Here is a 60948-nt window from a genome sequence, read left to right as displayed (position 1 = left end):
TCTTATGGGCCTTATCCTCTGTCAGTCTTTTCCATTGCTATACCCACCCCACCCCCCCAACAAACACCTGTAATTTTCCTTTGAGGTCATTGCATAAAGGTTATCTTGCTCTGAGATAGCAAAGTGGAATTTTACCAATGGGAATGGTGATTCCTGATCCTATTCTGAGTCTTGAGTATGTTAAAGGGTTTCATCTTGCAACTTCCGTTGAGGGTGGAGATAGATTTTGGAGTAGGTGGAGGCAAAGGATTTGCTTCAATAAATACAACCGAAGATCACTTCCCATGGGATACTTCAGCTTGTTTCTCAGTTGCTTGCCTATTACCAGGAGCTGATAGCCAACAATGTTGCCCAAAATTGCAATTCTCTCAGCATTAGCTCTTGTTCTGATCATACAAGGTAAGCAAAACACTTTACAAATGCATAGTTTAAGGAATATTAGTCTTAGCGTTTCGTTAAATTCTTCTAATGCTAGATGGAAAAGTTAATCATGCCTCAACATTCTGGGATGATGATTATTTCTGAGTACATTGCCATAGGAGTTTGGTGTATGTCAGTACCCAGGTTCTTGATATCTGGCAACAGCAGACACCTGGCATTTTATAAATGTTGCTGTTTTTAATTTTCCAGAGGCTTCTCTTGCGCCTGTGACCCAGGAACCAACCACAGGACCAAGCGAGGGGACAACGCTTGAGTCAAGCAAAGAACCAGGTGGTGAAAAAAGCACAGAAGTGCCGACTGATGAAACAAGCGCAGGGCCAAGCGCAGGGCCAAGTGAGGAGCCCAGCACACAGCCAGCCGAAGAGCCAAGTGGCGAAGCAAGCGGAGAAGCAAGCGGAGAAGCGAGTGGAGAAGCGAGTGGAGAAGCGAGCGGAGAAGCGAGCGGAGAAGCGAGCGGAGAAGCGAGCGGAGAAGCAAGCGGGGAAGGAAGCGGGGAAGGAAGCGGGGAAGGAAGCGGGGAAGGAAGTGGGGAAGGAAGCGGAGAAGGAGGTTCACATCTTATTCAACTAGGCACAGAGGCAAGCAAAGAGCCAACCAAGGAGCCAAGTACAGAGCCAACTTCAGAGGCCGCCCCAGAGAGCGTAGAATCAGGAGATTTTTCACTTATCCTGCCAACTGAAGAAACCCATGGAGATGCAAGCAAAGAGCCAAGCACAAAGCCAAAACCAACTGCAGTGTAAACAGACGAGTCAAGTAAGTTATTTCTGCAATTACTGTGACCTTGTTAGCAACAGTTTCCCTTCTTAGAACTGGTTTGTAGGTGACACTTTGACAAGGACTGGCATCCTCCAAGAGAATACCCCACTTCCCAGCTCCAGTCGCCACGTGATTTAATGATGGTGTTAACCAGTAGGATAGATAGACTCAATGCCCTGTTCCCAACAGACACAGTAATTTGTATTAAAGTATAGGAGTGGAGATGAGAAACTCAGTGCGGCAATGTCACTCCGACAAGTCTAACAGAGAGACCATGGGGCCTTCCAGATGTTGTTAGGTTGCAGCTCCCATTGTCCCTGCCCATTCAACATGCTGGGGGGGGGGGGCTAGTGAAAATTGGAACCCAACATCGGGGAGGGGGGACGGATCACATTGACTACCCCGATAAAAGCCACCTCTTGTACTTAATAGATATCAGGATTCCTGAATGCTGCAGAAGCAGGAAACCCCAGACCATGATGAGTTCCATGCTCATCAGTTCACTGTTAAGTGGTCCCCTGCAACAATCACAGGGGTTGTGTTTTTACATGCAGCATGTGAGTTAGCAGTACACCTGGCCAACTTATCACTGGCTATTGTGCAGGAAAACAGCATGCACAATCCTTCCCCACCATAACCAAGTTGTGTAAGCTAGGATTAAGGAAATGAGTAGTATAAAGCTGAGACTTCCAGTCCCAGGATTCTACTTTTGTAAGACTCCTTTTGGCACAGACACAGTAGCTTACAGTCCAATGCTAAGCTTGTTTACTTTAGAGGCAAGTAGTCCCTCTTAAGTTAAATGGGACTTGTTCTCTGCTAAATGTGTTTAGGGTCATAACCTTACAGCAGAAGTAGATATATGTCTACTCAGAAGTAAGGCCCACTGAGTTCCATATGTGATTTGCAACTTAAATCTCTCTTTTCTACTGACTTGGTCCATAGGTCATGCTAAAATAGCATCACAGGAGCAACTTTAGCTAGAATTTTGGGTGTGAATTTGGAGGGGGAACTGAAAGCATAGAGGATTCCTCTCTCCTTCCTCCCCCCTCATCTGTCATCTCCCCTCTTCCTTGCAGCAAATTTTATGTGGGTGGGGAGGGTGAGATAACTGCAGTGGCGTAGCGTGGGTTGTCAGCACCCGGGGCAAGGCAAGTAATTTGTGCCCCCTAACCCATGGATTTTCGCAGGGGGCAGAGAGCTGCGAGTGCGAGCGCCCCCCTGATGTTGCGGCCGGCCCCCCCTGCACCCCCCACGCTACACCACTGGATAACTGGACCACAAAGAAAAGGTGTTATTTCTGTCTTCTGCGTCAGGAGGTTTGGAGAATCATATTCTGTGCTCAGGGCGTGAGACAGCATCCCTAAATGAAACTTTGGTGCAAGAAATAAGCTCCATGCTAAACTTTTAACATAGACGGATGTCATGGAAGAGCCTAGTTTCTTTTAACCAGAACCAAGACAAGCAGAGGATAAGATCATGGGGACGCCACCTTTTCTTCTGTGTGATTAGGTTCAGGGGGAAATTATATGTATGCTAAGAAGTCAGTGCTTCTACCTATATTTTTAATAGGCAAATAATTTGACTAAATACTAACCCCACATATTGCCTGCATCACAGTGAGGAGTATAGAAATCCAGTCTGCTTTTCTGTGAGGCATCTGTAAATTTTTAACTTACTAGAGGCACTTAATGACTTCCTCCTTTCCTTTTGCCTTTACTTACTTAGACTTGGGTGTGTGTTCTGCCATCTTTGCGCCAGCAATTATGGCCCAAGTTCTCTATCAGTATTGCCACTGTTTTCTGCTAGAGCTAAAGGCCCAAGAAAGTTTGGTAGCTGATAGCCTTACAGCTGATAAAGGCACAGGAGCCCTGGGGGTGGGGGGGGTGGAGACACACAAGACCAACCCCACTGGGCAATGAGACAATTATTTACTCACCAGAACACAGCTGTTAGCAGTGAAGAACATTCAGATCATGTGTTCCCATCGCCACCACAGGCTCTCTAGACAACATGGAAGTAATGTCAGAGAATAAAAATGCACTTTAAAAACTTAAATATCAAATTCATTTGCTGTTGCCTCTGAAATTTCCTTAGGAATCACATGTACAAACTTTTAGTCTAAGTGATAATAAATTGGGGATTGGTACTCCAGCTTTGTTAATCATGCTTAATTAAATGAATCTCGAATCTCTGTACAACTTCATTGCCACTGTAATGGCCCCCTGTGCAGCCTTGCTTTTCTCTGATCTTTGTCTTGTGTTTTTGTCTTCAGAATAAAAAGAAAATGAACCCAGAAAGAGAACCTGAATTGATGTCTTCCTGATAATGTTGTCTTGATTGAAGTTGCCCTCCAGTAAATGTAGGTTTAATGCCAACGAGCCTTAAACCTAATTGGTTGGGTTTCAGATAAATAAGTATCTGGTGGTTTATCCCACCCAGTCCACTACATTTTGTTTGTTATTTATTAAACTGTGACATGCCAGACAGCTTGCAGTGGACTTGTAGCAGTTATACTGTGTTAATGCTACTATCACTTTCCCTTCCAATCATCTCCCACACTGATGGGCTCTCTCTGTTGTATGTGCCCTCTGCTTTGCAAACTAAAATAAAAATGGAATGACATTATCACCCTTTGTACTGTGCTGTGTTACTGTTTCCAAGCCTTTCCCGGTTCGCCATTCCTTACAAGCCAGTCTTTACCCTATAGACTTGTAGCCTCATGTTGCAGGAATTTATGTATAGCTTTGGAGGGGTTGCCCCTCCAGCCGATATCATGCACATGCAGCCCACTACCAAAATCAGCCCAATCACTTTTGTGACTTTCCCCAAAAAACACTTCATCACAGTTTCTTCCTATCTATTCAAAGGGCCTCTGCTGCACAGTATCAAATGTAACAATTAACTGATAAATGTATCTTTGTACTGGGTCACTGGGAAAACATCAGAAATTCATATAGATATGTGAGCTCAGCTACTCAGCAGCCCCTCTGCCTGAGTGATAATTCCTGGCATCCTGATACCTGAGTGCCAGACAGGTAGCCATTTCAGAAATAACAAACCCAGATGAAAACAAAAGGGTGTGATTAATTTGGCTGGGAAACAGGGACATGTAAATATCTTTTTTGTTCCACTTGATGGGTGTTTGGTGGAGGGCAAGGGGAACCATGGGGCAGGGTCCAGGATGCTCAGATTACTGCCACCAAACCTCCCCTTTCATGATGTAACCATGATGTATTAGTGATGTAGTTTGGGGGGGTGTAACATGGGGATTAGCAGCTAATAAAAGTTTCGGTTCTCTTTTGTTCGGGGCATCCATCTTGTTCCACCTTGTGGCAGGTGGGAGTCCTGTCGCGACAGTCTTCAATAAAGGCCAAGCCTGCAGGCTGCTGCTTTGCTCTGGTATTCCTGGCTGGTGTCCTTGTTTTTTGTCCAAGGGAGCCCTCAGATTTCTCTGTTAACTAATTCCATTTTAAAGTGGATGTGGATTATGGAGAGACAGAAGACCTCTTCAGGTGGGCACATTCAATATTATCTAAAATGTGTGTGTGGGGGGGGGGGGAGAGTAGAGAGAAAGGATGTGCTAGCTCCAGCCCCTGTGCTCTTCTGCAAGTTGGAGGGCAAATTTGTGAACCCTGAAAAATCCAGAGCTCTAAAAACATGCAGGGAGGCTCTTGAGTACAGGGGGCGCTTCTGACAGCCATCTTCCAACTTGTGGAGGACAAGAAGAGCAGCGGGCGGGTCCAGCGTACACCCCCCCCCAGGCCCCTGCACATATTTCACTAAATTCAGGTCTACACCTGAAGGCTAGGGATATTTACATAGAAATACTTGCAACTCTTTACATCAAGAGTCTGATCCTCTCCAGTCCTTTTCTCCCTGACCCCCCAACCAATTTTGGCAGAAAAGGATTAGCCAATTAAAGCAGACACAGCATTGGGGTGGGCAGAGCCAAGCTCCTTAGTAGGGATGCAAATTGCTCCCTCCCATTGTCATCAGACTGATCATTTTCTTGGCTGTGGAGTCAATAATACAACCCTCAAACAATTCACATTGGGCTGTCTACCTGCACATGCACAAAAGTGTGAAGTTTTCCCTCACTGATGTGTACCCCTCTCTCACACACAACACACTACTAACGGAGCTAGGTAGGACTGTTCGCTGTATTCAGAATATGGTAGTCTTTTGACTTTTCAAAAGCTGATGCAAGGTAGTATCAAGCACAAAGGTTGCTGACTGCTTTGGTCTGAAAGCCACATGCACTCTTGGCCAAACCTCCCTCCCCTCCACATCCATACTCTTGCACATACAGGGGCACAGCCCCCTTCTCAGCTGAGGTGTGGTTATCGCCCCCTCCCTGGTCATCAAGTGATTATTTGATGATCAAGGAGGGGGTGATTTGCATCCCCATCAGGCCAGGAGCAGAATAACTTGGGTGTTTGTGTATGCAAATCAGCACACACCTTCCAGACCAAGGGTTAGCCACCTGGATTTAGCAAGTGAGCGTCGTTCCCCCCCCCCCCAATCAATGTAATGGTGTGTTATTCTTCCCATTCTCAAGAAAGCAAATCTGGCTACAGAAACGACATCACAACTTCCCTGCCTTAAACTTTCAGCTGCATGTAAAATACTAGAAGTTGGCTATTTATTTTGCATGAGGAAACCAGAACCCACCCACCCCTTCTTAACAGGGCCGTAATGCGGCACCAGTTGAAGGTGCAAACGTCAGTGTTGCATGTGTGAGAACCTGCTCTGCCTTACAAGTTGCCAAGTTTCAGGAGAAAGGGGCAAAAATTATTCACACCTTTAGACCCATGTCCCCAGATATGCTTGCATGCACAGCTTTGCAAAATGTCTGGGCTTGACATGTTCATGGTATGGTACCAGTATTATAGACTAGAAGTACACCCTTGAGGCCTAGTAGTGATCAAAGAGCCTCCAGACTGGCTCCCCTTTGAGAACATGCCATTTATGATTGTGCAGTAAAACTAGCAGAAAGAGGGCTACTTTACTCTTTTCTCAAAGTGAATGGGAAGTCACGTTTCTATGGAAGAAACATGGAGTGGCTGAGTTTAAGAGCCCTCGACTTGAGTGGATAACAGTTGCACAAAAGAAGTGTCAAAAACTGGTTGCATTGAAAAGAACATTTGCATGTCCTTTGTGTGGTGACAAGCACTTGGAATAAATCAGACAACACTTTTCAGTGACAAGAAAAGAGGAGTGAGAATTAGGCCTTTTCCAGGAAGACCTGGCATTCTCTTCCACGTTCTAAACCCATCTTGATTCACTGTGGGCCTGACAATCTAAACAAATTTAAGCTGCTTAAAATTATGGGTTCTTTAGTAGGAATAAGAAGCCTATGCACAAGAGAGTGTACCTTTTAAAGTTTTCCTCTCTCCCATTTGTGAAAATTAAATACAGTGGAACCTCGGGTTAAGTACTTAATTCGTTCCGGAGGTCCGTTCTTAACCTGAAACTGTTCTTAACCTGAAGCACCACTTTAGTTAATGGGGCCTCCTGCTGCCACTGTGCCGCTAGAGCACAATTTCTGTTCTCATCCTGAAGCAAAGTTCTTAACCTGAAGCGTATGTAACCTGAAGCCTATGTAACCCGAGGTACAACTGTACTGTTGGTTACCATCCTCCGCTCAGTCTTCAAAACTAGTATACTCAAACAAATAATTACTGTACCAGAGGAAGTTTGATTCACATTGATGTGAATGCACAATTTGATGTACTAAAAATGAACCCCAACCCCCACAAACATGCACATTAAACTTCTTGGCCTGATGGGTATCAAAAGCAGAGTGCTAACATGTAGGCAAAATCTACAGAAATTTTCCAACTGTGCTATCCTATGCATGTTTGTGTGTTCAACGGCACTTACTCCAAAGTATGTATACAGAAGGGCATCTTGCACACCCGTTTATTGTTTTCCATTCCCTTTTGCATCCAGTCTTCATGCTCTTCCATATTTTTCCTGTACTCCACCTGACAAACAAAGGCAAAGTATTGCAACATTTCCAGAGCACTGAGCCCTAGGGGGTGAAGGGAGCTTCGTAAATACAGTGGACACTCGGTTTGCAAACGTGATCTGTGTGGGAGTCACGTTCGCAGCCTGCAGCGTTCTTAACCTGCAGCACCACATCTGCGCACACGTGGGTCGCGATTCAGCGCTTCTGCACATGAACGAACACTAAAATCCGGAAGTAACCCGTACTTCCAGGTTTTGGCACATCCGTAACCCAAAAACATGCAACATGAAGCGTCTGTAACCCGAGGTATGACACTATCATTTTATTCTTACACAATCCGTGTCAAAGAAACAGCACACACTGTATTCAGAATGTTTAAGAACCCACAGTAGACACAGACTTGATGACCATGCTGAGTAAGTATAAACTCATTTCTGCGTCTGAATGGCACACAGAAGGAGACAGACTGCAACTCAACTTTTAACACCAACTTTTTGCATATTTATTTAATTCATGCATATGTAGAGAAGATGGGGGGGGGGGGAATTTGAGAGAGCAGGTACCAAGACATCGTTTAGGGGAAAGGTTCCTGCTTGTTCCTTTTCATAATGTGAAACTAAATATCTGACCTAGAGCACTAGGAGCAGGGTAGAACATCTATTATTATTATTGTTGTTGTTGTTGTTGTTATTTTAAGAGCATAGATTTCAACTTCTCTAACACAGCTGGTAAAAGTAACAAGGGAGAGTTCAATAGTATAACTTCGCTTCTAAATTATAACGCATCTGTATTTTGTCAGTTGCTGTCCTATTGTTCATCTTGCACTATTCTGATCCCTAATATAAAGTTTTCCCACTCCCACAACCCCAAGACATTTTAAGGATTTCAGCAGTTAAATCTGGAAAGTCATAAAAAGTCAGCCTTTGAGCACTAAGACTCCATAGACTGCTTCTGTTTGAATGGTAACATTATGATGATACGCTGTACTCTGTTAACAACTTAATTACGCCTAATAAAATAAATTACTGTGGAACCATCAAAGAGAAAACCAGAAGGATTCTGCAAAAATACCATTTACAATCTAGCTGCATAGAGCTTTCTAAAAAAAGACCTGTCACTTTCTGTAAGAGACGTTAGCAGGTGCCCCAGGCGTTCACATTTAAATAAATGGGTTTAAATGTGTTTAACTTTGGTGGGATCATATCCATGGCGTAGTCTGCCACATATTCCACATCATCTACTGCTCTTCTTCATTCCATACAGTTTTCATCTGAAGACAGATCCTGGAAAACATAGGACCTTACGCCATGGGCAGAAAGTTGGAACTCAATCCAGCCAAATTCGTGCAAATTGAAGTCCCACATGGAAGCATTACATTTATCAATAGGATAAACATATGGGACTTAAATGTGCCTCATCCCAGGACAGAATGAAAACTTTACAAGGAACACCGCAGGGCTGCATCCAAAGCAGCCTGGTGTCCATTTGCACATGTCCTCAACCTCTCATATAATATGCACTGGAAGCAAGGAACTGCACAGCAAAATGATGCCAGCACATAAAATAAGTTGCACCTGGCACCACAACTGGGTGCAGGTGGACTTCAACTCAGGCCCAATACTTCTGTGGCAGCCCCAAGTCCCATATCATGTTTCTCTCTGCCCTGTGGGTAGATTGTCTTTGCATGTATATTTTTAAAGTTTTGCTTTTGAAACTGTAGACATTATAAACACACAAATATTGGGTAAGATCTACCCACTAGTTCTCTTGTTTTAATGGCCGCAGACTACTCCTGAACCATTAGGGCCCAACTGAATGCTTTGGTAAAGGTGTGGCAGAAGATTCTTTGCTTTCTGTCAGCGCCCTCGGCTGATGAACAAACACACTAAATCGAACGCCCTGGTTAGCTGCTGCCCTCACAAAGCCACTGTTTGCAGTCATGGTGATGGCCTTCAAAGCATCTCCTGTGCCAAAGATGGTCAGAGAACGGCTATTGATTTTGGAGCTGGGCACTAGTCTTAGGGCACGCTCAGAGGGCTGGTCTGGCACCACCTTGATTCTCTCCAGGAGTAACAAGGCTCGACTTTTCTCACCCGCCCCTCCCAAAGTCTCTAAAATGACCTGAAAGTCTTTGACTGCAGATTCACAAGCAAACAGCTCCTTGCCCTTCATGAAATCCTCCAGGAGTGGGAGAACACTCTCTTCCCTCTCCTGCACTGCCTGTTCCGTTAATACTTTCTCCTTGAAGATGAAGTAACAGCCTCCGTAGCTCAGGGCAGAGACGTATGTGATCAGAGTAGTAATATCCAAGTTAACCCTCTTGCACACGTCTACTCGGATCTCCGTAGGAAAAGCAACACTAGCTATTAAGTTGTCCCGATCTACTTTGGTCACCTGAAGGCCCTCCCCTCCTTCATCAGATTCGCCAGAGCTCAAGGGGAGGTCTTCACTAGCACACTCCATCAATGCATTCACGGCAACAATGTCGCCCCGCACCGATATGCCCATCTGTTGCAGTCTCTGTGCCATTGGGCAGGACACACCGTTGTAGAAAGCAAAGATAATGTGCGGGTTACTGTACTGCACTGGTTGCTGGCCACTTGCTCGCAGGAAATCCCCTGCCTGCTCAATGATGTTTTTGTCACCATACTGGCCCCTGCCCAGCCAAATGTTGTGCAGGGCTTCAGCCTTTCGACCTATGGCTTTCACCCAGGTGTGGCCACCATTTGCAACGACGTCCACCACCAAGCTTTGTTTCTCCCCGAATTGGTCCTCATACGTGAAGACATGGACAACACTGACAACCTCCTCCAAGTTTTCAGCTGACTCAATGATGGCCTGCAGGTGAGTGAGATTGGTACTTTGCAGGTGAGACTCTTTGATGGCTACCTTGCCAGCCTCCACCTTGCGCAAGAACTTTAACTCGGCCTTTAGCTTGCTGCAGAGTTTTGATCCACCTTCTATGCCTCCTTTCCGGAATCTAGAAAGGGCTTCTGCCCTCTTGATGAGCTCCTCTGCAATAGCAATCCTCTCGCGCAGCAAGGCGTGTACAGACATGGTAACATTATTCCTGAGAAAAATACGAAGAAGATCACGGTTATTTCAAGCTGTAATGTAAAGACATTTATGAAGACGTTTCTCAATCTAGGACAATGATTCCCTTTCAAAAACTGTTTTAAATAAGCAAAGCAAAAAGCAGAAGCTCAAAACGAAAAGAAAAAAACACACACTTCCAAACTAAAACATGCTTTTCAATTAATTAAAAAATCATTAAAAAAATAAATCCAGGGAGAAACCTGAGATTATGGAACTATGACAAAGAATGTGAGAGATTTAGGGCTAAGTCACTTGTGAAAACAGGAGAGAAAAAGGGAAAACATGGTGGGATGGATTCTCTTATGGTAGCCACACTGTGGCTTCAGCCACACTGAATAATTGCTTCTACCTGGATAGCACAACTTCAGCACACTTGGCTGCTTTAAAACTGTGTCCACCCTCATAAATCTAATTTACATAGGTGGTCAGGTGTTGGAGGGGGAGAGAAACGAGGCATTAATGCCACAAATTTCGTCACCCAGTTCCTCTCAATCCAATTGAATCCTTCTGTAATAAGTGAACTGAAGCGTAATTTCCTATCGAGTTTTGCCCTTGCTTTTAAAGCTTTTCTTCAAATACACTGTGAACTATTTCCTTATTGATCTTGTTTTTAAAAAGAGGCAATCTAGCGGTATTTCACACAATAGTCACTGATTATCCCAAGCCCTTACACAGTAAGCTGCTTCAGACAGCTGCCGTAATATCCTTCAATTGGGTGTGTGGGTTTTTTTAGTTACTGCCAGCTGCTGGGTTGATAGTAGGACAGCAATGCAAATACTTTTACATTTTGATCAAGGATAGGCAGCTAGGGATCCAGGGCACACGTGGGAATTTCTCTTTAGCTCCTGATCCCATCTGCTTCAGTGTCTACAGCACGACTTTGGCAAAGCCCTACACGGCCCCATTCCTACGCACAAGCCAAGCCAGAGGGAATTTGGGGTGAGAAGATAAGGGCCCAACAGGATACTTCTGGCAAAGCCTCCCTTGCTGCTCAGGCTGGTTAGGAGAGCCCTCACCTCACCCATCTTCCAGCTTGAATGGAAGTTGAGATCTTCCTCATACCTGCTTGCTTACTCAAGATCCTGGAGCCACAGATGTTAGGAACTGAAAGTAAGCCTGATCATTCTACAGTAGCAAACACACCGTCCGCACCAAGTTATGGTTTCTCCCCAAGAAAGAAGGCAGAATCTGCTACAGTTCCCTAGGTCACTCCAGGTTTTTGGAACTACAGCTCCCAACCAGAGCAGTCATGCAGGCTGGGGCAGATGTTGCAGTCCAAAATGCCAAGTAGAGTGTTTCTTAAACCTGGATCTCCATCTGTTCTTGGACTACAACTCGCTAGGGATGATGGGAGTTGTAGTCGCAACAATATCTGGGGACCCAAGGTTGAGAAACACTGATCTAGAGCAGGATTCCTCAACCTCGTCCCTCCAGATGTTTTGAGACTACAATTCCCATCATCCCTGACCACTGGTCCTGCTGGCTAGGGATCATGGGAGTTGTAGGCAAAAACATCTGGAGGGCTGAGGTTGAGGAAGCCTGGACTAGAGGGTACCAAATTGGGGAAAGATGACCTAGGTAGTCTCAGAACTACCATTGCAGGGGACTAGATGACCCTTGGGGTCCCTTCCAACTCTACAATTCTATGATTCTAGTTATAACAGTCAAACGCAATGAGCTAATCCTGAGTCAGGTATTTTAGGACGTTTCGGTATATGTTGTAGGTACTTTAAAAATACATCATAATAATTACAGCAACAATAACTAGTCAGGCAAGAATCATTAAACATAAAGAGAGATTTGGGAAACTGTTAGCTAAACAAATAAAGGAATCCATGAATCAACAAGAATATAAAGTTATAGAAAAAATGGCACTTATTATTAATTGCTGTAATGATAAAATCAGTAATGATATAGCAACATAGAACTGTTTCCCTTTAATTTTCTTCTTTGTTTTCTGTAATTTATAATCAACCACTCTTTCTTTCTTTCTTTCTCTCTCTCCCTCCCACCTTCCCTTCCTCCCTCTCCCTTACAATTCTAACTTCTTACAGTGGTACCTCGGGTTAAGAACTTAATTTGTTCTGGAGGTCCTGGAGGTCTGTTCTTAACCTGAAACTGTTCTTAACCTGATGCACCACTTTAGATAATGGGGCCTCCTGCTGCCGCCGCGCCACCGGAGCACGATTTCTGTTCTCATCCTGAAGCAAAGTTCTTAACCCAAGGTAATATTTCTGGGTTAGTGGAGTCTGTAACCTGAAGCGTATGTAACCTGAAGCGTCTGTAACCCGAGGTACCACTGTATTTTCAAAAATATAAAAGACTAAAATAAGCACAAGATAGGCCATGCTGAAACAACAGTGCAATCTGAAAATGTTTATGTGGAAAGTGGAAGCAATTTCTGAGCTTAAGAAAAGAGTCCAAATGGCATCAATATCATGTTGCAGAAGAAACCAAATACACGCTTGGGTCATGGTTAGGCAGCATTTGCTGAGCTTTTCCTTGTCAAGCCAGATGCAAGACGTATAAAACAGGGATGAGGAACCTGTGGCCATCCAGGTTTTTCAGGGCAATATTCCCAACATCCGACTGTTGGCTGAGCTGAGTGGGAGCTGGAGTCCAATTGCATCTGGCAGGGAGCACTTTCCCTATCCGTGGTATAAAGCAGAGGTGGAAGTCTTTATGCAATATCCTGGAGAACATTGGTTGGAGAAGCTATATGCACAAGGGGGTGGAGCTAGAAACTCTAGGAGGCTGAACTGAAGCAACCCTACACACCATAGGGTTGTTTACTCTCTTGAAATAAACAGGGTTTAGCACACAGAACTCCTACTGCCCCTGCTTTCCTAGAAAAGAGAAGAGGGGCCGGATGGGAGAGAATGAGATTTCAACAGGTCAGAGTGCAATTAGCTTAGGAAAGAGAGGCAAAGATGAGCTACAAATACAAAAAAGCACTGGGAGGCTTTTCTCCAGACTTTTGAATATTAAAAATACCACTAAAGCAGCACCAGGAGAAGAAATTTCCCAGTGTCCTTACAATTCCAGTCCCAAGCCTGGTTGAAGAAGAACCTTACAGCACCCAGAATATGACTACTGTACTTTTGTTATGTTTGCAATTATGTAAATATTTTCATGCTGTGAGCTGCCTTGAGCATGGTTTTAGCTATGGAAATGTGGCATGCAAATGAAATGATGATGGTGATGGACTTTGGTTTGGGAGCAGCTAGAAGCAGCAGCAACTTATCACAACTTTCACTCGTTTCCTGTGATGCAACAGAAAGCTGCTGTAATTTTAAACTCTTTTAGTACTTTAACTGTCATATGTTTTTAAAGTATAGTTGTGATCTTTTTTCAAAACCACTTTGAGCTTTTTAAAAAACAACAACAACAATCAAATGGTGTATAATTTTAAGAAACAAATGAAATAATAGTAAACAAACAGCAAGCACTTTCCTTGGTCTGTAGGACTTTCTGGTCTTGCAAACAAAGATCCAAGTGTTTTTTTCCCCATCTGCAGACACAACATAATCCTGTATCCCCTCCTCCCACTTTTGAAAGCCCTGGGAGACTAGCATGCCATTTGGAAGCGTGCACCTGCTTTTGAATTTTTATTATTATATAATTATTTATGCTCCGTCTTTTAACCCTGACAGGGGATAGCTTAAACACAGCTAAAAACATAGAAAACTAAGGAGGGGGATCGTTTTTAAACATGGACAGAATTAAACAGATATACACACATTAAAGATCTATTAAACCTGCACAAATAATCACATTTTCTCTTTTACTCCTTTCCTCCCTCCCTCCGTATTAAAATATAATAACGATTGATATCCTTTCAAATGTGTTTGTGGAAGGGGGAAACATTGGTTTGTTTTCGTCCTTCTTATGTATCTGGTCTTCTCCTTTTGCATGTTTCTGTTGTGGAAAATACGAAATGTTTACCGCCCCCCATCCACTCGCCCACAGCCCTGAAACGAGGAGAAGCCCCCCCCCCCCCGCCACGGACTCCTTCCTCTTGCCAGACTTACGACCAACTCGCTCCGCCGTCCCGCAGCTGCAGCTCCAGCCCGGCGGCGGCGGCGGCTGCAAGCGACTTCCGCCTCCATACCATAGAGAGCGCGGGGGGGGGGGGAAGACGGGCTCCTTCAGAGCCTCACAAGCGGGAGGAAGGAAGCCGGCACTGGCCTCACTTCCGGTTCCCGTTCGGCGCCTCCATGTGCGGGGCAAGGGGGGCGGGTCAACCTTTTTCCTGTATTTACTAGATTACATTTTATTTATTTTATATTAATTATAGCATTGCTTCATAATTGCATTTCGTTATTTATAATTTTAAATGTTAGATTATAATATTACATTTTCAAGTAATTTATATTAGTATAATAGTGTTTATTTAATTACATTATAATTAGTTTCACAGAATCATAGAACTGAAGAGTTGTAAGGGTCCACAAGGGTCATCTAGTCCAACCCCCTGCAGTGCAAGAATCTTTTGCACAATGTGAGGCTCGAACTCATGATCCTGAGGTTAAGAGTTTCATGCTCTTACCAACTGAGCTATCCTATATTAAATTATTATTAAATTGTAATTATAGTATGGTATAGTATATTTTGATTGATTGCATTTAAATATACTACCCTTTTTCTCTCCCAAGGAGGATGGTGTGCATCGGGGTGCCCAAACGTTTTTCAAAGGGGGCCAGATTTGATGAAGTGAGCATGCATGAGGGCTGACCAAGGTGATTGAGCTATTTCTAGGACTTTGCTCCGGGATATATACTGTCGCGGGAGGCGGATTAGGCCCCCGAAACAGACTTTGGACATGCCTGGTGTACATGGTTCTCCTCCTTTAATCCCCCCACATAACCCTGAGGTAGGTCAGGCTGAGAAGCAATGCTTGGCCCAAGCCAAGGTCATAGAATTGGAAGGGCTCCCAAGGGTCATCCAGTGCAACCCATTTTGAAATCAATTCAAGACTTCTGCCACAGAATTTAGGAAGCTGCCATATATAATCAGACCATTAAGTCCAACTAGTACTGTCTACACTGACTGGCAGCAGCAGTGGCTCTTCAGGGTTTCAGGCAGGGAGCCTCTCCCAGCCCTACCTGAAGATGCCAGAAGGGACTGCAAGGTAAGCACTGCCACAGAGCTATGTGGCCCCTCCCTTGGAAAGTTGAAACTGAATGGTGTTTCTTTTAAACTAACAAATGAGTTGTGTTTGATGAGGAGGGTGGTTAGGAACAAGTGCTGCAATTGTGTGCAGAGCACATCAGTTTTCCTGGAGCCTTTGCGCCGTTTTGGACAACCACAACTCCTATCAGCACAGCCAGCTGATAGGACCAGTTAGTGCATTAGGTTTGATGTATCTATATAGGGTTGCCATACATCTGGATTTTCCTGGACATTTGACTGATTTCTGCCTGGGCACTGCTTCCAACTGCAGTATTCCGTGTATGTCTAGGAAGTTTGGGGTGTATGGCAACCCATGTTGACCGTCATTTTTGCCAACTTTTCTGAAAATAGCTCAAAAACGTCTTTTTTGCAGTTTTGCTAAAGAAAGCTCAACAACTTTGGTCAAAACTATTGTGTCTGGATTTTCACTTTTTGAAATGTGGCATCCCTGTCTATCAAGAAAGTTCTAAGGGGAAGTTCACAGGGTGGAAATGCAGTGCTATGCTGTTGTGTGTTAATTCTAATCCTGCATTTTAAAACCTAAGCAAGAAATTCCGAAAACAAAGCTACAACATTCCTTTGTATTGAATTTCTGATTGTTGTGAGACATTTTTCTGTGAGAATAAACCATCTTTGTCAACCTTACATACTTTTTTGGCAGAGGTTATAGCACTGGATTAAAAGGGAACCTTTAACCTTGTGCACTTGTGTATCTCTACAGCTCACAACAGTGTTTTTTGCAGACTACAATCAGCACCTGGAATTCTTACTACAGAAGAATTTTGACTAAAGTTCAACATACCATCTCAGTTGGTCAGACAAACCTATTTTTGTTCGTGTTTAGATTTTATCAAATTTCCAAGCACACCATATCACCACCCTGTGGACAAAGTTTCCAAGCAAATATATCCACTAAATTGTTCTATGCCTCTCTAATCAATGTTTTTTCCTGTGGCTCAAACATTCTATTTACATATCAGATTTTTTTTTTTTTAGTTTTTGGAAACTCAGTGGCACATACCATTTACCCAAGGGGTCAGACTGTACCAGTATGTACTTTACTTGTTACCCCAACACTCAAGTATCAGTCAGAATGCCTGAAAATACCCCACTGAACATAAGAGGGAGAGTAGTGTTGTGTGCATGTCTTGCTTGTGGGTTTCCCAAGCCTATATGACTGGCCATTGTGGGAACAGAATACTGTAAAGGAAATAGGGCTAGGTTTTTGGTCTGATCCAACAGAACTCTTAAATGCTTATGACTCAGCTAAATTAAAAACAAACACGCACAGAAAAAAGTTTGACTCCATTCAGTGATGTTAACGTTTTTCTCAATTACTCTATGGTGCCTCATTCACACGTACAACTCACCTCTTCACATTACAGTCAATGAATGATCAATGTGCATGGATGAGGGAGCAATGTCTTGCTCATTTATCACATCGCATACTCTTTTCTCAAACAAGCCCTACGTGTGGTTATCCACAGCAATCCTTCAGGTCAAATTAGGATGACTGACCCAAAGTCACCTATGGAGCTTTACAGCTGAATTGTAAACTCAAGTGGAATGTTCCCTGGTCCAAATGGGGCAGTCCCCCAGGGGGCAAAGGACAAATCACAATGTGAGACCAGTTACCTTAACACCCCCCTCAGACCACCTCTGCCACCCTTCCTCCTATGCGAGAGTGAACTCCTCCTGCCCTACTTTTTGTTGTTGCTGTTATCCTGCCACTTTACCACCAGCTTTTCCATCTGTAAAATTTTTGAACATGAGCTTTCATGTATCTTGAAAACTCACTTTGTCTTTCAATGAGTTCGTCCAATAAAGGTTGCATTTCCTACATATTTCTTGCCCTAATACACGGGTGTCAAACACAAGGCCCGCAGGCTGAATCCGGCCCGCCAGACCTCATCATGTGGCTGGCCTTCACCTTTTATTCTCGCTTTTTCTTTTTTTTTTTACACAAGAAAGCCGCCTCTTCAGCGCATGCGCGGCAGCCTACAAGCCAGGGAACGTCTGCCCTCTAGCGGCGCCAGCCATTCTACACAGGAAACCTCCACTTTACATGCATTCAGGAAACCTCCACTTGTTTTTATATTGAGCGCATGCCATCCTGCGATGTGACAGATCCAACGGCTGCCTGAACCCTTCTCTCCTGTACTGTAAGTACATATGATGTATAGTCCTACAGATACAACCGGCCCTTTGAGGGTGACCAAACTGCTGATGCGGCCCCCCGATGAATTTGAGTTTGACACCCCTGCCCTAATGGATCACTGTGACAGTGGGGGCAAACACTGCACCTTCTCACTTACACCAGGGAGGGAGGTAGTGAACCTGCCACATGAGTAGAAGACAGATCTCTAACACACGTGGTACCAAGACTGCTTTCTGTTCTGACTTGTAGCAGCTTGCTAACTAAAGTCTTTCAGTATTAAATGCTGAATGCATATCATCTGATTTGATTCACAGCCCCTTTGATTTAACTGCTCCCATAGAGGCCTGCATAATATCTCACTCAAGACATACATTTAGAAAGCTTTTAACAGAAGCTCTGCCAGTTCAGCTGAGGGTAGTTCCAAAGGATTTATGAATATTTTAAAACTGTGCTTCTGAATAAAATTTGTGGTGGTGGTAAAATCAGAGGGAACTCAGTATAATTAAATGCCTTATGAAGTTTTACCTAGAAATCACACCACTCCTGGTATGTTTATTTTTTCATATTGTGTATTCTTGTACAGTGTTTAATATTTTAAAGAACAATAATTCCACATTTTCAATATTAGGACAGTAGTATTTGGATCCATAATATTTCTTTTTTAAAAAATCTAGCAGATAAAGTAGAAATGAGAGTGCAGAAGCCAAATATTTAAATGGCTGGGGGAAAAGATCCTTGTATGTATTGAGGCAGTCTTCCTTAACGCATACTAGGCAATTGCAGCCAGGTAATCCTTGACCTCAGTTGGAGTGAGTCTTCTAAATCCTGCCTCATTACAGATGCCAACCTCTATGTTATCTTCTGTCATTTGTCCTTCAAAGCTTTCCTAGAGAGAGGGAAAGACAGGTTCCTTCATGAAAATGCAATTCACAAACTAGAGTTTTAACAAATACACTGCAGATGTTTCTTACCTTCAGTGTCAATATAGCAGTATGAATAGCATCTTCAAGCTCCAAGTCTTCGTTGTACCTATGAAAGAACAGAAGTTTTCTAATAAATATATTTTACTGTTGCTGCAACAGCAAACATTCACAGAACTGAAAATTAGTTTCACATGGCCAAGGGCTGCATATTGCAAATAACTTCCTATGCAACATTGCAAATACCATTTGAAACACAGGAATGTCAAATCATTTGGGGATATGGCAGGACAGTAGAGTGTACTCAAAAAATACGCATTGGGCACACACAAACTATTTAGACACACTTAAAGGGTATTTGGATGCCAACCAATAGATTTAGACAAAATATTGCAATTTACAGTAGAAGTTACACCAGCTTATTAGACACACAAGGTCTTCCAGAAGTAGAAGCCTTAGTCACCTTTGGTCTTATTAGATGCTAAACATTCAAGACCATGAGGAAATGTCATCAAATAGTACCCACACAACTGGTTTATTTAAGTGTAGAAACTGTATTGCATTCTCTCTTCTCCAACTTAGCATGAGTCTCACAAGTCTGAATATTAACAGAACGTTGTATTTCAACTAGTCCAGTGGTTCCCAACCTTTTTTGGGAGGGGCCATGCCCACCTAAGCATCTCTAAAATCCTGATGCCCCCCACCCATGACATATAATTCTTCTTATTAAGAAAGTGAAAAGGCCATTAATTGTTAATAACTCATTCTGGAATTGTCCCCCTTAAAAAAATCAAATCAAATTGCCCCCCCCCCCGGGAGACCAGTGCTCCTCTGGACATTAGCAGCACTGAAGTGACCTCCCCAGGGCATAAGCCTGGCCAGTGTGTATGGAGGACCTGAGCTGCCGGACGACAAGACCTTCCCCCTCTCGGCCTCGCTGATGTGGTCCAAAGAAAAACAGCAATACATTTGGCATCAGCTTAGCTGCAGGAGTTGCCAGAAGGCAGCATACAAGGCAACATCCAACTGTCTTAAGGATCCTTTTCTTCCCCCTGAAGATATTCCGCAAGGCAGCATGGAGGTTTAGGATCAGTTTTCCTGCTCCTAGATGGGCTATCTTCCCAGGCTGACGAGCCCCATCTGCCCCAAAGTAGGGGAGCTTTTTATGTATTTCTATGTACACAAATTCTATGTTAATTAGCGTGCACTGACCCCAAGTGGATGTTCTGAGGCCTCAAAGAGCTGGCCCTGATCCCCATGAATTACAGGATGTTTCAATTACAGCAGAATCTTGCTGTCAAGCCTTGAGTCATGCACATTATCAATGAGGCTCTGAAGGAAACTGGAATCCACAGGATGTGGCCACTACCAATGCTTTCACCACTGCTGAAGATGATGTGATTACTGATCCTGGGGTGGAAGAGAGTCGAGAGCCAGGGATGGGACTCGAAACCTCCATGCTCCAAGCTGTACTTTAGGGAAAGGTTAATTGGTAACTTCTCATCAAGCTGTTAAATGGGATCACCATACCTACACAAGCTTCTCCTAACAAAAGCAAATTGTCATTTTTGTCTCATTTTCACAGGTGTTTCTAGCATTCTTAGTCGTTTTTAAACTATAGCCCTTCAACACCTAGGAAAGAGCCAGTCTAGACACGGAAAACAACACATCATTACAGTACATATAAACTTCTACTATCTTCATATTTTATTACTGATTTGCAGTTATGTAATCATAACATTACCTCTTTTCAAGGAATGTCTTTCCATTTACATAGTTTTTCCCCATTGCAGTTGCTTTCCACGCAAAATAAGCACCCTGGAAAAAGTGAGAAAGACAGGGAGTAAATTTATGAGAACACATTATCTTCTAGTCACTGATCAATGCAGTAAAAAATGAGCCTCATTTAGGGATCTCTGCTTGGAGAGATGCAGAGCAATCATATACATGTCTACTCAGAAGTAAGCCCCACTGAGTTCAGTGGGACTTAACCCTAGGTGGGACGGTATAGCAGGGGTAGCAAAGATGGAGCCTTCAGGATTTGCTGGACTACAATTCCCATCATCCCTGACCACTGGCCATGGTGGCTGGGGCTGCCAGCAATTGCTGTATAACAACATCTGGAGGGCACTATACCTGGGGTTTAGGATAGCAGACCAATTCAATGTCATACCACTAGATTCTAAAAAATAAAAATAAGTTGAGAACTATTATCTAAAGCCTCCAGTGAGCTTTTGCCTGATACATCTGTACTGCCAGGTTCACTTTCAAAATTCCCCAGCTTTAATTCCCCAATCACTCTTTAAACCCTTGATTTAAAAAGAAATTTAAGGAAAAATTACCTACTACCGCTACTAGCTATTGTAACAAAACGGAAACCTCAAATTCAGAAGCAGCCAGTTTCTGAATATTAATTGCTGAGGTGGGAGAACTACTGAATAATCTCTTCCTTATGGGCCTCCATGTTGGAAATAGGATTCTGGACAGGAGAGATGTTTCACCTAATCCGCCAAGGCTCTCTTTATGCTCTTACAACTGTAAAACTGATCACCCAAGATGTCCTGAGAGTCTGTAACCTTATTCTAGTCCAGATGCTTATCATTCCCCACCCACTTATCTGGATTAATTAAAAAAACAGAAAAAATATGGCAATATTCCAGATCTTTGAGTAAACATCCATGCTTTCTATTTAAGGCTATTAAGAAGCTCCATTATGAATACTTACAGATGGATCAGACTGGAATAAGTATGGTCGTCCCTCATTCCACCCACATATTAGCAATGATACACCAAATGGGCGTACACCCCTACGAAGCAAAACATTTGAAAAGGATTAATGATAACAGAAGGTTATCTTGGGAACAAGTAAGATCAGCATTAAGGATGCTGACTGACGGACTCATCTATGAACACACACACAAGCATATTCCTCTTCTATATATTCTAAAGAAGTTACATCATGCCTCGTACAAATAGTTTGTACACTTTGTTTCTGAGTCCTTATGGCTGCCAACTGTTTTCTTGGTTCTGTTTCTATGCCTTAACCAGCAACCTTCCATACAGAAATTAAGCAGCTCGATATTTTGCTGGCTATGAGACAGATGGGAAGAGATCGTCATCTTTATTTTGAACCCCACTTTCCCCTATGAAAAAGGGAGTCCAAAGCAGCTAACATCATACAGAAACAAACACAAGACTTCAAAAAACAATATAAAAAATGCTACATTAAAGCTATAAACTTTTTATTCAATACTAAAGAAAACAGTTAAATACAAAACTCATAGATATTTCAGTAGAGAAAATACAAGGAAGGAAAGACCAGCCCATTGCTTAATTTTAGCAAGTCAAACAACTGTTCCAATGTACAAGAACAGGTCCAGGAAATTACTGGCAACTCTACTTTTCCTACTTAGAAAACTGTAAAAAAATATACAAAAACGACTTTAGCACAGAAAAGCATTTAAGGCATAACAGTAACTGTATTTCCTGCTCTTCATTCTCCTTTGCATAAATAGCTTCCAGGCTTATAGGTAATCAGCTTGAGAGTGGGGTCTTCCTGTTCAGCACACTTAAAAGTATCAGACCAAATGCTCTTCAAAAGTGAATGCAGTGATACCTCGGGTTAAAGTAGCTTCAGGTTGAGCGTTTTTAGGTTGCGTTCCGCAGCGACCTGGAAGTAACGGAACGGATTACTTCCGGGTTTCGCCACTCGCGCATGCGCAGGCGCTCAAAATGACGCACAGGCAGGTTGTGTTCTGCTCAGGATGCAAACGGGGCTCCGGAACAGATCCCATTCGCATCCCGAGGTACCACTGTAGAAGAACAGGAGGAGAGTTTATGGGGCTGGCCATGGCATGCAGACAAGGCTGAACTCTTGTCTGTATGTACCCAGTCTGATTTGCAGCTTCTCAGATGGAGAGGCAAAAATCTCACTGATATATGGTAAAAGTGTGAGGGGCTGCATTAGAGTACAGTCTATTCTGCATACAGTACAGCTCTTAGTAAATTTCAGTTGTTTTAGAATAAACAAGGGGCAGGGGGAAGGGGGAAGGCATACCCAGATTGTGTGTATTCTTGCATTACAGAAGCAATTCTCTGCACTAGCTGAGCTGTTGGAATAGGTTCGTGGTAAACCAAGTAGTACTGCTGGGCCAGTTTGCGTGCTCTGTGGACAAGTACTCTGAGAAAAAGAAGAAAAGAAATAGTGAGTGAGTGAGTGAAGAAATCAGAACATCCATTATAACTTAAAGTCCAAAGCAACTTGAGAAAGATTAAACTGAAGGAATATTTACTATCAGCTAATGAAAGAATTTGACACTGCACTGGGATATATCAACTCAAAAAAGGTTGTCTATTATTGTGAGGTTACGAATGTGCTACAGCGGCCAGACCATTTCTGTCCAAGAAAGGGAGTGGTTAGCATACCAGCCAACGTTGGTAACAGATGCACCACACTAGAGGATACCTGGGCCTCTAGTATAAAAGATGATTCAATGAACACCCTTAAAATATGAACCTGTTTGTTTAGGTAGAGCATAACCCCTTTCAGAACAGACAATCTCTCAAAATTTGGATCCAGGAACCTTTCACCCATAGCCTGTCTTATCATGATTCAGTGTCAGTTTATTTGCCCTCATCCAGTCAATCAGCTCCCATCATCCCTGACCACTGGCTATAGTAGCTGGAGCTTATGGGAGTTGGAAGACCAAAAACATCTGGAAGGCCCAATGTTCCCTATCCCTGCAATAACTTATGAGCAATGTTTCTCAGCTCTGTAATATTGTGGGATGTGGTAGCTCAAGATTCTCCAAATATGACTAAAAACCAAACGCTAGCCCATTAATTTGTATCATGAACAAAGCTAGCAGTCAGACACTCCTAACAGTGCTAGCCCCACCCTCAAAGAGCCACACATTAGACAGACACATCTGCAACAAAAAAACTTATGCAAGTAGACTTGCAGCAGGGGTTGCCAACACGGTTCCAATGGGTGCCATAACTTAGGACCACTAGGTGGGGGCCCTACACTTTGCACTTTCATTAAAAAAAGAAAAGCCTGTAGCCCTACTAAAGAGAATTTTATCAAGCAAAATGTACAGTTACCCTCCCAAGTGATTTCTGTGAAATTAGCCAGCCTGGCTGCTCCTGCCTGTTGCTTTTTTCAGTCAAACAGTGAAGTGACTGATAAGTCTGGATGACAGGCAACAGGAATTTCTTGGGTCCTAAGGAGGTCCTGCTTTATCCTACCCTTTCATACACCTTTCCTCCTCCTTATTTTCTAGTCTTTGAAATCTCTGTAGCTCACTTTTCCTTTTTTCCCCTAGCAACCAGGATGCATCTTTTCTGTGATGGGTTTTCTGAGATCAGGTACTCCCTAGAAATTATTTTCTGTAAACAGTACTATATAATAAGTGTGGGTGGATATTAAAAATCCACCCCCCAACCTGAAAAGGCAAATGTAAAACTTTGCAAACAGGCATATGGGTGACTCCTCCTGTGCAGGAAACAAAGACTAGGCACTTATTAAGAATTCATGGTATAGTTAATCTGCAGTGCAATGGTATACATGTCTACGCATAAGTATGTCTCTTTGTCTTTAATGGGTCTTACTTCTAGGTAAGTGAGTACAGAATGGCAAACTAGGCTTTAGTTTAGCATTGGCACTGGGGAAAACAAAGGGTTGTGTCTTTAACAGCTGTATGGTAGTTTAAGCTTTTCCTAATATGGAAATACAATTATGGGAAAAGCTTCACCTTGGGTGTACTCTCCAATTTTGTGTTGTGTCACGCCTCCCATAGCAGCCACTTTGTGGCTGGCACCCACAGAACTCTCTCAAAATTCAAAATATGCCCAGTGGCCCAAAAAGGTTGGTGACTCCTGCCTTGCATACATGTCAGGGTGAAGCCTTGTGCAACCTTGGGGACAGGACCAGAGCTGCACCCCATTCTACATGTGTCTCCACTTCTCGTGATGCACACATGAAGAGGGTCAAGACATGTATCATCCATCCAGAGAATGTTGAAATGGCACCACAGACCCAATGCTGTGCTGCCTATAGCGGGGCAAGAGTCAAAGACCAATAGCAAGAGTCTATCACAGTGTTTCCCTCCTTGCCTTCAAGATACCTGTAATCAGGACCCATGCCACTATACACCAAGCCTATGTGTTTGGTTATGGATTCCACTTTGTGTACACTCCGTTCATCATACAGAATGGATTTCTGCTTTTTTTCTGTTGCCAGTACCACGCCATTTGAAGCTGCACAAAGAAAACAAATATTTTAGTCAATGTAGTTAAAATATCTTCCTTCCATTTTCCTTGTAATCTTTCAAATCCACAATGCTTAAAGCAGGCAACTAGAATAATTCATCTACTTGTATATCCTTTACTAATCATATCACATAAATCCAATGCATTATTTGGCACTATTACTAAGGATGCCTACCCCACCAGATGATTTGGTTCAAACCCCAAATTGGCACTGCATAATAAAACAGGCCAATTCGACTCAGATAAATTTGGTGGCAGCTCGATTCAACTCAGGGGCCTCTGTGATGGACACCTTTCAAGTTTGATTAAAAAAAAAAACCAAAGAACATCAAACATCAAAACATACTAATATTTGGGTAGAACTGGATGAAATCTTAAGAAACATTGCCCCTTCTAAAGGAATGAATCCTGCCAAATTTCAGAAGGATACATGCAGTTTTGCTCCTGCAGCTGTTAAGTGATTCCCACTATATCTCCCCCAGCCAAAGTTCCTTTAAAGTTAATTTTTGGGTAGAAATAATCAGATGATATTTTCTTTATGAATAAAATAATTCCCTCCAATTATAAACTAAAGTTGTTGGATGTGAAAGAGGCCCCCCTCAAAAAAAACAACAAAAAAAAACCCCTCTGACCATTTCCTCAAGTTAGTGATACAAGTTTCTGGTTTGCAAAGCTGCTCTTATTTCCTCCCTTCCACCCATACCGAGGTATCACAAATCACTTCAGGGTTCACTGCACAGTACAAGGCTGCATGGGTTGAAGCAGATCTCACTTGGCTTTGGGAGAAACTCAAAATCCTTCCAAGACAGCCAAATCCAATAAACACCCCTAATGGTTATGTGTTACCTCAATATCACTGGACATGCCTACTTAGGGGGAAAAAAGAAAAAGTTCAGTAAAAAACTGAAAAGAAGCTTTTGAAACTTTCTACCTTCAAATACCTCATTCCACATTATCTGCTGAGGAATCTTAGCAGCTCTGCCTCACAACAGATGTGGAGGATTGTGTGAAGTGCACCCTGGCTAGGCCTGTCTGGCCTCATAGTGGCCCAATGCAAACTGACTGCACCTTACAACACACCATAGAATATATCCAGAACTCCCCTATGGGGTGCGCTGCAGAGGAAAATTAGTAGTGGCAGAGAAGCTGCATCTCAAGGAAGCTTGCCTACTGTTAATCTGAAAATTATAGTTATACTTTCTGTTTCGAAAATATATTTAGATTCTACTTTTTGAAGATGTTTCATAGCCCCACTAAGAATCCCTATATCTAGCTTGGTTAAACATTGACAAGAGTGCTTTTCCTCCCAAGGGCCCCAAGTGGCATGCACTGGGTTTGAATTCAATTCTTAAACTCAAAAACTGGCCAGGAAGAGATTTGTTTTGTTTCAAAACCAAACCACGCATTATCTGTATTTTAACATCAGGATGCTGAACTGCTACAAAGCTAGGGTGGTAATGGGAATCAAGACTTACATGTGCATTATTAGATGGCCAAAAGGGGAAAATGATTATTTCCACAATCATCCCCTCATCCCTGGCCCACAACAACTTACTCTGTAGTTCTTACTCTGGAAGGGTTATGGTTGGAACCCCACTGGGACAAAAATGTAATTTAAAAGCTCTGGGGGTACTAGGATGGGTTCATGTCCCCACCATCCCCATCCCTTTATTTAATATTTTATATACAGTCATACCTCGGGTTACAAACGCTGCGGGTTGTGCATTTTCAGATTGCGGACAGCGCCAAACCCGGAAGTACAGGAACGGGTTACTTCCAGGTTTTGGTGCTTGCGCATGCGCAAAATGATGTCACGTGCATGTGCAAAAGCTGCACTTCAGGCTGCGAATGCTGCGGGTTGCGAACGTGCCTCCCGCACAGATCACGTTTGCAACCCAAGGTATGACTGTCGTTTGTTAAATTTGTATCATACCTCTCCACTAAATGGTGCTCAAGGCAGCTAGCAATAATACAATACATGCTGCTAGACTATAAATCCCACCAGTCCTAGCCAGCATGGTCAATGATTATGGAAGTTGCAATCCAACAGCATCTGGAGGGTCACAGGTTCCCTAACCTCTGAGCTTAATGGAGCTTATTTCTGAGTAGACATGTATAGGTTTGCACTGTTGGTATGACCAAAATAGGGTCAAGCCAGGTTACTGCTTTCACGCTGATTCTTTTCAGATCAATTTCTGGCAATCATACTACACCACAATCCTAACAAAGTCTACTCAGAATTAGGTGGTGTTGAACTCTATGAGGCTTACTCTCAAGCAAATGGGGTTAGGACTTCAGCCTCAATACCCATAATCTATGTCTGCTTTCTCGTTTTTTCTTTGCTTTTAGGTCACAAAATGCCAAAGTAGGTACACACAGACATACAAACTAGCAACATTTTTGTGGGCTTATTAATCGTGCAAGGATTTGAATACCTTTAATTCCAACTGATGGGGCTCCTGCGGCAACAGCTGCCAAAGCATATTCAATCTGAACAAGCTTTCCAGAAGGGCTAAAAGAAAGCAAACAATTCATGAGACACCTTGGCAAGAAAACATTTTCAAATCTGAAAATGCCAAGCAACTTATGGCCTTTCATTGGGCCTTTTTTCACCAATATGATATTGGGCACATTTTAATATAGTAATAATAAAAACAAATAAACAGATAGGAGTCAGCCCCGGTCAATTTAGTGGGACTTACTTTAGTATAAGAGTGTTTAGAATTGTACTACACTTCTCATGTAATCATGCAGTCATGTCAAGGTCTGGCAACAAGCTCAAAGTAATCTCATAATAAAAACTGAAAAGGGGAAAAGAAAGCCCACCAAAATAGTTTTACTTTCGTTTTTGGTGTAACATTTGTTTCATGTTCATAATCCTCAACACACTGAATGCAATGTCATTTATTTCCAAGTAAACATGCATCTGTAAGGCTGCAATCCTATGGAAACTAATTTGGGATTAAGTCCAAATCCCATTCAATTGAATAGGTCTTACTTCCAAGGCGACACTATGATATGATTTATTATTTTCATAAAATCTCAACGCATATACGTTAGTCGTGTGTTCAGAGATATTTGTTTCACTTTCTACAGGGTTATAAGGGAAATGAGGCCTGCTTTGGGCTCTTGCCTTAACCAAGCCATGCGGAGGGAGAGTCAATCCGTGGCTTAAAACCCTGCATACTGGATCCAAAGGCTCATCTCTACATGGTTTAGCAGTGTTAGAAATCCCGATATATAAACTAGGCGCCAAATGCCTCCTTCAACCAGGGTTACAGTCACCAAAATGGAAGGTCTAGTCGGCATTCGCGGGGCAAGCGGCTCGAAAGTTTTATTTACCAATAAAGGCTTTTGTTTCCTGAAATTCATTCTGACTGTGCAGATAAAATATAACTGACAGACTCCTACAAGGTGTGGCATTAATGTGTGAAAACAGTCCCGATCCAATGATCCCCAGGCAGGCGCCTCCGGAGACCTCGGGAGCCATCCTGACACCCGGCATCTTCCCTCGGTCACAAGCGGCCCGCAGGCAGGGGCAAAGGGCTCAGGACCAGGCTGCTGGGAAACCCGCATTCCCTCCAGCACGTCTGGTGGGGAGGCGGGATCCGCGCGAGAAACTTGCGGCCGTTTCCACACGCGGCACCTTCTCCTCCGAGCGAGAGGCGAGAAGCGCCGGCGGTGACTCCGCAAAAACCTCGCCTCTCCCTCCGTCTCGACGGCAACGAGACGGAGCCCCTCCAGAGGCCCCAGAACCCCCCCCCCCTCATTAAAGGACAGCGCCCCGGGCCTCCTGCGCCCGCCCTGCCGCCCCTGAGGGGACACCGCGCCTTACCTGAAAGTGGTGAGGGAGAAGCTGTACCCGCGTTCCGCCATTTTGACCAGCGCGATTGAACCCCCTCGCCCCGCCCTCCCTTCATAACCGTCTCCGCCCACTTTCTGAGGCTGCGCACGCGCGCTGCGTATTGTTTTACAGCGCATGCGCAAAAAGAGAAAACATGTAGAGCGCCGACCTCAGAACCATGAACAGATTGAACTTCCGGGAACTCTCGAAAGCCGCGAAACTCTATGGCAGCCTTTCTCAACCTTGGGTCGTTCGTACCCGCCATCAAACGTTGTTGGACTACAACTCCCGTCATCCCTTGCTAACAGAATTGGTTCCCTCTGCTATGCATGCCGGGAACCGGTGCCTCCCCCTCAGGAGCTAGAGGAGGGCATGCTGGGACATGTAGTCCAGCTCTCTCGCCAAGTGGCTTGGCGGAAACGCCGCCAAAGAGAAGGACGACTCGGTTTCCCAGCGCCCTCAGCGCGGCTGATCCTGACAGGCGCGTTTTCGCGCCGCGAAGGCGGAGGGCCGGTCAAGATGGCGGCGGCCGCGCTGCTGCTGGTCTTCCCGTCTCCTTTGCCTCGGATCCGAGGCTTCCTCCGAAGCTGCTGGTCCCAGCTGGGCTGCCGCAGCCCGCCCGGGGGTAGGTCTTGGCTCCGTCTCCGCCTCTTTCGGCGCATGAGGCGCGTCCTCGAGGTGTCGCGGGGCAGTGGCGTAGCGTGGGGGGTGCAGGGGGGGGCCCGGCTGCACCGGGCGCAACATCTGGGGGTTAGGGTTAGGGGGCGCAAATCCACGGGTTAGGGGGCGCAAATTACTTGCCTTGCCCCGGGTGCTGACAACCCACGCTACGCCACTGTCGCGGGGCCTCCTCCGGGGCGGCTCTCCAGGGGCTTCGCCTCCCAAACGTGGCTTTCCAGCTGTTGCTGTGCAGCTCCCGTCAGCTGGAAACCCAGGCGCCCTTTCAGGACAAGCGCCGCTGGAGACGCCGCTTGACTTGGGGCGGGAAGGATTTGCACTGTTTTGTTCTTGCTTTCATTTTTATGCTGGTGGGAGCTGCCCCGAATGTTTTTTGCAGAGGGGGCTGGATTCTGAAAACTATTCATTTATAAGATTTGTTACCCACCCATCACCCGTGTTATTTACTGTATTGGCCAGAATATAAGCCGCACCTTTAAAATTGGAGGGGGGAAAGAAAAAATACTCGCATATAAGCTGCTCCATTCCTTGCCGCTGTTGGCTGCATACTAGCCGGGGAGTGGGGAGCTGCGCTGCGTTGCTGGCGGCCTTTCCCCTTCCTCGCTCTCTCCACTTTGCCCGCTCCTGGCTGCATACCGGAAGGTCGCGAAGATAAGCCACACGTTAACTTTTCATAGTCGGAATTTGGGGGTTAAAGAGGCTTATATTCAGGCCAATATGGTATTCTACTTACATATTTTGTAAAAATTATGTGCCGTTTGAATATATACCACAAAGTAAGTGTATATATATTTGAATATATATACCACAAAGTAAGTGTGTGTGTGTGTGTGTGTGTGTGTATATATATATACACACACACACACACACACACACCACAAAGTGGTTTACAAAAAGATAAAACAGCAAAATTGAGGAAAAATTCACAAACCTACTTTGAAGCATGATGGTTATGGAAACAGAATATGCAATTACTAACATAACTTGAACCACTACAGTTGTTACTGTCAGTTATCTATTGTTACTAGTTAAATTTGTTATTCACTTTATCTTGCTCATGGCAGACCAGAGCAACTGGAGAGAGGCGGTCCTGGAATTATTGCAGTACAGTTGTACCTTGTTTTGCGGCTGGGATCCGTTCCGGAGCCCTGGCCGCTAGCCAAAGCGCCAAAGGGCAAAGCGCCGCATCTGCGTGTGCGGAACAATTTGTGCTTCTGCGCATGTGTGAAGTGCGATTTAGCACTTCTGCGCATGCTCGAGCGACAAACCTGGAAGTAAGAGTCTCATTGAGCAAAACCACTTCATGAAATATTGTATCTAATTAATAAAGGTAAGCAAATTACCAGAACTATTTGTAACTAAGTTATTTGTATTTGTCTTTAAGCTCCTGCTTTAGCAATTCAGGGTCCAGCTTTTTTGCCTGAACCTATAGAAGAGAATGCTGAAAGTAAGGAGACTCCAAGCTTTCTAGACAGCATATTTTGGATGGCAGCCCCAAAATCAAGGCGGACCATTGAAGTAAATCGCTGCAGGCGAAGGAATCCTAGGAACCTTATAAAAATAAAGGTAACTCATCACATTTCTGTTGTCTTTCTTTATTTTTGTAGATTTTCTATTCTTCAATGCTCTCAAGATGCTTGTAATTTCTTATTTATTCACATTGGTATTGTAACTTTACCACAGGAAAATTTTCATTTAAAATCTGTCTGCAGCTCCTGTGCTGAATCTTTAAAATGGGATGGTATTGCATTTTGAAAACTTAAACCTTTATGTATACTACTTGACATGAGGAATTTCTCAGGTTGCTGGAAAACAATGTATTATATCACAATGGTAATGAGATAGTCATTGCCCTACATGGCTCTTAGCATTTGTGAAATCTCTCTTTTTAAATTGTTCATTGCCCAACGTTTTGTTTTCTTTCTTGTCTTTAGCGAAACATTGACGTCTGTCCTCAGTGTGGCAACCTGAAACTGAAGCATATTCTTTGTGGCTATTGTTATGCAAAGGTTAAACGGGAGACAGTTGCCATAAGGAAAGAAATATCGGCACAGGAGGGAGGACCACATAAGGCTCCACCTGTAGAGACTGTTGTACTGTATGAGGGAGAGAAAGCTAGAGATGAAGATGAAGGCAAGCGGATCATAGAACGAACAAGGAAGCGCCCATCTTGGTTCACACAGGACTGATTATGTAGCACAGTGGAATCTTTGGTCGCAAAATCCTTGATCTCGCAGAGTAAAATAGCTGAAAAAAATGCTACTGATAACACTTATCCCCAGAAAGGGTAAATTTAAATTGTCTTTTTTAATTTGCCATTGTAGTACAGCATCACTGCTGTACTTTAAATGTTAGCTGGATGGCTAATTTAGCTAATGTAAACTTAGCTGATTTTGTCATTGTATTAAAGTTGGTTAAGCAAAGTCAATCATTTGCAGGAGCAGATTCTTACGGCATCTATTTGGTCATATTACACTGTACTGTGCATTGGGGGGGGGGGGAAACCATGGATTTAAACTGTATTTGTAAATGAAATAAAGCATATTCAGCATTATAATAAATACTGTGCGTGGTTCCATTTGAAATTCTGTGAAATTTTGAGCTATGAGGAGGTGAGGATTGTGAGAATGTAAGAAGTCAAGTAAAGCAATGAAGTGAGTTGACATGGATCTCTTGCTGAGTTGGAGCCCAATGGCTGAGAGGTGGTTTTGTTCTTTCATTGCTACTGGCTACATCTAAATAGTGACAGTTCTTTAACATCTGTTTCCATTTAGAAGCTTGTAAAATAGCTAGTTGTGTTTGTGAGGTCCTTTGAGAATCTTTAATGAAAAGGACAACTACGTTAATAGTCTGAACCATAACTTGGGTATGCATGAAGCACTTCTTAAACCAACATAATTTCATTGATTCACCCACTAGTGACACAAATTTAATCTCATTGATTAGATGACATTGAAGTACTGTACCATGTTGTATCTGCATTCATAGAATCATAGAGTTGGAATAGACCACAAGGGCCATCGAGTCCAACCCCCTGCCAAGCAGGAAACACGGAGTTTAACTTTTCCCCATCTATTCTTTGAGAATCCTAATACTGAGCTCATCAACTTTCATCTCTTATAAGGGCCAATATTTTCCCATGATACAGACTTTAGAAGAAATCCTTGTTTGTAATGCATGTAAAACTTACTGTTTTCTACCAAGTGACATTTGCACCTACCACGTACAGTTGTTTATCTTCTTATCCATCAGTTCAAATAACAAAGTTACTCTGGCAGGGGGAAAATAAGAACTCTGTCCCAAGTAAACGCCCATTTTGTGCTCTAAATAAAAAGAAACAAATCAACATAGATGTGTTTGGTTTTATGACTATAGTGGTACCTCGGGTTAAGAACTTAATTCGTTCTGGAGGTCCTGGAGGTCTGTTCTTAACCTGAAACTCTTCTTAACCTGAAGCACCACTTTAGCTAATGGGGGCCTCCTGCTGCCACTTGCCGCTGCATGATTTCTGTTCTCATCCTGAAGCAAAGTTCTTAACCCAAGGTACTATTTCTAGGTTAGTGGAGTCTGTAACCTGAAGTGTCTGTAACCTGAAGCATATGTAACCCGAGGTACCACTGTACATGGTTAATATTTTGCAGAATTTTGAGTTACTTAGCAGGAACTGGGTATAGAAGGAATAGGAAGAGATGAGACATTATGAAGCAAGACTAGAAGGTGTTGGAATAGCGGGGGAGTTTCAAGGCTTCACGGCAGCCTTAGCTCCTTTGATACTTCCTATTTTTCTAATATTTTCTACATCCATCATGACTAGGAACCTGTAAATAAAGAACTGAAATTTAAAGGAGTTGAGATCCTTGGAGCCAAATTCTCAACAGAAAAGAGCACACAATCACATGGAATTGAAGCCCTAGACAAAACCTGGCACGAGTGGAACACTGGCCATACCATACCTTCCAAATGGAAGGGGGGGGGGAGGAATAATAATAATAATAATAATATGCTGCCCATCTGACTGGGTTGCCCCAGCCAATCTGGGCTGCTCCCAACAAAAAATGTACAACATCACACACTAAAAATTTGCCTGAACGAGGCTGCCTCCCAGAATTATGAAAGCCATTGCGGGTTCTGATTTGATCCCGGAATGTCCTTATTTCCTCTGCCAGTGATGCAGCCACCGAGCTCAAGAAGGAAGATGAGCCAGCACTTGTCCTGAGCAGCAGTGGCAGCGAGAGAGCATCCTGTGGCCTCTCCATGGCCGCTGCTGCCGGCCTCCTCCCTTGGGCAGATTGTGGCAGCTGCGGGAGAGCGGGAGGGGGGGAGGCTGTTGCCGCTGAGCCCCAGCCTTGCATGATGTGCTGGCTGTGAGGTGCAGGCAAAGAGCAGGGCTAACCTGGGTGGGAAGAAAGGCAGAACGCAAGGAGTAGAGTCTTTGATTTAATAATATTAATAAACCTGTGTGTGTGTGTGTGTGTGTGTGTGTGTGTCTCCAATCTTGCCCCTTCCTAAAATTTATTTCTTGGTGAATTTCTTTTTGTAAATCTATCAAAGAATTAAAAAAAATCAGAATTAAAGGCAAAGGCATGTCAGTGGCATGTGTGTTGTGTCCCATTGGTGAAGTCGTGGTGGCGCTTGCCCTTCTGGTAGGAAATGCTTGGGGGGGGGGAGGTTCAGTTGGGAGGAGTGAGAAATGTCCCTTTTTTCATCTGAGGAACGTTGGAGGGTATGGCATACATGTATGAGCAACAGCCAGTCCGTGTTTACTCTTTTCTTTACTTTCCTTGTAATCTTTTCATTTCCTTTTTTTTAAATTATTTTTTATTCATTTTACAATACAAAAATATAAAAACACATAACACAATTTTTCACAAATACATTTTTTGGAGTTCCCTCAGCTCTTCTGCAAATCCTCCGTTTCAGTCCTTCTTCCGCATTTCTTAATCTAATATTGCCTTTTATTAAAAACCTCCTCCCTCTTATTCCCTTTTTTACAATATTTCTAATATTATTTTCACAGAGCCTCTTGCAAACCTACAAACGTTAATTGTTCATCGCAAATACTTTTCAAATAGTCTACAAATTTACTCCAGTCTTCAGTGAATCTGTGGTCTCATTGGCCTCGGATCCTTCCTGTTAGTTTATCAAGTTCTGCGTATTCCATTAACTTCATTCTCCGTTCTTCCATTGACGGTAATTCTTCTTGTTTCCATTTTTGGGTTAGCAGTATTCTTGCCGCTGTTACTGCGTATAGAAAAAGCTTGTAATCTTTTCTGTTTACTTCATTTCCTACCATTCCTAACAAAAATGCCTCTGGTTTCTTAACAAATGTATATTTCAACATTTTTTTTCCAATTCGTTATATATCATTTCCCAGAAGCCTTTCACCTTCTTACATTCCCACCACATATGATAAAAAGTCCCTTCCTTTTCTTTACATTTCCAACATTTATTACACACTTTATATACTCTTGCTAACTTCACTGGTGTTATATACCATCTATATACCATTTTCATAACATTTTCTTTTAATGCAGTACAGGCCATAAATTTTAACCGTTCGTTCCATAGTTTATCCAGTAATCTTTTCATTTCCATTCAGTTACTGGCCTTTGGAGAACTACAGAACATTATTCTGAGTAGCTGTACTGGGAATGTAGATTTGAGATGTAACAGGAGTATAATAACCAAATGCTTGATCCATATAAGGGCCAGATTAGGAGGTAGCCGTGTTTGTGTGTGCAGAGAGAGATGAGATGGATAGATCACTAATACGTCAGAGATATGAGTGAACAGTAGGTAATACTGAATATTTATGTAGAACATTTTATTAGTATTTGATGCTTCACATATATTTCACTGATCCTTACAAAAAACCTGTTAAGTGTCAGTCCATGTCCTATGTTCTACTGAGAGAGGTGGTGGCTTGGGTAAAATCAGCTAGTGACATGGCCAAGAGGAAGATTAAACCCAGGGGTTTATGGCTCATGTCTTTGGTCTACTGTTCTACGGGGGCTCTATAAAACTTAATGGTCTGTCTTGATATTCTACATTATCTTTTTGTGAGTTTTAGTTCTGAAGGAGTAAAACTGGATTATGCTCGTCATTCATACAGACTACAACCTTCTCTATGGCACAATCCTCTATGACCCACCATGTGTTAACTGAAATGAATTACACCTTTCAAAGCAATAGGTGGCAGTGAATCTCTAGTTATTTCAGACTACAATACCAACATAGTCGATGATGATGCTGGTGAAAAATCTGCAAGTGTAATTAACTGCATTGGGAATAATTAAGAGAAAATGTGATTGTTGACCCCAATGTTTAGTTACTATAATACACAGATTTATCAGAAGTCCATTCTGATAAATGTGGGCATGTGATAGCTTCAATTGGAGATATGTTTTCAATTCCTTTTGCAACTGGATGACATAGTTGAGTGATGGTATATGAGGGATAGCCAGTTGGTGTCTTACGAACTGGATTAAGTCCCTAAGGCAATTTTGTCTGTGGCCCTGGTGACCATCATAATTTTTAATTCATGGTATGGTAAAATATTTGCACAACTGTAGGAGAGGAGAAAGCATTGTTTCCAAAAGTTAGACATGCAACATGCAACATTTATATCCTTCACTTTCATTTTACAACAGCATTTAATCCTCATGCATGTATATCTATACATGCCTGAGCATACACACTCCATAACTGGGGGATCCTTACTGGTGACAGCTTCACAGGTGGTTAAGCTTTACAATAAAGGAGTTTTGCTATGTGGCAAAATACATTTCCTGTGCATTTTGCTACATAGGAAGTATATTGGTAATTTCCTGCTATAGAGGTAAACCCAGGGATGCTTTTCCAATTGCTTTTTCAAGATGCTGGCAAATGCTCAGAAATCCACAAAAATAGTGGGGGAACATGCAAGTATCCTTCTGAGAAAAGACCAAGAGGATTGGCTCTGAAGGTCATGCAGCTGTTCCTGTTCCACTTTTAGCATTCCTCCAGAAGTTCAGATGAAGGTGCAACTCCCAGTTGTACGTTTGCCTCCCTAAGCAGCGGGAGAACGGCTCTTGCTGTTAGCAATACCAAAGGGAATTCCAGGGTATCCTTTGTCCAGACTGCAGTTCAAAAGTGCTGGAATATTAATGCTCTTAAAGCTCAGAGGCCGTTTTATTTATTTTTTACAGGTGGGCGGTGCTATCCCTAACATGCAAATTTGTTTTTACAAAATCATAATAAGGAATTTTAAAATACAATTGATCATGGATACTATAAACCAATTAACCCTTTTTTTAAAAAAAAGGAAAAACAAAAAAGCTAGTGGGGCAATAGAATGGAAGTGTATTACGTTCTTAAGTAATGAACAGGAGTATTTTATCTTGATTTTAATAATGCAGGAAACAGTGACCGCTTAATAAAGCTAATTGAACAAATACACAGTTTGTTGCATGAAACATAAAGGAATCAGAAAAAAGAGCAAGGAAATCAGAAAGTAAAGCTGCACCCAAGTGTCCCATTATATTTGACACTGCTTTACTGGGAGCAACCAGGAATGGATTCCTACGTTTCCACTGAAGAAAGTACAGACCATTGTGAAAAGGCTTGATGTAGGGTAGAAGATTATATTTTAATTGGATGAGCTCTAATTATTGCAACTCCAAACTCGGAAGTTTATTTTTTCCTAAAAATGTATTTACACAAAGAACTGTTCACTGTGCCACAAAAGTGTGATCGATTTAAACAGCATTGCCTTGCTAAGAAATACTCTTAATCTAGGTAAAATTAGTCATGACTAATTTCCTCTGAGTAAGCCATAGTAAACAGAGGCCTCATCCACACTCCTGCTTGCCCTGCCGCTTTCCCCTGGGAAAACCCACAGCTAAGCACTGAAGCAGAACAAAGGGCAATCAGGTTTTCCATGACCGCCATTTGCTCTGATTTAGCACTAAAGAGAGGGTTTCCCAGGGGAAAGCAGTGGGGCAAAGGCAATAATGCTCAGACCTGTGCCTAGAAAGCGCAGGACAAGTCAAAAACCACCTGGACCCAGGCTTTCTAAGCGTAGGACAAGCAGGAGTGTGGGTGCGCCCAGAGAGAACCTGCTTGTGAATAAACACACATGGGAATGGAACTTAATGTACCGTATTTTTCGCCCTATAGGACGCAGCGGCGTAGCGTGGGTTGTCAGCACCCGGGGCAAGGCAAGTAATTTGCGCCCCCTAACCCGGGGCAAGGCAAGTAATTTGCGCCCCATAACCCGGAGCAAGGCAAGTAATTTGCGCCCCCTAACCTGCCGTCGCTGCCAGCTTCTTCTTGCTGCTGCCTGGTCTGGTCTGGTGTGGTTCTCTCCCGCACTCAGCGCTGCGCTGGGCGGCCGCTGCACTGTCCCTCCCCCAGATAGTCCCTCTCTCTCTCTCCGCACCGCACGCCTGGCACCCACCCCCTCCACAGTGGGCGGCGACCCAGCGGCTCGGATCGGATTCACACAGCCAGCACTGCAGTAAGAGAGAATGAGTGAGCCAGGTAGGGGCAGAGAGCTGTGAGTGCGAGCGCCCCCCTAGATGTTGCGCCCAGTGCGGCCGGCCCTCTGCACCCCCCACGCTACGCCACTGATAGGACGCACTTTTTCCCCTCCAAAAATGAAGGGGAAATGTGTGTGCGTCCTATGGGGCGAATGCAGGCTTTCGCTGAAGCCTGGAGAGCGAGGGGGGTCGGTGCGCACCGACCCCTCTTGCTCTCCAGGCTTCAGGAAGCTATCCCCCCAGCCCGGCAAGCTCCCAGAGCGATGCCAAAGCTGCGCGCAGCTTCGCCATCACTCTGGGACCCGTTCTGGGGGCTGGGATCAGGGGAAGCTCCGGCTTCCCCCGCCCGCAGCCTCGCAAGCTCTGAGAGCGATGGCGAACGTGCACGCACCTTCGCCAGCGCTCTCCGACCCGCTCTGGGGGCTGGGGGAAGCTCCGGCTTCCCCCACCCCCAGCCCCGCAAGCTCCGGGAGCGATGGCGAAGGTGCGCTCACCTTCGCCAGCGCTCTCCGACCCGTTCTGGGGGCTGGGGTCGGGGGAAGCTCGGGCTTCCCCCACCCCAGCCCCGCGCCGGGGGGGGAAATAAATTTTTTCCCTTTATTTCCCCCCCCAAATCTAGGTGTGTCCTATGGGCCGGTGCATCCTATAGGGCGAAAAATACGGTACATTGTATGAATGTTGACTAAAAAGCAAGTCCCTTCGAGGCTTATAGTCTGGTAAATGGTTATAGGACCACAGCTTAGGTTTCCAGTGGACCTTAGTTGTGACTATCCTTAGCTGAATTGGAGTCACTTTCATCAGCTGCTATTCGTTTCTGAAAAACCACACAGGTCCCACAGGCGCCATCTTTAAAAGAACAGCCCATAGTGTGAGCTATAAGAATAAGGGGAAATGGCAACATATGAAATAACCACCCAGGTAATCTGTAAATATAGGCTGATATTTGAACTTTTTCTATTTGTATAGGAATACAGTGGTACCTCGTGGGACGCGGGTGGCGCTGTGGGTTAAACCACAGAGCCTAGGACTTGCCGATCAGAAGGTCAGTGGTTCGAATCCCCGCGATGGGGTGAGCTCCTGTTGCTTGGTCCCAGCTCCTGCCAACCTAGCAGTTCGAAAGAACATCAAAGTGCAAGTAGATAAATAGGTACCGCTCGGGTAGGAAGGTAAACGGCGTTTCCGTGCGCTGCTCTGGTTCGCCAGAAGTGGCTTAGTCATGCTGGCCACATGACTGTATGCTGGCTCCCTCCGCCAATAAAGCGAGATGAGCGCTGCAACCCCAGAGTCGGTCACGACTGGACCTAATGGTCAGGGGTCCTTTACTTTACAGTGGTACCTCAGTTTTTTAACGTCTCCGTAGTTGAATGTTTCGGAACTCAAATGCCGAAAACCCGGAAGTAAATGCCTCAGTTTTCTAACGCGCCACGGAAGTCAAACAGGAAATCCAGCTTCTGTTTTGAGTTTTCTGTATTGAGGCTTCTGTTTTGAGGCTTCTACTTTCAGTTTTCGGTTTTCAAATGTTTCGGAACTTGAACGGATTACGTTTGAAAACTGAGGTACCACTGTACAGACGGAATGGTGTGATGCTGTATCCCCCCCCAAAAAAAAATTATTTCAGTGGTTTGGCAGATGACTTATAAAAACTTGTTTGAAGGTTAACTGAGGAATCGCAAGCTATAGAAGCCTTGGTTTCATATGACAAGGCTATTCTTGTTTGTTCTTCAGCACGACTGGGAAGGAAAAGCATTTCAAGTCATTACTTTTTAAAAGTGTGCTGCAAATATATTTTCCAGAGACAATATAACTTATTTCTATGTGCCTTGTGGCTCTACAGGGTATCTCAATTAAATCTTACTCCTGTAGTTGTGCTACTGTATTCCATGGTCCTGGCAAGTGAAGAAGATAAGATGAATTGGGCTACTCTCATGCTTCATGAAACGCACAGAAAGGAATGAGATAATCCAAAGAGAAGGGGTAATAGAAAAGTGAGCCTGAAGAATGCATTGTCAGTTACACTAGAAAAACAAAATTAGCAGAGGTCATCAAGAGGGGAAAGTATGCAGAATCACAGAAGGGAAACTTTGTAATGAATGGAGTTCTCTTCTGTCTTGGAAGTCTCTTTTTCTGTTGGTTAGAGCAGCAGCTGGGAATCTCCAATGTGTAGGACTAATGAGGCCAACATGAGACCATTTCCCCCAAGCATCATAGGACATGGCTCCTTGCCTAAAGTGGGGTTTGTAAGCAGCTGATGTTGGCAAGTGCAAAAGCCTGGTTGGCAACCTCAAGATCCAGCCTCCCAGTTGGAAAAGTCCCCTACCTCTGGAGTAGCGTTCACCACAAATTCATAATAAACACCTTCCTACTATAAACAATTTCACTGCCCTCTAGTTAATGGGCTCCAGTGGCAGAAGTGATGACTGTGGATAATGCTAGCAATATCCAGTCCTACCAGGGCCAGCCTACCCATGAGGCAAGGTGAGGCAACTGCCTCAGGTGGCAGAATCCACAGAGGCAGCGGATCCCAAGGTATATTCCCCTCTCTGTTCCTGATATATATCTCTACTCGCCCCTTTCTCCCTGGTATGGAGGGAGGTACCATTTTGTTGTTCACCTCAGGTGCCCAAATGTTCTGAAACTAAGCAAATAAGACATGGCTGCTGTTTTATAAGGGATAAACTTACTAGAAAAAGCAAAATTCTGTAGTGGGCTACCCCTATGAAAGTATAAGGGAAAAACATGTTCTGTAGAGAAAGAAAATATTATGTAGAGACAAAAATATCAGGTGAGGTGTTTTTAAGCAATAATGCACCTTTAGGGAATCACATTTCAGCCAGCATAGAGTTGTGCATTTTTAAAGAGCGGATTCATTTTTGTCCTGTTTCAATGGGCATTTTAATTGGATTAGTAAAACTTATTTTTACCTGACTCAGACCTTAGGGATGGGTAAGATAGACATTGAAACAAGTAGGCCCTGATTTATTCAGAGAGATGCAGCCAACTAAACCATACTCAGAGAAGAATCATGGAAATCCATGGTCTACTCCGAGTATGATTAAGTCAGATACAACCCAGAGGCAGCAGTTGGGTATTAGGTGGATCCAGAGCAGGCTTCCTCAAACTCAACCCTCCAGATGTTTTTTGCCTACAACTCCCATGATCCCTAGCTAGCAGGACCAGTGGTCAGGGATGATGGGAATTGTAGTCTCAAAACATCTGGAGGACCAAGTTTGAGGAGGCCTGATCCAGAGCTAGAACAGCTAGATCCGCAGCTATTACTACTGATTGAGGACATGAACTTCGCTTTCAGGCAATCAGGATATATAACTTTCTCACCGTGCTGACCTGACAAATGCTGGGGTTCTTGCTCCTGTCAAATATGCTGTATCACCGTTCATCAGAATCAATTGGCAACTGATTTCAGCAGGGTGATGTCTGCTGCCAGTAATTTAATTCAGCTCACTTTATTGATGACTTAATGGCTTTGATTATAATGACATTGTCTTCCAGATAGCAGATGTCAGAGCTTTCTAATCATTTCCCCAACTATCACACAGAACCAGCCATTGTCTTCCACATGTAGTAGGGGTATTGAATTTACAAAAATTCTGCACATAACTTAAGAAGTGTACTTGCAAATTAACCTTAGAACACAATGAACATGGCTTGACTGCACGGTTTTAAACATATGCAGAAGATTCTAGGGAGAAATTAAGGATAATTGCATTTAAAAACCAATAAAGCCAAATGCAAATATAAACTAGCTGGTTTGAAAAAAAATGAAGACAAAGAAGCTTGCAAATAAAACCAACAGTTAACCTGACTAGACTAATCAGGTCACCTGAGCAGAGTCTTGGGTTTTGGTGTGCATGCAAAGGTACAATTGAGAAGTCCTGATGGACCGCACTTTTTTGGCAATGTGTCACCCTAGATGACACTGAAGTGTGAAGTAGCTATTAAAGGGAGAGGAGTCCTCTCAAAACTCTCTACCCAAAATCTGTTCTCACTGATCTAAGTGGTTGTGTGTGAGTGGGTGGGTTACTATTCAGAAGAGATTTAAAAGCATTCTGACTTGCTCAGGGCTTTTGTTAAGCATTTCAAAGCAGAGACCTGGCACCAGAGACATTTTTTCCAGAGGAAAGCCCTTAGAGCAATTGACTGCATCTCAAACGATTTATGTTTTAAATAGACAAGATGAGCAAAGGTAGTTGAAGGAGAGCAAATGAACATGCACCATGGAACATGTAGCACTGGCGCAGAGTCTCCTTGTGACCAGGCCAGTTCAGGTCAGGAGATAAGCGGCTTGCCACATCAAAGTGTTTTAGGAAGCCCTAACATTTGAAGGCCCTGACAGGTGGACATCCTGAAGAAATGAATTTTCCATTTGTGAAAAGAAAATGGATGCTTTATTATTTATTATGAAACAGATTGGGGGTGGGAATTGCCATCCTGTTCTTTGTCTCAGGCAGCAAATGGTCTTGGGACAGCCCTGGTTGTTGTCCAGCAACATCTGGGTGGCCGCAGGTCCCCCAGCCCTGAAGTAGAAGATACACAGCAGGTTCTATATGAATTATAGCATGTGTGACTTTAGCCATTATCCTTCTACCTGCTGGGTACCAATGCTATCAGGCATCAGTCCCAGCAAATGCCAGGCTTACACATTTCATGTGGTGGTGAGTACAACTGTCACCATGATCCTGGTTCCCCTTTTTCATCCCCTTTGGGTAATTCCCACCAGGCTAAACAACTAATCCAGTCCCGAGTTCAGAAGTGATTAAACTGAGGCATATCATAGCCAGCCTAGACAATTGTCACATTGTTCAGAATTCTAGTTTATAGTTGTCATTTTAACACCACTGCTCCCCGACAGTTGTATTGAGCTTTTAACAGCTACAAGGCAGACAGAAATTTAAGTTTTATTTTGTATGGAAATAAAGTGATGAGGGATAGCATTGCCTGTTGACCTGCTGCCTGCTGCATCATTCTTAAAGGTCCAGAGCATCTGTCAGAAAAGTAATCTGCAGCCCTAGCATCCAACGCGCGTACTTTAATCTCATGGCTGAAAAAACAGACAAAAGCAGGGAAACTCCCTTCCTCAGCGCTTACACCAAATTAATCACAGTTGGCCTATGTGTCAAATAATCATCTTGCTAGCTTCCCCTGAAGCCCTGGACAATATTTGAACTTTGTGATTTAATGATTGTAGCAATCCTTGGCAGTTAGCTGGCCTTCAAAACAGTTTGTCAAAGGTCTACCTAAGAAAGCTGAGGGTACTGAACAAAAGCATTCAAGAAGATTGCAGAGGGCAAAGTTCAATGGGGCTTACTCTAAAGTAAGTGCACATGGGATTGCAGCCATAGGCTTACTGGCTCCTGTTGAATTAAACCATATTAAAACCAGGTATTCTCTTGGTTTGTAGATCAGTTTTATACTTACCCATGGTTGTTGTTTTTAAGGGTGTGTTCACTGTGGCTTCCCACATAACTATAAGAGAATGCTGGGACTAAATTTTTCCTGTTATTGACCGGCTACAAAAGATGGGGACTTTGTACTGAAGTGAAGCTGTAATGCATTACTTATTGTGCTGTGACTAATATGACTTTATGTCTTATTTTAGCTACAGAGAAAGCCCTTGAGCAATGGGGAATTACCAGAAAAATAGCAGTATGGGAATAGGAAATGGAAAAGAAAAGGAGCGAGAAAATGCTTCACACTGGATTTCTATAAGCGCAGTGTTGATCCATTTTAGATGTGTGGTGCTGTGCAGCTTTTGTAAATGGAAATACAAACTATGAATTAGCCTATACAGCTTGCCACGTTAACCATGCGACTGGACACAATTTAGAGGAGATGGTATGTATCTGCTTTCAGTTTAAATTTACCAGCTTATCATTATGTCTGAACCATAGGAGCCAACTTTTAGGAGCTGCCGAAGTCCCTTTGGTTCCCCTAAGGTTGATGGGCATTGCCATTCAAATGGTTTGCGTGTGCCACATCTTGTGATTGATTATGCAAGGTAGGGCTTTCCTGCCCCTCCCATAAAAATATTTTATTCAATTTGGCACACCTGGTCTGAACTGTGAACAGTGAATAGTTTAAATTACCGTAGTTTTCGCTCTATAGGATGCACTTATCCCCCTCCAAAATTAAGGGGAAATGTGTGTGCGTCCTATGGAGCGAATGCAGGTTCCTTGGCTTCAGCGATAGCAACGCGAAGCCTCCGAAGCACAGAGGGAGCGCTCCCAGTCCCACCAGGAGATGCTGGGGACTGAACCTGATGCCTTCTGCATGCTAAGCAGTTGTTCTACCACTGAGCTATGGCCCTAGCTCACAATATTGTTGTCAGGATAAAATGGAGAAGGTAGAGGCTGAAGTGTGTATGCTCTGTGGAGGAAAGGTGGGATAGAAGTATAAGAAGGAATATAGTATGTAAAGTAGCCTGTAAGTGAATAAACTACAGTATATTTTTAACTTACTCTCCTAATAATTTGTATATAAATTATAAAAGTGGTATATAAATTTTGTTAAATAAAAAAAGAGGAAATGTTCAGACTTTCAAACAGTATGTTATGCCTGAGCCTTCATTGCTGAAACTCCCAACAGCATTTTCATGCTCACAAACACCTGATGAAGGAACCATTGTGACATAACCCATTCAAGCAGATATAAGGGGCAACAGGCTGTCAACAGTGGCAGTAGTTGGGGGCTCCCATCTATTAAAAAGCCACAGAAAGCCTTTTCATACTGCCTGAGGAATTAATCCCTTATTTAACGTTCATAATTGCTAGATCGATTTAACAAGACTGGAGCTAACATTTGCTTGGATTTGGCACCACTGATAGGGAACTGTCTGCTGCGTCCTCCACTTTGAAGTCACCCTGGTCTTTGGGCCTCCAGCACCTTCTTCAGCATGTCCAACCCATCTAAGAGGCGTATGATAATGGTGTTCCACTGGGTTAGGAAGAAGCCTCTGACAGAGAAACCGTGCTCTACCATCTCGGCCAGACCTTCTGCCTCTGCACCGGCTTGCAACACTCCTCACATTTCACCCTACTTCACAAGGAGCAAGACACAACCCACTCCGCTCAGGAGGTCCAGCAGGCGCAAGGTGCTGCGATTGCCGAATCTCACCGACCCCAAGGTTTTAAGATCTGTCATTGGCAGTGTTGGCCGGAAGAGAGCCCGCAGGCGCAAGCAAAAGAAGACTCCAGCGGGAACAGGAAAAGGGGTGATGGCTAGGCTAGAGGCAAGAAGGCTCCAAATTTGCGGGGTGGGATTGCTTTGGAAGATGCCTTCTCACAATCTCTACCCTTGAATCACGTATCCAAGGTTCAAGCAAGCTCATCCACGTAGCACTAAATTATGCTTTAATGCAGTGGTTCTCAAAGGGTGTGGTGCACCAGCCTGGTGTGGCTGGAGAGGATGACAAGTGATGGGAGAGTGATGGGAAGATTCAAGGACAATCAAAGAAGCACCAAACATTTCATTGTAGTATAGTATAGTATCAAAGTATTTTTTTTAGATTTTGCCTAATATGTATAGAAATCTTTTTCAAAATGAGAGCAAGAGCATCAAGTGATACTGAGGACAGTCCGAATTGTATTTTCTAATGTTTTTCTTATCAATTCAAAAATTCAGTGTGGCTCAAGAAAATTTTATTCTGAAACTGTGGCCCAGAGATAAAGGCTTGAGAACCACTGCTTTAGTGTTATGTTTGAACTAGGCCTCGGCTTTTAATTTTTGTTTGAACTATAGCCTGGGAAGTTGTGAAAATGTGCAACCTATTTCCCCAATAGCTATTAACCAAATAATCTGCTTCTAGCATGTCCTGTTTCAAAGCATTCTGTACATTTCGCAATATTGTAGCAGATAACATTTGTCACCTGCATTGGCCTGCATCTTCTGATATGGTATTTGCCATCTGTTCATTTTGCAACCTGACATTTTCTGTATAAGCCCATATAGACGAATTGTTTCATCTGAAAATCAATTGTAGCTTAAAATACAGAGACACACAGACACATGGTGCTATCTAATAACTTGAAAGAGTCTTACCCTTACCTTAACTCCAAATATAAAAGCAGACACCACTATCTTAAAACTTTCAAATAATGAGACTGCTTTCTCCAAACTACTAAGTAAAGGATATTGAATTTTCAACAGATTCTTTTTCTCTCATTCCTGCAGGCCAAACCCCTTCTTCTGCACAACTCTGAAAGGCAGACAGTGCCCCATAATGATACTCATTTCCTGATCACCCTATTTTTTAGCCAAAGCATGCCCCCTCACTAGCCTTCTAAAAACAGGAGCTAACAAGGCCATCAACCAAGGTAACAGGGCCAGGCCCTTTCTGCCTTCCTCCTGCAGTTTGAGCAGCGCCTGATATCTGGCCATCCTTAATAACATTTCTGTGCCTGAAAATGTGTGCAACCTGTAGAGTAGAACAGACCTGAATTCTTTCTACTATTGGTGAAAAATTAAATTTCACAGAACAAATGGGGCAATGGGTTGGAGGATAGGATGTAACTGGGTCTGGCATCTGTTAGGAAATAACTGGGGAATAACCGGGGAATACCAATTAATCATGAAGCCCCACGTGTGTGAGAAACTACAAAAGGAAAGTGGCTGACTGCCTGAATTCCAAAAATACAGGTCTTGGTTCACTACCCAGTCAAAGGAGCCCCTGGCAGAGTTTAAAACTGCAATGTATGCAGCATTTGCAAAGCATGGAAAATATAGGTTGTTGGATATCCCCATATTAAGCGTTCACAATGTGCTCCCCTGCCTCTACCCCTCTCACAGTGAATAGACTACAATGTAAATTACTTACACTAATCAGAGGTCTCATTCATGCACCATTTAATGCTACAGCAAAAGTAATACAGGTAAAAACTTCTTCAGTGCAAAATACAAAAATTATATTCAAACATGGAGCCTGGATCTCAGGAGCATCAGTCTCAAGCCTCTGGTCAAGTACATGGGTCAAAGAGGAGAGAGGGGAGAAGGGGAGGAACAGGAAACAAGCCTTCCTCCCACCCTGAAGGTGAGATGGCGTGACCTAGCCAAGCCTTCTCTAGTAGTTTACAGCTCTGTGGTCCTTAACCCCTTCATGTACTAACTAGCATAGACATCCATTGTTAGGCTTGACTGCAAAATCTCCCACAGCATCAACAGGTAACATCCTCAGTCAGCTGCTGAGGGCCCCTTTTCTGGCACTCTAATGATACCATGTGGCTCCACTGCATTGTGGGTAGTCAGAGTCAACCCTTCCATTAGTCATAGTTAGCCCTTTGTCTCAGAGGGTGGATAGGGAGAGGGGATAGTTCTGGATGCTATTTCACTCACTGCGGTCAAGCCCATCTGTCCTCACCCCTCCCCACCACCCACTGTGGAGTAACCAGCAGGGCAGCTGCCTAACACTCTTCAGTAACACTGGGTTGTCCTTCTGAGGAAGATTCTGGGTTAGGTGAAGTGGCCTGAAAGAATGTCTGTGCCCACTGCTGCCACTTTGTTGCACTTTCAAGCTTAATGATCTGCTGTTGTCAAACTTTAGGCAGCTTTTGCCACTGCTGGCAAACTTTAGATAGCATCTGCCGATAACAACATGCAGAAGCCAACCATGCAATTAAATCCAGCTCCAGTCTATTCAGGTGCAGTGCAGGTACATGACGCAATGGAGGTCACTGTGCAAAAGTTAATAGAGTCAAGTTAGAGGTGACAAGCACCTGATGCTGGGTACTTCACAGTTCAACTTCTTGCTCATGTATTTATTCACACATACTTAATGAACCCCAATAAAGCAAAGTGCTTCTTCACTGCAAAGCAGGATCAAGCCCTGAAGCATAGCTTGTGAGCTACAGATGCTCTTCAAAGCCCTTTGCAAACTTCACAGAAATGAAGGGAGCTTATGCCAAGAGGATGATTTGCGTTTCTCAGCCTATGACTGGATTCCTGTAATATGTTTTTCAGGTTTTAGAAATCGTCAGCAGCTTCGTTTAGCCCACCACCTTGCACCACCCCCATAGAGAACTAGTGATAAAGGGACACCGGAGGCAGTCCAGGTCTCCCACTAAGGGGCTTGCTTGTCTCTAATTGGGTTCAGAACAAGAACCTTTCATGAAAAAATGACTTTGGGAGTTGGAAATGAAGGAGTCAGGGGAGAAATAAGGAAAGGAAGCTTGCATTTTGTCACCAGCCTTTATTCTATTTTCACTCATGAGAATGAGTAATAAGAAATTGATTACTGTAGCTCTTGTTACATAATTTATTGAGCTGAAGGGTGTTTGCATGTAGGGTACTCACCACTGCAACATTTGGTGACGTCCACTACTTTAGACACACACAATATTAGATGATTCTTAGATTGTTAATGTTGAGGGCAGGGACCTCTAATTTTTATTTGTCTATAAGAAATTCTGATCATTAGACAAATTCCTGGAGCTCCAGCCTATTAATGATTATTAACAGAACAACTAAATTAAACATCAAACAGCAACTTATTGCCTTTCTGTCAGAGGTGGGGGACTTTAATTACCGTATTATGCTCGTCTGCAGGCCACATGCTTCTGCCTGGCTAAAATGCACCCCTGAACTGCGGCATTGCCTCATTTGCTTGGATGGAGAATGAAGAGAGATATGGCACAGTGTATGTGTACATAGAAATGTGTGTGGCTGGATGCTATGGCTATTTTTGCCTCTGGCCTCACACACCGCAGGCATATGGCTCCCGGAATATGGCCTATGAGGAGATATGTCCCTCAAGCTGGAAAAGGTTCTCCAACCTTTGCTTTGTGGAGCTTTCTGCAGGTGTCTGACTGCTATTGAAAACGGATGTTTAGATGGACCTTCACCAGAACCAGCTTACAGTTTGTTTGTGGAGGGCAGATTTTAACCAATACTCATTCTTCATGCAGTGCATAGCCAGACAATGGGATTTGCTCCCTCAGGAGGCAGGGATGGCCACCAACTTGGGTTGCTTTAAAAGAGGATTAGACGAATGCATGGAGGAGAGGCTTGTTCATGGCTACCAGTCATGATGGCTCCTTCCACATTTGAAGGCACCCCTGCTTCTGAATACAGTTGCTGGAAGCCACAGGAGGGGAGAATGCGCTTGTCCTCATGTTCTGCTCGCTGGTTTCCCACAGGCATCTGGTTGGGCACCCTGAGACCAGGAGGCTGGGCTAGATGGGCCAATGGCAGGCTATTCTTATGTCCTTAGACTACAGCCTAAAATCTTACTCTTGTTAGATAGTAGCACTTTTCTTATACTTATCCAGAGCTGATTGTCTTCTTCCAAAATTCAGTAGGGGTATTGGCATTGGCAGCATTCCTTGCATAAGTGTTTAAATGAAAATGCATGAAGGCGGTAAGGGAAATTGTACTTGCAGCTATAAATTCAGTGCAAAAGTACTTGCATATTTTGTGCATGCATTCTGAGCCTTCAACAGACACTGCCCATGGACTTTCAAACTTTTCTTGGTAAGCGCCGGAGATTAAAAAAGAAATATACTAAGGGAAAAATAGAAGCTGGCACCCTCAGATAGAAGAATTCAACACCAGATTCTACAAACTACCAGCACTGGCGGAGGAAGGGGGGTGCAGTGGGTGCGGCCTGCCCCGGCAGTGGCGGAGCTTCATGCAGGTGGGGGCAGAGAGCAGGTGGGGGCGGGGCTGGTGCGTGTCCTGGGGGCGGGGCACGCTGCCTGCAGGGGCGTGTGCCCAGCGCTGGGGGGGAGCAGCCACAATGGCACCCTACCGGGATCGCGCTGCCGGGAGCAGTGTGCTCCCCCACACTCCTCTTCCTCCGCCAGTGCGCCCCGGGTGTCATCCCTGAGGGGGGTGACATCGCTGCCTCCCTGGGACACTCACCATGGGCAGCGCCCCCACGGGTGGCTAGCCTGCCCCCGAGTGCACAGCATGTGTGCTGTTCCGGGTGCCAGAGCAGCTAGCTCCGCCTCTGACTACCAGTAGAATTCAGCATATCAGTGGTGTTCAGTCAGTGGACTAGGGGGAGCAGGCTGGTCCCCTAAATATTCCCCTTCCTAAAGTCTGGGAAGCTTCCGCCCAGTGTAGGGAGGGAAGTGTGATGGTCATACATGTAACTCCCCCCCCCCCGTTGCCTTTGCAAGCTGGCACCTCTGGCTGTAACTGTTCCCTCCAAAAAACTCAATGATTGCTACTGCAGCACATCATCGAAAGAAGCTGGGTTAACTGAAAGCGGGTCTAAAAAAAGGGGATTTATCAATCTGGTTGAATGAATGAAGCAACAAGGGTAGAGTGAGATTTCTTATTGGGGATGGTGAGAAGGAATCTATGAAGTTATTCAGCACGAAACAGTTTACACTGATCATATTAATATTGTAGTCTCTGAAGCAATTCTATTCCGGAGAGGAAAAAATATTCAATCATTGAATAAATTATGTGATGCTAATGTCGTTCAGGAAACAGCTCCTTAATAGTAGCTGGCAGGGCTGTGGCTTCTGAAGCTGTTTTTTAATGTATTTACTACTGAATAAGTAATAGATTCTCCAACAAAAATCCACAACTCTTCTCAATTCAGACATTATATTTCATGAAGAGGTCTTAATTTTTTGAAATTATCTGCTACTATCTCTTTCTCTCCCTACCTCTCTCATATTAATTAGTATACTGTCTGTATGCGGGGAAGTGTTTCATCAAAGCCCCTGTGGAAATTAGAAAGATAATATCATTGAAATAATATGAGCTGATGTTGTGAAATGCTGGAGGTTGTCAGCATTTTGAAAGGGAAATTTTTAGGTCAAATCTGTCCTCCCACCCCACCAACTGTACCTTAATTATATACTCTATTGATCCAATCTTGTATTATCATGGATGAGAAAAAAAATCCATTCCATGATATTGTTTCCCCCAAATTTAACAATTTTAAAAAGAGAAAGAAATATACAAAATCCGAGCTTGCTGCCCCTTTCCCTTCCAGGACGGATCAATCTAGTTAAGTTTCCACAGTTGAATCTGTGATTTTGGTAGTTTCCATTCTTCAGGGTTATCAGAAAAGTGTTATATAAAAGGATGCCATATTTCAACAAAATTGTCTACATCATTTGTATTCTTCAATGTATGCAATCTCTTTGTTAATTTTCCTGATACAGCAATAGACCATACATTCCATTTTCCAACAAGAGATACAAAGATGTTCCAGTCCTTTCCAATTCTGTGCCACTAGAACAGGGAACCAGGCAGAGGGCCTTCTCGGTAGTGGCCCCCGCCCTGTGGAACGCCCTCCCATCAGATGTCAAAGAGATAAACAACTACCTGACATTCAGAAGACATCTGAAGGCAGCCCTGTTCAGGGAAGTTTTTAATATGTAACGCTGTACTGTTTTTAACACTTGATTGGGAGCCAGATGGGTGGGGTATAAATAATAAATTGTTATTATTATTATTATTATCATTATCATTATTATCATTATTATTATTATTATTAGAAGGTGTGCTGCTATTAAAAGAAAAGTAGTTAGTTATTTGTGTGTGTTTGTGTGTTTCAAATTCATTTACACAAGGCCAGCCCAAGACATTTTGGAACCTGAGATGAATCACAAAATGGTGTGTGTGTGTGTGTTCCCCGCACAACCCAGAAAGAAGGGTGTGTGTGTAAAGATCTACATGGGGAACAGGAGGGCAATCAAATCAAATCAACCATATCCAACTGTTGAAACTGGAATCAAGGGGTGTGTCAAATCAACCAGTGAACAAAGTCATTTGTTGGACCTCTCTTCTGCCCTCTGTTCGTGAGCACCCTTGGCAGAAATGAGTTTCATATACATGTGTGACGGACAGCAGAGCCAGACCAGAGTCTGGTGATGCAGTGCCTCAGAATTCCACTAGTGGGCTGGAGCCTCTCTCTGATTGGCTACCAAGGCAGGCAGTCAGAGGTGGGCGGAGACAGCACTTTGGGCGGGAAAATAAAAGGAGCCGTTACTGACCAAGAGGTCACATAAGGAGATAGTTTCAGCAGGGAGAGAGAGGAGAGTTAGAGAATTGGTTCTGATCTGTGGGCGAAACATCCACTCTGAGGAAAACATCTACAGCTAGAGAAAGGAGTCTCTGAGCTTTGATAGAAAGACAATGTGTAGTGTCTAGTGAAAGTGTTCAGACAGGAGTGAACTGGAGGGCTGAGTTTGAGCAGGAGGAGTAGAAGCTGTGAGGATGAAGTCTCCTTGGGTTTCCTTCCAGTCAGGAGCGGGGAGATCTTCTAGAAAGAGAAGACTCCCAAGCCTGTTAAGAGGGGTGGGGGGATCCCCTGGGTCTGTTATACTGCTAGAAGTACCTCAGCAGAGTGAGTGAGAAAAGGTTGGGAAACTGACAGAGGAAGTACCGCCTTAAAAACCAAAGTATTAAGCTGTAACACTGCAGCAACTTGAACAATTTCAACAATAACTTGAAATAAGCCAAGCATTTACCATCCAGCCTAGAAACCAGCAATATCTAACTGAAGAGTAATAGCTGAAATTAAGCAACAGAAGTTTTAAAGCTGTACGTTTACTACCTTGCTTAGAAGCCTGTACCATCCACTAGATTTAGCATAATTATAAAGAAGTTAACTGTTTCCTGAAAGAATCATCTCCTGACACATCTTTTGTTCTAACAACTTTTTTCTGTAAAATAAATCTTTCTTATTTGTTCAACTTATGCCTGTGTCTCCAAGAATCAAAGTTTTACCTCGCACAAAAACCCTAAGCGAACCTGAGGTTATAGAGTTATAGAGAGGTGGGGTCCGCCGCAATTGGTGGCAGTAAGGGGATCCACCGCAACATGCGGAACTAGTTCTGCCCAGGACTGGTGGGCCTGAACGTTTTTCATGTACGCTACAACAGCAGCAAGAATACTCATCGCAAAGTATTGGAAGACACAAGATCTACCCACTTTGGAAGAATGGCAGATGAAGGTCATAGACTACATGGGACTGGCTGAAATGACCGGCAGAATCCGTGACCAGGGGAAAGAGACAGCGGATGAAGACTGGAAGAAATTTAAAATCTATCTTAAGAAACATTGTAAAATTAATGAATGCTAAAATGTTGAGGTTTTAGAAAAAAGGGGATTATAGCTGTAAAAGATTAAGTAAAAGAAAAGAATAAGGGAAAATCTGATAAAACCAAGGGACAGGATTTGCTGAAACAAATTTGGAAATCGGGATGCAGAAAGGGGAGGTATGGGGAAGTCGGCGAAGTAAGGTTTAAGAAAAAAGGATTTGAAATTATACATGTTTGTTTGTGTGTTTGTTTGTTTATATTGTGTAATGTTTGTGTTTATAAAAATTGTGAAAAACCAATAAAAATGTTATTAAAAAAAAAAAAAGGACTGGTGGGCCTCAGTAATTTTCAAGTGGGCCCAGAGGGTAGAACATTTCAGGGAGAAATTAATTTATAGGTTGCATGGGGCTGACAATTTAAAATTTGAACTTCTGATTTGGAAAGCTAGTGTGTGTTAACTCCTCTTGCTACTCTCCCCCACCCCCTGCATGCATTCAGAAGATGAAAATAAAGCTTCCTCGATCCCATTCATACACACGGTCTATTGCCAACATAATGAATGATAGAAACAGTTCCATTAAAAGTAAGATTTGGGTCTCTCTGCTTCCATCCACATTGTACTTCATGCTTGCTTATAATAGTGCAGCAATTCTCTTCTCATTTCTAGTAAGGGTGTGTGTGTGTGTGTGTGTGCGTGCGTGCGTGCACCCCCGACCATCTCAAAATTCACTTTCATTGATAGAAAACAAGAGCAAAGGAAGCGAAATGACACCAGGCATGTTAAGTGCTGTCATCATGTGTCACACTCTCCGAGGAGCACAGATGGGCCCATCAGCTGCGGCAGGTGCTGCGAAGACAGATCACAACTCAGGCACAGAATTATTGTGAATTATCTGTATGGGCCTATTGTCTGGGGGCCTCTAACTCAGTCACATGCAGCACGAGAGGGTGATGGCGCCAACAGGAGCTAATTGAATTGCTGCTTTTCATTAGGAAATGACAACGCTGGCTTTCCATTTCTGCCTCCCATGATGAGGACGACGACGTGGTGCTCACATATATAGCTCAAGCTGGCTCCATCTACAGTCAGACTTTGCTTGCATACAAAGGCGTTAGGAGGAAAGAGTGTCAGGAATAGATCGATTGTTCTCCTCTCTATTATATTTGCTAACCTCCCCCTAAGAGAGGATCACTGCACATTTATACTGAAAGTGAGCCAGGCCTTGAGAGTAGCTGCTGTTATTTTGCCGGCTGTCATCCAAACACTGTTTGGGTGTGTGATAATTAAATGTGGTTCTGACAAAATGTTGCAGAACTATTGTGTGCTGGCAAAAACGCATGCAAAAAAATGGACAGAAGAGTTCAAATGATAATGTGAGGCCAACCGTTACACGGGAAATGAATCTTATAAAGGTCATACCTGATGGATTTAATAGGCCTGAATTTATGGTTAAGGAGTTTGTGCCTGTGAAAATACTAAAAAACTTCTGTGTAAAGAAATGAACCGTGGAGAGCAAAATACCAGATGCAAGGAGGTTTCAGCAGCCTTTATCTGCATGCTGTTTTTCTGTTAGGATGGCCAGCTGCCCTACTTTACAGAGGACCGTCTCTTATATGAGGACAGACCTCTCTATTTGAAGGGTTGCTCAGTCAAAGTAAGTTTCAAAGGCAAGAAGCAAGAGCAGAGACCAGTTAATATCTGGAGAGTGGAAGGAGCAGGATCACAGATCATTTGGTGGCAATTTTCTCTTTTATGGTGAGACATATGGTATTTCTAATTTATATTATAATAATTGTTTCTAAATTTGCATCTATACATATAAATTAGCATATAAAATATTATGCAAAGATGTTGTTGTCTAGTCATGTCCGACTTCATATTATTGAGTGATACATTTCTTCTTTTTGCATAAGTAGCCACCCTATTCACTGTTGAAATAAGATACCCCCCTATCCATTGCTAGTTCCAGGCTTAACACTCTGTTCTGTTGTTGCTTTTGTATCTAAACTTGACTTGGAGACTCTGTAATCAGAGCCTTTGCCACATAGTTTCTTATTATATAATTAATTATACAACAATTTAAGAAGTATTCTGATGTTGAGGACTGCTTGATGGTAACCCTATTATATCATCAATCTAGGTGGCTAGGAAAATGAATTTTATTTAACTTTAAAGATTTCTATTCTGCCTTGCAAAAAAGCTTCCAAGACAGCTTGGAAAGATTCTAGATAGCCTCTGATGACTGGCAAGCTCCACCTGAAAACATCATATTTGCAAGACATCTTTAAAAAGCTGATGTTAAATAATCTAACCTAACCTAATCTGAAAAGGATATTGGTTATATAGCTCTGAGGCATAAGGTTTTTGTTCTCTCTTAGTGGCAATGATTATTATAGTTGTGGATTGCTTGTGTACCAGTACTGGGGAGGTTAAGAATCCATCACTGAAAAAATACATTTTGAAAAGCTGGGCGACTTCTTGTTACAATCAATCCCTCATTATTCACAGCATCAGGGCTCCCTGGTTCACAGCTCAATCCCTTAGCCTTTATAGAACACCAACTTTCAAGAATGAGGAACTTTGAAATTTATGTTACATTTGCACCCACCTTTCTTCAGCTAACTTAAAGTGAGATACATAAAGTTTTCCAGGTGGACCCCTATTTTGAAACTAGACACTGGCTTATCTTCATCAACATTGCTGCAATTGCGCATCATGTGCCTTCAGACAACAGCCGTGCCCCAGTATGGAAGGATAAGTGGGAACCGCCTAGTTAGAGCACCTTGGTTTAAAAAGCTTGCCTCTGCCGTGAACTCGCTGCCATAACTTGAGACAATTTTAGCTCCCTCCCCTCCCCTATCTGCAGTTTGACTATAATAATAAATAATAATTTGTTTGTTTGTTTATTAAATGTATATACCACTCTCCATTCAAACATCACAGGACAGTTTGCAGTATAAAAACGCAAAAGCTATAACATAACAAGCAATAATGCCTCCGCCCACAGATACATTTAAAAGGCCATAGATTGATGGAATCTACACACATATTAAAAATGCTGTGAAAATGCCTTTTTTTAAAAAAAAACATTTTGAAAAATACATTGAACTTGGAATAGCTCACTGTCACCATCTAGTGTCACATTTGTGTATTGCATTTCACAACACATTTAAAACATTTTATTTGCAGCTGTATAGCTGAGTCCATTGTTTAATCAAGTCTAAGGGCTGGCTATAGATAAACATTTTCACCTGGTGCCTAAAGATATGGAATGAAGGTGTCAGGTGAGTCTTTCTGGGAAGAGCATTCCACAAACAGGGAGCCACTGCTGAAAATGCTGCAGCGAGGCTTCTCACGGGGTCTCTGCCATGGGAGCATATTCACCCAGTGCTTTACCAGTTGCACTGGCTCCCGGTGGAGTACAGGGTGCTGCTTTTGACCTTTAAAGCCCTTCACGGCCTAGGACCCTCGTACCTACGGGACCGCTTCTCCCGGTATGCCCCACGGAGGACCTTAAGGTCCATAAATAGCAACACCCTAGTGGTCCCGGGCCCTAAGGAAGTTAGATTGGCTTCAACCAGAGCCAGGGCCTTTTCAGCACTGGCTCCGGCCTGGTGGAACGCTCTGCCTCACGAGACCAGGGCCCTGCAGGATCTGATCTCTTTCCGCAGGGCCTGTAAGACAGAGTTGTTCCACCTGGCCTTTGGCTTGGAGCCAATTTGATTCCCTCTTCTCTTTCTTTTTTCCTTTCCTTCTCCTCCTGCGATGAGGCTACATTTTAATATTTTAATGTTTCAACATTTTAATGTTGTATTTTAATTTTGTTTTTAAGTTGTAATCATTCAACTTGTTTTTATTATTGCTTGTAAGCCGCTCTGAGCCCGGCCTTGGCTGGGGAGGGCGGGGTATACATAAAAATTATTATTAGTAGTATTAAAAGGCCCGTTTGTGTTGCCGTTCTCCAGACTTCTCACAGAAGAGGCACACAAAGAAGGGCATCAGATGATGATTGCAGGGTCCGGGTCAGTTCATATGGAGAGAGGTGGTCCTTGAGGTATTGCAGTCCTGAGCCATTAAGGCTTTATAGGTCAAAGCCAGCACTTTGAATTGGGCCCAGAAAGTGATTGGCAGCCAGGGCAGTCAGGCTAGGATCAGCATTATTATATGTTCAAACTGTCTTGCCCTCGTGAGCAACCGAGCCTCCGAATTCTGCACCAGCTGAAATTTTTGGACCATCTTCAGAGGCAGCCCTACATATTGTAGTAATCTAATCTAGAGGTTACTAGAACATAGACAACAGAAGTTAGGACATCATTTAAGTAATTTACAGTGGTAAATTACAGATGACCAACAAATACAGATGACCAACATTACGTTCTTTTTTAAAGTACACTTTCAATACTTTACCGTGTGTGTGTGTGTGTGTGTGTTACACCTTTCCTGAAAAGCGGGATCACTGTATCACAGAAACCCACCACTTGTTTGCCAGCCTAAATGCCTGATGAGGAGTCAGCTAATAAGCTCTGCCTATCTGCAAGTCTTGAGAAAGGCAGCCAGGCATCCAGACCTGTCCTCAGGGAATCAGCCAGTCAAGCCAGCGTGGAGGCCACCCCTGCGGGATCTGCCATTCATTCTCAGGAGATGCTATTAAAATTCCACTAATAATGAGGCAGCTTGTTAACATTCCTGTTGCTCACAATTTTTACTCATTTGCATGTTGGATAAAAATAAATGTTAACAGAGAGATTCCCTGCAACATTTATTTTGTATTATTAATATTCTTTACATAGTTGTATTTCGAAAAGGCTTAATTGAGATGTCAGTCAAGTGACATGTTGATCAAATGACATCATTTGAACTGTTAACAAGAAGCAAAGTGATAAAAGCACAGAAATCTTATAGAAATCTTTTATATATGGGGCGTAAGGCTGCAAGTAGCCACTTAACTGGCAGAGTTAGTTGACTAAAGCTTTAAATACAGGTTGTGTTCCATTTTAGTCACAGAACTAATGCTTAGCATGCAGAAGATCCCAGGTTCAATAACTGTTGTGTCAACAACAACAGCAGCAAGAATACTTATTGCAAAGTATTGGAAGACACAAGATTTACCCACCCTGGAAGAATGGCAAATGAAGGTGATGGACTACATGGAACTGGCAGAAATGACTGGCAGAATCCATGACCAGGGAGAAGAGTCGGTGGAAGAGGATTGGAAGAAATTTAAAGACTACTTGCAGAAATACTGTAAAATTAATGAATGTTAAAATGATGTTGGAATGGAAAATAAGTGGTATTGGCAAAAAGACTATTAAGAATATGCAAATATGGATTGATAATGGTTGAAAATACATAGTTATAACAGGTTAAGATACTGAGTAAAGATAAATGATAGAGGGTAAGGATTTGCTGAAAGGAATTTTAAACGGGAATACAAAAGGGGAGGTGTGAGGAAGTCAGGAATCAAGTAAATGAACTATAAGATATGAAATACTGATTTTTCTTCTTTTTTAAACTGATTTTCACTTTTTGTGCGCTTTGTTTTTGGTATTTTTGTACCCTTTTTCTTTCTTTTTTCTACTATGGCTATTCTTTGTTTTTATTTTTTATGTTTAAATTTTGTAACTTTTTATTGTCTCTAAAATTCTAATAAATATTATTTTAAAAAAAATAACTGTTGTGTCAAAGGGGCATCCTTCAGAGCTGCGGCCACTTTGTGTAAACGATAATTACGGTAAGCTAGATGGACCAATGGGCCACTTCAAATGTTCCCATCCTATTAAACAGGCTCAAAAAAGAAGCAAAAGGTCTGGAACTCAAGGCTGCTGTGCAGAAGCATAGGGGGGGGCGGGGCGGCAGAGGGATCACGGCCCTGGTTGTGAATTTTTGAGGGGGCACGAAGCAGGCACCCCCATACAGATGCCCCCAGTGTGTCCCAGCCCAATGCTCCAGTGCTTGTGGAGAGGAGCACCAGGTCCACACCCACCGAGTGCCTCATTGGCTGGCCAGGCTCCCCACTGCTTGACTCTTGTGTGGGGTGAGGTCGCTCCTCAACTGTGTATTTAATAAGTGTCGAAACCAACCGTAATACACACTCATCCATCTACTCAGACCACACATTATATTCTTTCATTGTAGGCTTTCTTTGCTTCTGGGAGGTTGAGACAATCCAGCTGTTAGACACATCTGCTTTTCATATGACAGTATTGGCATGTGTCCATCTCACACCAGACCTTCTCACACTGACTCTGTGTACTTTATGAGCAGAAGGTCAATTCCAAAGTTCCTTGATCTGCTCAGTGAAGCCAAGTGCAAACACTTTGTAGTGAGCAACATTAACATCTGGCATGGGTACCCAATTGCAATGGGCCAGATCTGCAGGCAGTTTAAATATGTGTGAGACGGACATCAATGGAACTGCACAGATGGCACTAACTGAGGATGTGGTTGATGGGATGTTATATCTTTACCACTCTTCAGTACAATATCATTGACTGTGATTTTGTGGCAGATGGAAGATCTAATTTGAACCAGGGTTGTTTGCTCAGCTTTGGAATATGCAAAGTTGCAAAAGTGAATGCCTCTGGGTCACTGTTCCTTTGTCACTAATTAAGCACACCCTCCTGTCTCATTTCCAGTCCCAAAACCCAGCTGAGAGAATAGTAATTGGGAGGGATGGCTGCCGTGGGAAGTGTCCAGTACCACTTCATCCTCACAAATCACCTTTCCGCCACTGTTTATCTTCTTTGTTTGGGAAATGGATTCTTCTGGATTGCTTCCTGCAACCCAACTACTGAATAATTTTCCAACTGACATGGATCATACATTCATATTAGATACGCTTCTAAATTCAAAACATCATATAAAATGGCTTACTGAGTATTGCTTTCTGCAGAACATGACAACTGAGAGGAAGAATCAGCGTGATCAAGAAGCAGACCTCAGAGCCATGCTATGAAGGGAAAAGCAGGCTTGATTCTTAGGAAAGTCAGTATTCCATTAAGCATCTGGAATGTCCTTTCTCCTCATCTGCCTTGGTCATTCCGCACTGCTGTTTCTCCTCCTGTTCAACACCTGACCAATAGTGGTCAAATAATGTCAGGAACTGGCTAGATGAGGAGGAGTGGGGGAGACTACCTGCCCAAGAGGTGGGGAGAGATCATCAGGGGGTTTGGGCTGGGTGTTCACCAGTATGTGGATGATACTAAAATCTACCTCTTGTTTATATCAGAACCAACGAAGGCAGTGAATGTCCTGTGTGAGTGTCTGGAGGCAGTTGGGGAGTGGATGGGGGTTAACAAACTGAGGTTGACAAGACAGAAGTACTGTTTCTAGGGGACAGGGGGCAGGTGGGTGTGGGGGACTCCCTGGTCCTGAATGGGGTAATTGTGCCCCTGAAAGACCAGCCTGAGGTCATTTTGGGCTCATAGCTGTCCATGGTGGCACAGGTCAATTCTGTGCCCAGGGCAGCTGTATACTAGCTTCCTCTGGTATGCCAGCTAAGACCCTACTGTCTGCGCACTGTCTCACCAGAGTGGTACATGCTCTGGTTATCTTCTGCTTGGACTACTGCAATGTGCTTTACCTGGGACTACCTTTGAAGGTGACTCAGAAACTACAACTAATCCAGAATGCAGCTACCAGACTGGTGACTCGGAGCAGCTGTCAGGACAATATACCAGCGGTCCTAAAGGATGTACATTGGATCCCAGTACGTTTCTGTGCACAATTCAAAGTATTGGTGCTGACCTTTAAAGCCATAAACAGCCTGTATACCCAAAGAAGCATCTCCACCCCCATTGTTCAGACTGAGATCCAGCTCTGAGGGCCTTCTGGCGGTTCCCTCATTGCGAGAAGTGAGGTTACAAGGAACCTGGCAGAGGGCCTTATCAGTAGTGGTGCCCACCCTGTGGAATGTCTTTCCATCACATGTCAAGGAAATAAACAAATATCATACTTATAAAAGACATCTGAAGGCAGTCCTGTATAGGAAAGTTTTTTAAAAAATTTAAGGTTTTTTGTTTTTTATATTTTGCTGGAAGCTACCCAGAGTGGCTGGGGCAATAATTCAGATGGGCAGAATAATACTAATAATACTAATAATACTAATAATA

General features: G+C 43.4%; 3 protein-coding genes and 3 long non-coding RNA genes across 8 annotated transcripts; 2 read left to right on the top strand and 4 right to left on the bottom strand.

Annotated features, from left to right (window-relative positions):
• The first annotated feature begins 271 nt into the window (after positions 1–271).
• Positions 272–3822, top strand: LOC308570429. The gene is made up of 3 exons (XR_014001171.1): positions 272–399; positions 631–1194; positions 3470–3822. It is a non-coding gene; the product is annotated as an uncharacterized lncRNA (long non-coding RNA).
• Positions 3823–7465: 3643 nt separating this feature from the next.
• On the bottom strand, positions 7466–14340 carry LOC308570393 (UPF0415 protein C7orf25). 3 transcript variants are annotated; one of them, XR_014001162.1, is made up of 3 exons: positions 14296–14340; positions 7824–10238; positions 7466–7792 (listed from the first exon to the last, which is right to left on the bottom strand). XR_014001162.1 is itself a non-coding variant. In XM_081165198.1 (2 exons), exon 2 carries the CDS (start codon positions 10223–10225, stop codon positions 8969–8971), a length of 1257 nt encoding a protein of 418 aa, XP_081021324.1. In that variant the 5' UTR covers positions 10226–10238; positions 14296–14340; the 3' UTR covers positions 7466–8968. The 3 variants fall into 3 exon arrangements, 2 of the variants coding, with proteins under 2 accessions (XP_081021324.1, XP_081021325.1); XM_081165198.1 differs by having other exon boundaries at positions 7466–10238; XM_081165199.1 differs by lacking the exon at positions 14296–14340 and adding an exon at positions 13043–13608 and having other exon boundaries at positions 7466–10238.
• Positions 14341–18113: 3773 nt separating this feature from the next.
• PSMA2 (proteasome 20S subunit alpha 2) lies at positions 18114–28744 on the bottom strand. The gene is made up of 8 exons (XM_081165236.1): positions 28620–28744; positions 27220–27296; positions 24640–24772; positions 22572–22694; positions 21240–21321; positions 20259–20332; positions 18566–18623; positions 18114–18480 (listed from the first exon to the last, which is right to left on the bottom strand). Exons 1-8 carry the CDS (start codon positions 28658–28660, stop codon positions 18364–18366), a joined length of 705 nt encoding a protein of 234 aa, XP_081021362.1. The 5' UTR covers positions 28661–28744; the 3' UTR covers positions 18114–18363.
• Positions 28745–28748: 4 nt separating this feature from the next.
• Positions 28749–31867, top strand: MRPL32 (mitochondrial ribosomal protein L32). The gene is made up of 3 exons (XM_081165218.1): positions 28749–29253; positions 30691–30872; positions 31241–31867. The coding sequence occupies exons 1-3, from the start codon at positions 28764–28766 to the stop codon at positions 31493–31495; spliced, it is 927 nt and encodes a 308-aa protein (XP_081021344.1). The 5' UTR covers positions 28749–28763; the 3' UTR covers positions 31496–31867.
• A 2192-nt stretch (positions 31868–34059) lies between these two features.
• LOC308570425 lies at positions 34060–38352 on the bottom strand. The gene is made up of 2 exons (XR_014001166.1): positions 37914–38352; positions 34060–37457 (listed from the first exon to the last, which is right to left on the bottom strand). It is a non-coding gene; the product is annotated as an uncharacterized lncRNA (long non-coding RNA).
• Positions 38353–39353: 1001 nt separating this feature from the next.
• Positions 39354–40808, bottom strand: LOC308570440. Its single transcript, XR_014001186.1, has 2 exons — positions 40747–40808; positions 39354–40460 (listed from the first exon to the last, which is right to left on the bottom strand). It is a non-coding gene; the product is annotated as an uncharacterized lncRNA (long non-coding RNA).
• Positions 40809–60948: the final 20140 nt, after the last annotated feature.

The sequence above is a fragment of the Podarcis bocagei genome (genome assembly GCF_964188305.1).
Source record: "Podarcis bocagei genome assembly, chromosome: 12".
NCBI classification, from domain to species: Eukaryota; Metazoa; Chordata; class Lepidosauria; order Squamata; family Lacertidae; genus Podarcis; species Podarcis bocagei.
Note: the sequence above shows the minus strand (reverse complement) of the source record. Positions and strands in the feature narration are given on the sequence as shown.

Excerpts from the sequence above, each read along its gene's own strand:
- MRPL32 (XM_081165218.1), top strand. The coding sequence starts at position 28,764 with ATGCGCAAAAAGAGAAAACATGTAGAGCGCCGACCTCAGAACCATGAA. Across the intron at positions 29,254-30,690 it reads CTGCCGCAGCCCGCCCGGGG|CTCCTGCTTTAGCAATTCAG; the intron begins GTAGGTCTTGGC and ends TTTGTCTTTAAG. Across the intron at positions 30,873-31,240 it reads GGAACCTTATAAAAATAAAG|CGAAACATTGACGTCTGTCC; the intron begins GTAACTCATCAC and ends TCTTGTCTTTAG.
- PSMA2 (XM_081165236.1), bottom strand. The coding sequence starts at position 28,660 with ATGGCGGAACGCGGGTACAGCTTCTCCCTCACCACTTTCAG. Across the intron at positions 24,773-27,219 it reads CCCATCAGTTGGAATTAAAG|CTTCAAATGGCGTGGTACTG; the intron begins GTATTCAAATCC and ends TTCTTTGTGCAG. Across the intron at positions 18,624-20,258 it reads AAGACATTCCTTGAAAAGAG|GTACAACGAAGACTTGGAGC; the intron begins GTAATGTTATGA and ends GTTCTTTCATAG.
- LOC308570393 (XM_081165198.1), bottom strand. The coding sequence starts at position 10,225 with ATGTCTGTACACGCCTTGCTGCGCGAGAGGATTGCTATTGCAGAGGAG.